Source organism: Juglans microcarpa x Juglans regia, chromosome 4S (assembly GCF_004785595.1).
Source record: "Juglans microcarpa x Juglans regia isolate MS1-56 chromosome 4S, Jm3101_v1.0, whole genome shotgun sequence".
Classification (NCBI taxonomy): Eukaryota; Viridiplantae; Streptophyta; class Magnoliopsida; order Fagales; family Juglandaceae; genus Juglans; species Juglans microcarpa x Juglans regia.
Genome location: NC_054601.1, coordinates 18,150,265 through 18,222,353, shown reverse-complemented (window position 1 = coordinate 18,222,353; position 72,089 = coordinate 18,150,265). Strand labels below are relative to the sequence as shown.

Below are 72,089 nucleotides of genomic sequence, written 5' to 3'. Positions count from 1 at the left end.
TGTTTCTTCTCATACCACTCCATATAAAATCTGCCCTTGCTCTATGCAGTGCTTTCTAATAACCAGAATGGCCCCCAAAGGCACTGCTGTGTATAAACTGCAGCACTTGCTCCTTCATAGGAGATGAAGACGATAGAAAGAGCCTACCTTTCTTGAATAACAGCCCATTTCTGACTTCAAACTTCTTATTAGAAAGCTTTCCTTCTTGTAGCTTTTTACAAATAGCTGAAAGTTCTTCATCATTCAAGTAGGATTGTCTCAACTGCTCTAACCATAGAGGATTAAGAACTGTGATAGCCTACATTTCAACAACAACTTCCTCCACTTCTTCTCTTCTTGAAAGGCTATCTGCTGCCACATTGTCCTTACCATGCTTATATTCAATTGTAAAATCATAACCAATTAACTTGGTAATCCATTTTTGCTGAGATGGAGTTCCTATCTTCTGTTTCAATAGAAACTTCAGACTTTGTTGATCTGTTTTTATTACAAACTCAGCTCCTAACAGGTATGGCCTCCATTTCTTCACAGCCAATACAATTGCAAGGAATTCTTTTTCATATGTAGAGAGGTCCAATGCTTTTCCCTTCAGAGCTTGAGTCAAGAATGCCAAGGGCCTCCCTTCCTGACATAAGACAACACCAATCCCTCTACCAAAAGCATCACATTCCAACAAGAATGGCTTTGAGAAATCTAGCAAAGCCAGACAGATGGGTTTGTCACAGCCTTCTTCAGGTCTTCAAAGGCTTTAGTAGCTTCATCCCTCCAAAGAAATACATCTTTCTTCAACAAATTAGTCAATGGGGCAGCAATGGAGCCATACCCTTTGACAAATTTTCTGTAGTAACCTGTTAGACCAAGAAATCCTCTTAATGACTTAAGGGATTTTGGTAAGGGCCACTCGAGCATTGCCTTGATCTTGGCTGGATCTACTTTGACACCCTTTGCAGAGACCAAATGCCCCAAATATTCAATCTCCCCACAAGCAAACCTGCACTTACTCTTTTTGGCAAAAAGAGTATTCTTTGCTAATGTATCCAATACCACAGAAAGATGTTCTATATGTTCTTCTTTAGATTTACTATATATCAAAATATCATAAAAAAAACAATAACAAACTTAAAAAGGGTTGGAAGACCTCATTCATCAAGGACTGGAAGGTGGCTGGGGCATTGGTTAAGCCAAATGGCATAACCAGAAATTCATATTGCCCTTGGTGTGTTCTAAATGCAATTTTTCCAATATCCTCCTCCTTCACACGAATCTGGTGGTACCCAGATCTAAAATCTAACTTGGAAAGAATCGATGCTCCATGTAATTCATCCAAGAGTTCATCAATGACAGGGATAGAGAATTTATGTTTAACGTTTCTCTATTTAATCCCCTATAATCTATACACATACGCCATGATCCATAAGATTTTCTCACCAAAAGGATAGGTGAAGAAAAGGGGGATTGGCTACTCCTTATTACTCCAGCACCCAATAATTCCTTAACTATTTTTTCTATTTCAGATTTTTGGAAAAGGGATACCTGTAAGGTCGAGCAGATACTGGCATGGTTCCCTCCTTGAGAGTAATCTGGTGATCTTTAGCTCTTCTTGGAGGCAAGCCTGTTGGCTCAACGAAGACACTGTCATATCTAGCCAACATTGCCTCAATATCAACAACATGTGTGCCCATCTCATGGTTTGTCTCCTTAGCAACAAGCTGAAGTAGCATGCCCTTCCTCTCCACAATAGTTAGCTGGCAAATCTGAACATCTTCAACAAACTTAGTCTTGCTAGAACTCAAGCCTCTAAGTGTGACAGAACTCTTGGCATCGGTAAATGTCATTGTAAGGTTAGTAAAATCCCAAAGACAGGACCTAAGGTTAGCAACCATTGCATACCAACCAGCACATCACAACCTCCCAATGGTAGCAAAAAAAAATTAGTGTTGAAATGGTGGCCTTGCATCTGAAACTGTAAATTCTAGACCAGACCTTCACCATTAATCCTTTCCCCATTAGCAACCCTCACTTCAATCTTTCCACTTTGCTTGACATCTAATCCCACTTTATTGCTATCATAGGGTCAAGGAAGTTATGTGTACTACCAGTATCAACAAGGACTATCACTGAGTAGTCCTTAACCTTGCCATTAACTCTCATAGTTCTCGGGCTTAAACAACCTGCAATTGCATGGAGTGAAATTTTAGGCACCTCAGTATCTCCCCCAATAGCTTCATTATTTCCCTGTGAGTCTTGCTGATCACCCTCTTCCCTGTCAACATCTTGTAACCATTCCAATCCTGCTATTTCAAATAGTTTGGCCTTAGTACACTTATGACCAGGCTACCATTTGTCCTCACAGAAGTAACAAACCCCTCTGTCTCTTCTTGCTTTCATCTCTGTTGGTGTCAATCTTTGAAATGGAGTTGAGGGTTTGGAACCATTATTCCTTGGTCCAGAAAACCCTTCTTTCCTCACAGAATTAGCAAGAATTGAATTGCTGCCCTCACCATGAATAGAAACAAAGGAAGACTGGAGTCTGTTGTTTCCCCGAGTGCTGGTGATATAATCCTCTTGGATCTTGGCTAATCCAAAAGTAGTATTCAAAGTCCGAGGGTGCAATATTCTCACAGGTAGTTGTATCTCATCCCTAAGGCCACTCAAGAAACAAGAGAGCTTATAGTTTTTAGACAACCCTTTCAATCTATTTGAAAGGACCTCAAACTGAGTCTTGTATGCACCAACTGTAGAAGTCTGCCTCAACCTTGTAATGGCATCCATAGGATCATCATAAGAAGAACTTCCAAACCTTAACTTAACTGCTTCAACAAAGGAATTCCAAGAAGTGAAAGAATTAGATTCCTCAGCATCTGGAACCAAACTAAGGCATTCCCATCCATATAGAATGAGGCCATCAATATCTTCTGTCCATCTGGCATGGGGTGTAAAGCAAAATAAGGATTTGCCTTATAGGTCCATCCAGTTGGGTTGTCGCCATCAAATCTTGGAAAATCCAACTTAATACTTTGAAACTGCATTCTAGAAGTCAAAGTTGAGTGTTCAGAGTGAACACCATCACCATTCTTGCCATTCCCATTTCGAACAGTTCTGCCTCCATTCATGGCTTCCAACAAAAGGTAAATCTTTGAACTCAGACCCTCCAGAGCACTCTGATGATCTGCAACTCTGTTCTCTTACAGTTCTTGGTTTTGCTTCAACCCAAGAACCAGCTTCTCCAGTTCTTTGAACCGTGTACCTTCTGCCATTGTAAAAGGAATATTTTTGCCCAAAATTACGAAGGGCTATGATGCCAATTGTAGCAACAGACTAGAAATAATAGGAAAAAATAGCTTGCTGATCTTCGAGGGATCAGGAACCTCCAAAACTCTTTTATTAACTTGTTCAATGCAATACAAAAGAAAGGCTTCAGTATTTAAAGAAAACTTATGACTATTAATGACTATTACAATAGGGGCATTATAGTAATCCTCAATAAGTAAGTGAGGATATAAAAGTATATTGAGCCCTTAACAACACGTGTGTAGCACATGACTAACTAACAATTAACTAACAAATGACTTCCTCATGTGTTCCTTTCCTCTATAACTCGAGCCACCCTTCCTGGTATGAACTGATCATAACAAACAGCAAATTTGCTTGCTGTTTATTGAATCGTACTCTGTCCATGAAGAATCGGTGGCTCTAGATACCAATTGTTATGGTCCTGGATTGCGATGTAAGAATGTAATGATTGAGTGGATGAGTTGTAAGGCTACTGGGTTGCCTGATGTAATGAATGAAGGTGAATGTAAGATATTTGAGAAAATACCTATGAGAATAGTCAAATTGTATTGGTATTTGGGTTCTTCGAGGGAATCCCTTAACCTCCAGAGTATTCCATCAATAAGCAAATATTCAGATAATTCCCCTCTTCCTCATGTTTCCCTCATATACATAAACAGACTCTGTAACTAACTTCCTGAATTGCTAGATTGACCTGTGATGGTCCTTAGACTTTACTAGAAGTGCATGGGTCGTGACAAATAGAACAGGGCAAAAAGAGTATTGTTTCCACAAGGATGAGATTCAAGTACCAATTTATAAAATTTCCTATATTGTTTAGACGATCCCAAATTGCTGTGACTGACTGCAAATTCTTAACCTGAAAAATCAAATATGAAATGTTCCTAGGGCTTGGATTTCATCAATTGAATTCATTCAAGGAGTTTAAACTTGGTTGCTTGCATTAATGTTTTGCTAATTACAATGACCGAATTTCCTTTTTTATGTGATATTCTATTTTAAGGTATAACACATATACCTATATTAATCCTATGTCTATTGTCGTGCTCACAGAAATTAATATAAATTCATTATGGTCTGTGGAATTCTTGAATGTAGGTCACAAATGTGTGTATTTATTTCTAAACTATACTGCCAAGGTTTGATAAATTTACGAACTAATATTGAACTTCAACTTTCGTTACTTCATTCAACATCTTAAGCATGCAATTCATGGCCAACAAATTGTAAGAATGAAAATCGAAATCATCCAATTGTAATTAACAAAGGGTATTCAATACAACCTTACTCAACTCATATCCAAAATTCAATGACTACATCTTAGTCCTAGAATAAGAAAATTAGCAAATCATAACTAATAAAATAATCCAATTATTTCTCAAACATAAGTTCGAATTCAACATCCTTAATAACAATTCAACAACTAAAAATTAGAGAAAGAAAAAAAAGAACTTTGTAGTTACAGAAATCTTGAGCTTCGTTCTTCCTTTCAAAATTACAGCTCCTCCTTCAATCCTCTTTTTGTTCTGTCCACTGGTCTTTTTTTTTTTAGACTTCTCTCAATACGTAGCTAGCTTGAAGTTCATCCCCCACTTGGTCTCCTCTATTTTTAGTTTTAAAATATTTTGTTATGTGCTAGCTAATTCAAAAAATTTCCGTCCATATTTGCAGCTGAAAATCCAATCAGTTCAAAACCAATTCTCCTTTCAATTTTTAAAACAGATTTCCCCCATATATGCCGCTGAAAATCTAGAATTCTTGGCTGACCGACTTCCAGCTGGATTTAGAGCATCAAAATAACACATTTTGGAGTTGAGTCCTTCATGAAAGTTTTAGATCTTGTTCTCAGATTTCCAACACACTTAGGCTTGCTTTATTTTGACTTCTAGAACTCCAGATACAGGCTGAAAACTGAAATAGGGTCTGGGCTGCAGTAAACTTCTGGACAGCTTCATACTTCTCCATTTCTATGAAGTTTTGAACTTCAAAAGGGCAGAAATGGATTTTGGACTCTTCATAAAAGTTTTAGGTCTATGTTTTAGCTTTCCAGAAAGTCAAATAACACCTGAAACTGAGGTCTATAGCTCCAGTTAGAACTCAAAAACCAAACAGTATTCTGGTTTGACTAGACCAAACCAGCTAGGATTTGCTCTCTAGGCCTAGCCCGATTTTTGCCTCTTCACATTATTCCAATTTCAACCTAATTCAGTAATTAAACACCTGCAAAATACCAAGAATTCTCAAGAATTAAATATGACAAAAATAGAAAAACAATTGTGGGAAAATCTTCTTTACACTGAAATTGATGATTACAGAACAAGCACTATGGGCCGTTATATACAACTTTGTGTCCTCTGCTTAACATTGATGCTAAGAATAAAAAGGGCAAATCCTAACAAACCTATTGACGTGTATATATGTCAGACTTACATGAAAAATAAATGAATCTTCTGAACAATTACTAGTAGTGCTTTTAACACTCCCCTCAAGATGGACTATATATGTTTAATAGTCTCATCTTGGAGATTAAGGCTTCAAATTGCTGCTGCCCTAAAGCTTTGGTGAAAACACTGCCAACTGCATATTACTTTTGACATGCCGTGTCTTGATTAGTCCTGCTTGTAGCTTTTCCCTCACTATATGACAATCGATGTCTATGTGTTTTGTCCTGTCCTCTCATGAAACACGGGGTTAGCAGCTATGTGTAATGCTTCTTGGTTATCACAAAACATCAATGCAGAATGTGGATGAGGAACATGCAAATCCTTAAGCAGTTGAACTAGCCACATCAATTCACAAACTGTTGATGCCATTGATCTATATTAAACCTTTGCAGAACTTCTAAAAACAGTGGATTGCTTTTTGGATCTCCATAAAATCAATGAATCTCCAAGAAATATGCAAAAGCCAATAACACTTCTTCTGGTTGTAACCCCCGCTCCTTTCTTCTTACGTTAGCTTCTCTCTTTCTTACGTAAGACTCCTCCTTTCTGACGTAAGCAAATTCCGATGACCGAATTATGCAACAGTCTGCCATTCTTTCTGGAGACTGCGAGCATCGTCATGTGTGCCGAATCATGACGACGTGCCTCTCGAGATATTAGGTGACTTCTAAAGTACGCCTAGTGTTTAAAATGTACTGAAAATATTTATATGAGGTATTTCCAGTATCGTTGAGTTAAATTTGTTTTTTAAATGAGACAATTATAATATTTTGAAGAGCTCCAAAATATTATAATTGTCGGAGATCATTTTAATATTAATTATTAAAATGATTCCAGTTACTTAAAATATTATGAGATTTAAATTATGTTGAAAGCTTTAATTAAATTAAATGGTTTCATTCTTTTAAATATATTAAATAAGACTTCATCATTTTATTAATGATGAAGAAATATTATTTTAAACTAAAGTTAGTTTAAAATAATATTTACCTTAATTCCTCTAAGTGCTTTTAATTAAGTTAACGTTTACGCATTTTCAAATCAGTATTTTAATATCTCAACGTTAGATCGTTTTGAGGACCCCCAAGACGAAGGGACTAAATTAAATACCCAGACCCCCTCTCTTTCCCTCACTTTTCCCCAGCCCTCTCTCTCTCCTCCCTCTCCCCAGCGTACGTGATATGCGGCCTCTCTCCCGCCCGAAGCTTCACCTTGCAGCCTGGCACCGCCGTGCGCTAGTGACCGTCACCTCCACCACCGTTCACCTCCTTCCACGTCGGCAACCCCTCACCGGCAAAGCCAGCTGCTGTTGCAGTGCCACCTTCCCTGTAGCATGCATGCACAAGAGACCCACGCACGGCTTCATCGTGCGCGACTCCCACGGCCACTAGGCACCATCATGAGCCACCATAGCTCATCCTCTTCCTCCTCCATGTGACCCACGACCCATTGCCTCTTCTCCACGCACGAGCTTCCCTCTCCCTCACATGCACGGGTTTCACACCATGCACCGTTGTGCACCGCCACCCATGGCGTGTAACCGCCACCTTCAGCCTCCTCAGGCCACCACCAAGCCAAGCCAACCACCCACGACCCCGATCTGTCACCCATGCACGCACACTCTCTCTCACTCTCCCACGGCTTCTCCTCCACTGTGCGGCCAGATCCTCCGTTGTAGCCACCGTGGCGCCACCTCGACGCCACCACGAGATCCACCGCACCTCTCTTAGCCGAATCCTAGGTTCGAACCACCACTTTATGTGGTGGGTAACCACTGCACGTGATGGATAGTCACTGCACGTGGCTGACCGCCACTGCACACGGCTAGAGCCGCCATGATATGCCCCTCACCACCATCACGAGACCTTCACGAGTCCTTCCAAGACCACACTTAGCTATCCAAACGCCCAAATAGTCAACGTACGTGGGTTAGCCGCCACGTACGACCTCTCCGACGTCATCGGCTGTGACGATCAGCAAGCAACGCACGGGTCATCACCGTCGATGGTATAACTCTCTATCCCTTTTAATTATGTTAGATGTTAATTAGTGGACTAGGTTGTGGACTGTGCTATTAGTATTAGGGGAATGACTGTGTAGTATGGAGATGTGTTGTGTAGCGAAGTGATGGGCGTTTTATGATGTGTTGTGTTGTGAAGTGTTGGGCATATATGTGTAGTGTGGTGATGTGATGTGCCGTGTATGTGAAGTGTTGGGCACATCTGTGTAGTGTGGTGATGTGATGTGCCGTGTATGTGAAGTGTGGGGCTTATTGTGTAGTGCGCTGTGATGTGTTGGGCGTAGTTGAGAATTGTGCTGTGCAGTGTTATGGACTATGCGGTGTAGTGCGGCTGCGGACTATGCGTTGTATTGGTGTCGTGGCATGTGGAGTGGGAATAGTACACGTTGAGTGTACTTTGTGTGTGGCGTAGTGTGACATAAAGAGAGTGTATGTAGAATATACTCTCCTGGCGTATTGTGGAATGGGAAGAGTACACGTAGAGTGTACTCTGTATGGCGTGGTGTGTGAATGGAGTACACGTGAAGTGTACTCCATGTGGTGGAGTGACGCACCATATGGCGGATATGCCATATTGATGAAAGGTTGTAACGTGTGGAAATGGAGTATACATGGAGTGTACTCTATGTAGTGATGCACCGTATGGCGGGTACGCCATAATGGTGATGTGGCGTGTATGAAGAGAGTACATGAGAAGTGTACTCCATGTGGTGGAGTGATGCATTGTATGGCAGGTATGCCATATTGATGATAGGTTGTAGCGGGTATGAAGGAAGTACATGTGGAATGTACTCCAGGTAATGGAGTGACGCACTATACGGGGGGTATGCCGTAGTGGTGATGTAGTGTAACGTGTGTGAAGAGAGTATACGTGGAGTGTACTCTATATAGTAGAGTGATGCATCGTATGGCGGGTATGCCATATTGATGATAGGTTGTAGCGTGTGGAAATGGAGTATACGTAGAGTGTACTCGACGAGGCAGTGACACTCTGTGTGACGTGTCACAGAGATAAGGATGGTTGTACAGTTGATGGGCATAGAACGTGGTGAATAGTGTCGAGAATTGTGGAACAATGTCCCGAAATAGTTATGGTGCAGCCTGTAGTCTGAGGTGACAAGTGTCACCGTGATGGAGTTATGGCTAGGAGTATGCGTGAAGTAGCAGAACAAGTATAAGAGTACGTAGCGGAAGTATGACTGGGCAACGTCACAAAGTGACGTGGTTCCTGACAGTCAGGCTTATGATGGGTGAAGAGTTATTATAGAAATGATGTAACAGGAACGTGACGAGATGTCACGATGTGACATGAGTGTGTGAGGAACCGTACTCGTGATGAGTTAAGGAGTTGATGTAAGAAATAACATAGCGGGATGTCAGGTGACGTGACAAGGTTATGGTGTAGCTTGGATATAGTCTCGAGCTATATGACGTGACATAAGGCATAATGGTGAATAGAGCCTTGTCATGTTAAGTGTTGGGATGAACTGTCAAAAGGGTCAGATAGCATAAAGAGTCATGCTAGCCGGGTCCACAGAAGGTTGGTATTGGAGTGACCCTTGTCCCTCCGGGCAGGTGATCAACATGTCATATGTTGATCTTAGGTGATAAATGGTGTAAGGTATATGTGTAATCTGGTTAGACACATGTGCCGGACGGATTCACCATATGTAATGGGTAATCTGTCATGAGCAAAGTTACACAGTGCTTAAGCCTCAGAGTTGGCTTAGAGCCGTATGGCATGTATGGATGAGAATGAGGATTTAGTATGGGCTATGGTGCATGAAGATAGTGACGGGTGTCTTGTCTAGGAATTGGGATGCATGATTCCGACTGACGGAATCATGCGTCGGAATGTGGTTAACGAGAAGAGTAAGACGAAGGTCTTACTGTCTTAATCCTAAGGTGAATTATGGGTTCTCCTTAGTGAATGAACACTCGATGTGGAACGTCGAGTTTGGAAGAGATAGTGACCGTAAGTGGTCTCCGAAGGTTTTAGCATAGTAAAGGGCACGTAAGTGCACGAGATAGAAGGAGAGTGTTCCAAGTATAGTGTAGTCCTATTTATAGTTAAGTTGCTTATGCACTAGATAGAGAATGACGTTAAAGTTATGTATGCATGTAGGTTACCAGCTGACACACGCATGAATGGACTGCATGGTATGAAAGTAGCATGGAGTCCAGGTAAGTATTACGTTCATGCCTTTCTAGAGTTTTCTCGAAATTATACGAAAGGAAAACAAAACGCTTTTATCCTTAAGAAAATGCTTACGAAAGAAGATGCCAAGCTTTGAAATGTATATGTACGTACGGCCCTTCCATGAAAGCCCTTTTTTACGCACCCAAAGTTATTAATTGTACGCATGCGAATGGATGACTATAAGATGTATCTATTGTACGTATTTTCTAAGAAAATGAACGAACCGATGTAAATGCACGAAAGACGAGCTTGAGTCGACGCCTTCGTGGATCCTACGGATTGACGCTGTCGCGAGCGCCACGAGGTGATACTTGTGGACGCTGCGAAGGCCGACGTTCAAGGTGATGCTTATGGATGCCGTGAAAGGCGAAGTTTGAGCCCGTGCTTTATGTTTTATGGACGGTACGAACTGACACTTTTATGAATGCCACGAGGTGATGCTCGTGGACGTCATGAAAGAGGACATTCAAACCCATGCTCAAGAAATGATGATTTCTCATGAAAAGAAATGTTTTCTCATGAAAGGACTGTTAAAGGAAAGAAAGAACTAAATGAAAGCTCCAGCTCTTTAGAGCTGACATGAATGAATGAAAGAATGAAAGGAAAGCATGAAATGTATGAAGATACGTAACGGCCACATGAATGAATGAAAAGAGGTACCCAATGAATGAATGGGCAGATTGCAATGCCGGGCAGTAGTACTGGTAGTGCACCTAGTGCTGCACCCTAACGGAATGGGATTTCAACCCGTGACCATGGGCGAATCCATTGGCTATAGGGCTGCTAACCCTAACACACGAGGCGTAACAGTGTGTACTGGCCTATGAAAGTGAAAGAAATAATGTATGAATGTATGTATATACGCATGCACGAATGCACTTTAAGAAATGAAGGCACTGCACTCTTGAAGAAGTGAAGGCACTGACGGGGGACACGTTTCACGAAAAGAAAGTCCCTTTTAAAAAATGAAAACTCCGTCTAGTGACGTTTTCAAATAAACGCACGTATGCACGCATGCATGTAAGTATAGTATGTACGAATGATGAATGCATGAATGAAAACCTACGTTATTATATTTTAACTACATGAAGTAATGCTTACGAGTCTTCGACTCATTTTAATTTTTATGTATGTCCCTCCCCCCACAGGGAAGGAAATGAAGTACGCGTCGGGACAGACACGGCCCATGGGGAAGAGTACGGAAGTCTAGGCACGAGGTTTAAATGTAAGAGAGGCATTTTTATTATTAAAATTGATGTTTTCCGCTGTAAATCTCTTTTATTGTAAAAGCACATTTTTATTTTATAAACGTAGAGTCTTGCACCCTTGGAAGAAGCAGAAAGTGTTAAATCGGACAGTAATTCCCGTCGTCCTTTATCAAAATATTTATAAAAAGTCCCACCACAAGGACGGGCGTTACACTGGTATCTACACACCCAGCCCAATTCGCATCTACAAAGCCTTTTAGATGCAGTTTTGATTTAGAAGATAGAAAGAGACCTTGCCCTGGAGTTCCCTTAATGTATTGCAACACTGTATTTGCTACTGCAAGGTGTGTATGTCTAGGCTTATCCATAAATTGAGAAAGCATTTGAACCACATATGAGATATTTGGCCTTGTAATAGTAAGGTATATCAGTCTGCCTATCAATCTTCTATATGTTGTAGGATCATCTAGCAAGTTGCCTTCTGTTCTGCTCAATTTTAAATTTTGCTCCATAGAGAATTTCTAAACTTTACTCCCTAACATCCCACTATCTTCAAGGATTTCTAAAGCATATTTCCACTGACTAAGGGTAATGCCATTTGTTGTTCTAGCTATCTCAATACCCAAGAAATATTTTAGAGGGCCTAAATCTTTCAACTTGAACTTGCTATCTAAAAACAGTTTGAGTTCCTCAACTGCACTCATGTCATTAGAGGCTATTAATATATCATCTACATACACAAGCAAAGCTATAAAAGATGATCCAGTAACTTTTGTGAAGAGAGAGTAATATGCAGTGGACTGAGTGAAGCCCTGAGTGATGAGAATCCTTGAGAATTTGCTAAACTATTGTCTCGAGGCTTGCTTTAAGCCATAGAGAGATTTGAGTAGCTTACACAATTGCTGAGGCTCCCCCTGTTTAGCAAAAACTGGTGGCAAGCTCATATACACTTCCTCATGAAGCTCACTATGCAAAAATGCATTGTTGACATCTAATTAGATGAGATGCCAATTATAAATTGAAGCAAGAGCCAAAACTCTCCTAACAATTATCATTTTGGTAACAGGTGAAAAAGTCTCATAATAATCGAAGCCCTCTTGTTGGGTATAACCCTTGGCCACTAATCTAACCTTGTACCTTTCAATGGACCCATCAGACCTAAGTTTAATCTTAGAAACCCATAGGCAGCCAATAGGAATTTTACCAGCAGGTAGTGAGTGAGTTCCCATGTCTAATTGGCTTCTAGGGCTGTTATCTCATTTGCCATAGCCCTTCTCCAGTGAGGGTGACATACAACCTCATGAAAGAATTTGGGTTAAGAAATGCTTGATAATTTTAAAGTGAAGGTTCTATGAGAAGTTGAAAGATTATCATAAGAAAGAGTAGAAGTTAAAGGGTGAGGATTACCTACTTGCAGAGAACCATTGGCAGAAGGGGAAGGTTGGAGTGAGGTCTGAGAGGGAAGTAGCCTGTGATGAAAGTCAGACAAGTAGTCTAGAACTTTTCTGATTCAAGTGGATGTACGAGTAGGCAAGACAGGTGGTATAAAGGGGGAAGATGAGGATGCATCAGTATAATCAATAGGGGAATCAACATGAGATGAAGATGTAGTGTTAGTTAGAGATGCATCAGTAGGAATATCAGGAAGATCAGGTATGGATAAAGGGAGAACAAGTGAGGAATTTTTAGTTGATGGAGGAGGTGGTAAAATAGAAGTTAGAAAAAGAAATATAGACTCATGAAAGACCACATCTCGAGACACAAAAACAGTTTTAGTAATGAGGTCAAATAGTTTGTAACCTTTTGTGGCATAGGGATAACCAATGAAAATGCATTGTCTAGCACGATGAGAAAATTTATGTCTATGACTAAAGGAAGTGGCAGCATAGTGAAGACATCCAAACACCCTTAAGTGACTAAGAATGGGGCTGTGTTTATAGAGGGCAGCATAGGGTGAGATATCACCTATAATAGGAAAGGGTATCCTATTAATAATGTATGTTGCTGTCATAATGCAATCACCCCAAAAGGAAAGTGGAACACCAGATTGAAACCTAAGGGATCTAGCAATGGTTAAAAGATGCTGATGCTTTCTTTCTACACTAACATTTTGTTGTGGTGTTACAACACGTGATTTTTTATGAACACAACCTTTAGAATTGTAAAATTCAGGCATGAGGAACTCAAGTCCATTGTCAGTGCGAATATTTTTAATGACAAGTCCAAACTAAGTAGAAACAAGAGCAAAAAAAGAATGCAAAATGGATCTAGTGTCTGATTTGTGTTTCAATTTGATTTTAAATTTAGGTTCATGAATTATGTCTAAATTGAGAACTATCGACTCATTCTTCAAAAGAAAAGAAGTTGATACTCCAGAAAATTCTTCTAAAATTCCAAGGATTGAACCTGAGGAAAGTCCTGATCTTAACTATCTAATTGTGTAGTTTGAAGAGATTCATTTTACATCGTCAACTCTTGATTCCAAAGAGATTGATATATTTTCTCTACAACGAGATCCAGGATTACGTCCTCCTATGTGGGACTATCCAGTTAATTAACTTGATAAAATAAGAAGAGCTTACTTGAAAATGGGTCCACATCAGATACGTTTATCAAAATATCCATTTTCTGGTTTTGAAAAGCATCCTCACCGCTTTCAACCTTCTTGGTTTGTACAATTCGCATCTTGGCTAGAGTATTCTCCATCAAAAGATGCTGCATATTGTTTACATTGTTATCTTTTTACAATGAAAGCATCTTAACGTTCTAGATGATATGTATTTACTGTCATAGGATTTAGAAATTGGAAGAATATTAATGATGGAAAACATCGTGCCTTTTTGAATCATATTGAGGAGGATCCTTGCTCTTGTCATAATAATGCTGTGAAAGCTTGTGAGGATTTATTAAAACAATCACAGCATATTGATAAAGTAATGAATGCTCAAAGCTCCGAGCAAATTCTCAACAATCGACTCCGAGTAAAAACATCTATTGATGTTGTTCGATGGCTTGCATTTCAAGGATGTGCATTTAAAGGTCATGATGAGACTCCTGATTAAAAAAATCGAGGTATTTTCCTTGAGATGCTTAAACTTTTGGCTTCGTATAATGACAAGGTTGGAAAACTTGTTTTGGAAAATGCTCCTAAACCTTCAAAGTATATTTCGCCCAAAATTCAAAAAGAGATTTTAGAAGTTTTTGCAAAGAAAGTAAGAAATAAAATTCGTGAAGATGTTGGAAATTCTAAATTTTGCATTATTATTGATGAGGTACGAGATGAGTCTAAGATGGAGCAAATGGCTACAATCTTGAGATTTGTTGATGATGATGGTTATATACAAGAACGATTTTTTGATCTTATACATGTTAAAGATACATCGGCATTGACTCTAAAGAATGAAATATCTGTTGTTCTTTCTCATCATTGTCTTGATATTCAAAATATTCGTGGGCAAGGATATGATGGTGCTAGTAATATGTGTGGTGAATGCAAATGATTGCAAGCATTATTTCTTAAAGATTGCCCATATGCATATTATGTTCATTGTTTTGCTCACTGATTACAGTTAGCATTAGTTGCTGCATCTAGAGAGGTAGTTTCTGTTCATGAGTTTTTCTCAAATTTGAATTTCATTGTCAATGTGGTGGACGCTTCATGTAAACGTCATGATGAACTGCAAGCTACTTAGGCAACACACAAATTGCACATATGATAGCTATTGATGAACTTGAAAGTGTAAAAGGAGCTAACCAAATTGGAACTGTCAAACGAGCTGGTGATTGTCGTTGGGTTCTCATTTTTATTCTATTTGCAGTCTACTAAAAATGTTTGGAGCCACTTGCTCGGTGCTTGAAAACATAATAAAAGAATGATCAACTTACTCTCAATGCCGGGATGCGAATGCTGCTTATAAAATGATTACATCATTCCAATTTATATTTATTTTACATTTAATGAAGGAATAATGGGTATTTCTGATGTTCTTAGTCAAGTTTTGTAGCAAAAATCTCAAGACATCTTGAATGCCATGAATATGGTTTCTACTACAAAAAGGCTCATTCAAAAGTTGAGAAATGAAGGTTGGAAAAATCCACTTGAGAATGTTGTCTCTTTCTCCAAGAAATTTGATATTGAAATTCTAAAATTGAGCTCTCGTTATGTACAAAGTCATGGTTGTCATCAACGAGATCACATTACGATAGAGCATCATTATCATTTTGAAATATTTAATGCTACAATAGATTTTCAAATGCAAGAGTTTGACAGTAGGCTTGGTGAAGGAGCAACAAAGCATTTAACCCTTAGCTCAGCTTTGGATCCAGATGCTTATAAATCCTTTAATATTGATGATATATGTTGTCTTGCAAAAAAATATTATCCTCTTGATTTTTCTGAGAACAAGAAAATTAATTTAAGGTTTCAATTGAAACATTTTGAAGTTGATGTGCTTACTAATTTGAAATTTTAGACATTGGCAGGCCTATGAAGGGGCAGGGGGCCACAACCTCCCCCCCCCCCCCCCCCCCCCCCAAATTGAAAAAAAAATAATATATGTTAATTTTTTATAATTTAATAGGATTATATTAATCTTATTTTGTGTTGGCCCCCGCTAAAAAATTATCTCGACTACCCTCTACAAAATTATTTTGATTTTATAGATTAATTACTTATAAGTCTAATTTTAAAAAAATTAATCCAATTTAAAAATAAAATAATAAAATACAACTCACATAAAATAAAATGATCTAATAACCTAATCACACGCTTTTACTCTCAATAAAAACCAAAAAGAATTCAGATGGTCTCCTTCACTGCCGCCTCTACACTGCAGTTCTCTTTTTTTATTCTAAAAGTTTAAACTTTAAAATTGTCTTGTCTAGATAATCTGCCAAATAGCCAAAAGGCTAGCTTTTGAGGCTTACGGACCTACAGTTACCGATTACGTGTTCATACCTTGAAGCAATTTAAAATTTTTCACCAGTACGTCGTCTGATACACGGTTTGATTTTTCTCTATTGTTTTTTTTCTCTTTTTTTGATTTTAATGTTCATTCATATATATAATTGTATTGAATCTATTAAATTTGATGCAGTGTTATTAAATTTTTTTTTTTCACTTTTCCCCTTCTTTCATGTATTGATGCATCATGCAGTTGTATTTTTGTTTATTTTTTTTTTCTTTTTGAAATAGATTGATTACTACTTGGTTTGGCTTATATATAATTATGTCTATTGAATTATTATTTATTTTGTGCTTAAAGATTAACTTTAAATTCATGTTTCATTAGTAATTGAATTCATATATATCTAACTTTATTTTATATGTTTCAATTTGATTTTAAATTTAGGTTCATGAATTATGTTTAAATTGAGAACTATCGACTCATTCTTCAAAAGAAAAGAAGTTGATATTCCAGAAAATTCTTCTAAAATTTCAAAGATTGAATCTGAGGAAAATCCTGATCTTAACTCTTCAATTGTGGAGTCTGAAGAGATTCATTTTATATCGTCAACTCTTGATTCTAAAGCGATTGATATATTTTCTCTACAACGAGATCCAGGATTACGTCCTCCTATGTGGGACTATCCAGTCAATCAACGTGATGAAATGAGAAGAGCTTACTTGAAAATGGGTCCATATCAGATACGTCTCTCAAAATATCCATTTTCTGGTTCTGAAAAGCATCATTGCCGCTTTCAAAGCTTCTAGCTCTTAGCTCAGCTTTGGATCCAAAGGATGCTTATAAATCGTTTAATATTGATGATATCTGTTGTCTTGCATAAAAGTATTATCCTCTTGATTTTTCTGAGAACGAGAAAATTAATTTAAGGTTTCAATTGAAGTATTTTGAAGTTGATGTGCTTACTAATCCGAAGTTTCAGAGTTTGTCATCCATTGCAGATTTATGTAGAAAATTGGTAGAGATAGAGAAATAAAAAACATACTATCTTATTGATAAATTGATTCGTCTAGTTTTGACTCTTCTAGTATCTATAGCCACCATTGAACAAGCATTTTCAACTATGAAGATTGTTAAAACAAAATTTCGCAACAAATTGAAGATGAGTTTCTAGCAAATAATTTAGTTGTCTATATTGAAAGAGAAATAGCTAAGAATTTTGATTTAGATTTAATACTTGATGATTTTGTTTCTTTAAAAGAATGCAAGTTACAATTTAAGACATTCTGTGTTTCTTTTGTTTGATATATTTGTATGAGTGTCATTATGTTATTTCAATGATTTATTGTTCTTGACATATTATATACTTTTTTAAGACATAGGTTCTATTAAACGTATTTTATTTTTATTTTAGATCTTACTATTAGATTGTTCTATACCACAGAAAAAACTGTATAGAAATAGAACAAAAAATATTTTATTATAGTTTTAGCTTTGCTTGGCACCCCTTAAAACAAATTCCTGGTTCTGCCACTACTATAAGATAAGATCAAAACTTGTCAAACGCAAACACAACAACAAGTAATTCTTTCTTAGTAGTTGTATAATTCAACTGTGCATTATTTAAAACTCTACTATCGTAATATATAACATGCAACTTCCTATCTTTTCTCTGGCTGAGAACAACACCCAAATCGAAATCACTAGCATCACACATTAGCTCAAAAGGCAAACTCCAATATGAGGTTGCCATAATTGGTGCTGACACCAACTCTTGCTTCAACCTGTTAAAAGCATTCAAATAGTCATTATCAAAATCAAACACAACGTTCTTATTCAACAGATTATAAAGAGGTTTAGAAATTTTAAAAAAGTCCTTAATAAAAAGCCAGTAAAATCTTGCGTGATCAAGAAAACTTCTAACTCCCTTAACATTAGTAGGTGATGGCAATTTTTCAATAATTCCTATTTTTGCTTGGTCCACCTCAATACCTCTTACTGAAATTTTGTGGAATAAAACAATACCTTCCTACACCATAAAATGACATATCACCCAATTCAAGACTAAATTGGTTTCCTCACAATGCTGCAAAACTCGAGACAAGTTATCTAAACAACTATCAAAAGAAGATCCAATAACAGAAAAATCATCCATGAAAACCTCCATGATCTTTTCAACAAAATTAGGGAAAATAGGCATCATGCAGCGTTGGAATGTAGCAAGTGCATTACACAAACCAAAAGGCATCATACGGAATGCAAAAGTATCATAAGAATAAGTGAAGGTAGTCTTTTCTTGATCTTCGGGGGATATAGGAATTGGGTTACACCCTGAATAATCATCTAGAAAACAGTAATACACATATCCAACAAGTCTCTCAAGCACCTGATCAAGAAAATATAAAGGAAAATGATCCTTACGGGTAACACTATTAAGTTTCCTATAATCTATGCAAACTCTCCACCCAGTTACTGTCCTAGTGGGAATTAATTCATTATTTTCATTAGGCACCACAGTCATCCCACCCTTTTTAGGTACTACCTGCACTGGACTAATCCATAAACTATAAGATATAGGATAAAGAATCCCTGCATTTAACCATTTAAGAACTTCAGCCCTAACTACTTCTTTCATGTTAGGATTTAACTGTCTCTGATTTTCAACAACAGGTTTATGGTTATCTTCCATTAAAATTCAATGCATACACAATGAAGGGCTAATTCCTCTAAGGTCTGATTTAGTCTATCCTATGGTTTTTTTTTCTCAATCTCAAAATACGCATCAATTTGTTAAGTTGATCATCAGACAAAGAAGCACTCACAATCACAAGCAAAATATTATTTTCACCTAAAAAGACATATCCGAGATGTGAGGGTAATGGCTTCAACTTCAGAATTAGTGCTTGCACATTAGAAAGGGGAGGGAATGGCTTACCTTTGCCTAGATCCTCAAAATGAATACATCTCTGCTTCAGTTTTGGACATGTAGCCTCTAATGCACACACCACTTCTGTAACCTCCAAATTATCATCCTTACTTGTCCATGCACTCACTAAACAAGTCTCAAGTGGTTCTTTAGTATTTTCAGTCCTAAAAACCTCTCTGGTTGACTCATCTACAACATCAACTCAAAAAACATGATCAATAAAAGAATGATATTTAGCAATTTCAAATAAATTAAACTCTATCTTTTCTCCACTAACCTTCAAAGTCAACCTACCATTCTTAACATATATGATAGCTCCAGCTGTGGCTAGAAAAGGCTGGCCTAAAATGATAGGGATCTCATTGTCTTCTTCTATCTCCAACACAATAAAATCAACTAGAATGATAAACTTCTTTACCTTGATCAGCACATTCTCAAGAACACCCAAAAGATATTTCACCGATCGGTCAGCTAGCTGCAAAGAGATGGTAGTAGGCTTCAACTCCTTTAATCCAAGCTTCCTAGACTTAGATAAAGACATTAGTGAAACACTAGCACCTAAATCACACAAATTTTTAGAAAAATTAACATCACCTATAGTACAAGGGATAGAAAAACTCACTGGATCTCTTAACTTTGGTGGAAGCTTATTCTAGATAATGACACTGCATTCTTTCGTCAAAGCAATGGTCTCGAAATCCTCGAATCTTCTCTTCTTGGACATGATCTCCTTTAGGAACTTTATATAGGTAGGAATCTGTGCTAAGACATCTGCAAAAGGAATATTAATGTGAGGTTGTCTAAACACTTTCAAAAATTTCTCAAACTGTTAATCAATTTTATTTTGCTAAGATTTTGAGGAAAAGGAATGGGAGGGACATAAGGTTTGACTGGTGATAGTGGGGATGGTGTCTTGGCTAGGTCCTCAACTTCTTCACCGACGTTCTTGCTCACCTTTTCATGGTCTACTTCATCACTAACTACAGTCTCTCCACTTACTTGACCAAGTTGTTTACCACTTCTCAAGGTGACTACCTTGCAATGCTCCTTCAGAATGACCTCTGTCTTACTAGGCAAATTGTCTTGTCCATGAGAATTGACGGAATTGGCTAACTACCTTAATTGCATCTCCACATTTCTATTGGAACTCGCCAACTGGTCAACCTTTGCTTCCAGTCTCTCAAATCTCTCTGAACTAGCATTGGCTAACTTCTCAATAGCTATCTCCCAAGGCTGCTTACTTTTTGGTTGGGATGGTCTTGGTGGGAAACTAGGAGGATGGAAATGTCTACAATTGCTACCTTGGTTACCTTGATCTTTCCATGAAAAGTTGGGATGATTCTTTTAGGTTGGGTTGTATGTGTTGGAATAAGGTTTGTTCTGCTATTGCTGCTTGTTAAAATTAGACACAAATTGGGCTTGTTCTTCCAACATACAATCAGTACTCATGTGAGCTCCTCCACGACAATCACAACTCAATACAAGACTAGAAATAGAACTCACGTTACCCAGCTTACCGAACATTTTTACTAGAGAATCTACATTGGCATTCAACATGTTTATGCCATCTACATCATACATACCTGGAACCTTCTTAGGCATACCTCTTTCATTAGAACACTGATAATTGTTAGAGGTCATTTCTTCTAACAACTCATGTGCTTCTTCTGTTGACTTACTTATTAAATTACCTCCTGCAACTGCGTCTATGGTAATCCTGACTGAATGTGTTAATCCATTATACAAAGTTTATACAATTAGCCAATCAGGAAGACCATGATGTGGACACTTCCTCTGCAATTCTTTAAACCTCTCCCAGGCTTCAAAAAAGATTCACCATCAAAGTCAACAAAAGTGGTAATATCATTTCTAAGTTTGGCAGTCTTACTTGGGGGAAAATACTTACTCAAAAAAGCTTGTGACAAGGCATTCCAGGTGGTGAAAAAGTTAGGCGCTTTGGAATTCAACCAGGCCTTGGCTTTATCCTTTATAAAAAATGGAAAAATCGGAGCCGAATAGCATCTTCATTAACTCCATTCATCTTAATTGTATCACAAATCTCTAAGAAATTGGCAAGGTGTGCATGTGGATCCTCAGCAGGTCCTCCACCAAACTACTCTTGCTGCATCATCTGGATGAGACCAGGTTTAATCTCAAAGTTATTAGCATTGACTGTAGGTCTCGCAATGCTTGGTTGAGCACCATTGACATTTGGCACAGCATAGTCACGCAACACCCTCTGATTCTGGTTATCTGCCATGGTTACTGTTTGTTCTTGCTCTAGCTCCAATCTTAGTTTTCTCCTTAGTGCACGTAGGGTTCTCTCAATTTTTGGATCAAAAAACCCAATTAGCTCACAGTTACGTGGCATACAGTAAATATAGAAAATGTAGATTGACAAACATAAACACAAAATAGCTTAAAAACCCTAGAAAACAATGGAATTTGGCCTCGAGAGGGTGGACCAATCTAAATGAATAAATGAATAACAAAACAGAGTAATACAGCCTAAATTAATACAAGAAATTATTTGTATTAATATTGAAAACAATCTTCCCCGACAACGGCGCCAAAAACTTGATAGTCCCTAAACTTTACCACAAGTGCATGGGTCGTGACAGATAGAACAGGGCAAAAAGAGTATCGTTTTCACAATGAGGAGATTCAAGTACCAATTTATAAAATTTCCTATATTATTTAGAAGATCCCAAATTTTTGTGACTGACTGCAAATACTTAACCTAAAAAATCAAATATAAAATGTTCCTAGGGCTTGGATTTCATCAATTGAATTCCTTTATTGAATTTAAACTTGGTTGCTTGCATTAATATTTTGCTAATTACAATGACAGAATTTCATTTTTTATGTAATATCCTCTTTCAAGGTATAACATCTATACCTATATTAATTTTATGTCTATTGTCGTGATCACAAAAACTAATATAAATTCATTATACTCTGTGGAATTCTTGAATGTAGGTCACAAATGTGTGTATTTATTTCTAAAATACACTGCCAAGGTTTGATGAATTCACGAACTAATATTGAATTTCAACTTTTGTTACTTCATTCAACATCTTAAGCATGCAATTCATGGCCAATAAATTGCAACAATGAAAACCGAAATCATCCAATTGCAATTAATAAAGGGTATTCAATACAACCATACTCAACTCATATCCAAAATTCAATGACTACATCCTAGCCCTAGAATAAGAAAACTAGCAAATCATAACTAATAAATAATCCAATTATTTCTCAAACATAAATTCGAATTCAACATCCTTAATAACAATTCAACAACTAGAAATTAGAGAAAGAAAAAAAAGAACTCTATAATTGCAGAAATCTTGAGTTTCGTTCTTCCTTTCGGAATTACAGCTCCTCCAATCCTTCTCTCTCTCTCTCTCTCTCTCTCTCTCTCTCTGCCGGTCTTTTTTTTTTTGTTTTTTTGTTTTTTTTTACTTCTTTCAATACGTAGCTAGCTCGAAGTTCATCCCCCAATTGGTCTCCTCTATTTTTAATTTTAAAATGTTTTTGTTATGTACCAGTTAATTCAAAAACTTGCTATCCATATCTGTAGCTAAAAATTCAATCAATTCAAAACCAATTATCCTTTCAAATTTTAAAACAGATTTTCCCCATATCTGCTGTTGAAAATTTGGAATTCTTGGCTAACCAAATTCCAACTGGATTTAGAGCATCAAAAAGATACATTTTGGAGTTGGGTCCTTCACAAAAGTTTTAGATCTCATTCTCATCTTTCCAATGCATCTAGGCTTGCTTTATTTTGACTTGTAGAACTCCAGATACAGGCTGGAAACCTAAACAAGATCAGGGCTGCAGTAAACTTCTGGACAGATTCATACTTCTCCGTTTATGCGAATGTTTGAACTTCAAAATGGTAGAACTGAATTTCGGACTCTTCATAAAAGTTTTAGGCCTATGTCTTAGCTTTCCAGAAAGCCAAATAACACTTGAAACTGATATCTGTAGCTCTAGTTAGAACTCAAAAACCAAACAATATTGTGGTTTGACTAGACCAGACCAACTAGGATTTGCTCTCTAGGCCTAGCTCGATTTCTGCATCTTCACATCATTCCAATTTTAGTCTAATTCAATAATTAAACACCTGCAAAATATCGAGAATTATCAAGAATTAAATAAATGTAAAAGACCCCTAAAATTCTAGACAAACGAGCTAAGAAACATTCGACACACACTGAATCAAAACAATTAGGGCTAAGAAAATGTGTGAAATAAATTCCACATCAACCTGACAGACTGGAATGAAAATGACAGTGACCTAAATGCCTCGTTTTGGTGTTTTTAGTCTCAAATGGTGCATGTTACAATTAAGACTACAGACCCAACTAATAATTGAAAACGTTGTGTATCACTACCTATAAGCAGCAACCCAACCTTCAACTAAAAAACGGTCCATTTTATTTCTTCAAAACGTTGTGCTTTATGCAATCCAACACAATGCTGTTCCCAGTTCACTACTTCCTTCTTCACTTCGATTTGTAGAAACCCATCTCCAGAACTCATTTTCCTCTTCTCAACTTCATCTTCACTTCTAAGGTTCACTGTTGCAATTGAATCCCTAACGGTGTGAAAACAAAGTTCTTTTTCAAGATTTAAAATTTAAAAAATGACATTCGATATGAGTTTTCTACACACATTTTTTAGTGGGTGAAATAGCAACATTTTTTTAAATAATTTTATAAAATGTGAGAATTTTCAAAATCACAGTGAATGCATACGTGGCTCCACCAAGGTGGTTCCACTTAGTAGAGATGGGTGGGACCCAATCATGTTCCATGGATCTTGTTTTTATTTGTACAATGCTAGGGTGTGCATCAAATGTGCACTCCAAATATACATAATATACATACTAGTGTAAATAATTTTTTCTTTTATTTTTCTTTGAAGTATTTTTTAAACATCCTTAATCGTTAAAAAAAATAAAAAAAAAATGCAAACTCACTAATTGTAATTTCCTTAACCATTAACAAAAAATAAAAAAAAATTAAAATATATGAGTGAGCACATTTGATGGATACATTTGAGAATCATACTAGCATTTTTCTTTTTACTTTTCTTTTTATGTTTTGTTAGCTATAGTTAGTTGTTTGTTTGGAGTCCCCCAATTCTCTTAAATCACATGACTTTTTATAAATAAATAAATAATAAAGAATAATGCTGTTTATACGTATAATTTTAGTACAAGTAATGTTATTTATCTTTTTTTATCATCTTCTCATTATCCTATGATGTGATATTAGATAATTGAAGATTATTTATTATATTTTATTTATAAATCTATCATTAATGCCACATCATGAGATGATGAGAAAATGATTGAAAAAAAGAATGATTAATAGATTTATTCTTTTGAATAACAAAAGAAGACCAATTATAAATATATTTGAGATCATATAATTAGATTGGATCGGACGGCCAGGCGGAGGAGTTCTAAAAGAAAACAATAGAACCACTTACACTGCGCTGAGATGTTCAACAGAAGCACTTCCACGTTCTGTTGGGGAATACGCATATAGGAAGAGAGAGTGAGAGAGAGAGAGAGAGATAGATGACTGGGTTAGCAGCCACCCATTGGCGCGAAACACAAGGGAATCACACCGAACTTAGAGGTCCTCTTGAAGAATGTCACTCCACACAACCCATTTCGGATCCCACCATTCCCTTCTCAATACACAAACCCACATCTTTCGTTGTTTTACTTTTGTTCTCTTTCCTTCTTCTTCTTCCCTCATCCCATATCCAAATTTTCTCAGGAAATGGAATTTTCCGGCATTTTTTTCGACCGTACTTGACTCCATATTGGTTTATCTTGACTTTCGACAGAAGGGTCGTTGTCTTTTGTATTGTTTGCGACGTATAAGGTGCAATTTTGAGCGAGAAGTTCACTTCCTCTCCAGAATCTTGCTGAAAAAGGCATTTCCCGGTGTTATGTTCGACCATACTTGACTCCATTCCTGTTTCCAGCTCATGGGTGGGCTTTTTTTATGGTTCTTATGATTAGAAAAATTTTTAGCTCGGGGAGTTCAAGGGTTCCGTCAGGTGAAGTTTATGAAGAAAGAGCTTATGTGTAGCTGAACTCTGATCGCATCTTGAAAATGGTATGCGTTTTGTTTGAGTTAATTTCGTGTAGCTTACACTGTTGAACTGTTTTTGATTTCAACAAGAGTGAAGCCATCGTTAATTGTAAACTATTGGTATAGGTTTCTTCCTAGTTTTTTGAATGATTAGTTGTTTTCACTATTTCAGTGTATGTTGATGCTCAATCTTTTCTCTGTTTTGAAGAAGTTATGGGGACATTTTAATTTAGGACTCCACTGTTTGTGAAAATTTAAAATTTAACATAATGAGAAATACACATGATTACGTTGATGACCGATTCTTTAATTTGGGTGTCTTTTATAAAGTCCTAGTACGTGTGATTAAGAACGAATCTAATTCTTTACCAGTTCCACAAACCAGCTTAGCCATGAAGAGGGTCAGATTTAAGTAACATACCGGCTACTAAATCTTAAGGGGGTTCATTCTTCTGCCACATATAAAGATAACGATAAAGAATTTAAAATCAGGGAGAGCACCAAATATGCGAACCTTTTGGGAAAAGGTTATGAAAAATTGTGGTGTATTCTTAGACTCATAATATACATGGTTTCTTGACAGACTGGATTCGGCACAAAAGCCTGCTTAACCTTTCAACGTTTAGAGCCAAGTATTGACAAATTCTAAGATTGAGAGGTGTAACCGTCGGGGCCATGTGATTATTAGATTGACCAAAGAATTAAGATGTGGTCACGAATGATTTCTCCATGAAATATGTTTTGGGACTCTGATAATCAGAATATATATGATAAGATGAGGAAAGTAGTTTTAGAAAAAGAGAGAGGTGTGAGAAGTTAGGATGTCATTGCAATGCATCACTGGATCTGTAATGAATGATGGATTTGGTTGTTTAATGAACAAGCAAGTTAGCAACTATCCAACCATTTTGCCATCTGGTATAGTACTAGACAAGGAGGAAAAGTTCTAAGTAGAAATCTTATAACGAACCAGCAAGTTAGTAACTATCCAGCCATTATGCTATCTGTTTAGTTGCTATCTGGTTAGTACTACACAAGGAAGAAAAGTTCCAATTAGAAATTTTATAAGAAATTACACCATAGATTGATATGATATGCTATATTTGTCAACATATTAAACATGAAGCAATAAGTGAAAAGGGGTACATGAGATCAGCTGTTAAGTTTTGAAGAAATATTGTATTCGGAATACTTTTAAACTTTATTCAAATGTTAAAGTTTCTATTAGCTTAGAATCAGAATTCTTGTAACTAAATTCAAAGCTGGGACTGAAACCAATACATCTTTTAAATTTATGATAAGATTTCCCATGCAATAGTTCACACTCTGATATCTGCATCTGTAGGGAACTTCGGTGAATATCATTGTAGGTTCTCATGTCTGGGTTGAAGACCCAGAATTATCTTGGGTTGATGGACAGGTTTCAAAGATTAATGGACAGGAAGCTGAGATCCAGACGACTAATGGGAAGAAGGTATGCATTGCTCATAGTTGACATTTAAATTTTCTTTTGGATTTAAAATCGTTTTGCATTCTTTCAATAAACACTCAAAATAGAAATAAATTGTTACTGGTGCTCCAGTTGAACATTATATTTGCGTCTCTGATATTGTTACCATTTTGTACATCAATTAAATTTAATATACAAAAAACTATCTTCTAGTAATTTGTTCTGTCATATTTGGTGACTGCAATGGATGCTCTGTTAATCGTGTTCATTTTTCCTATCAATGGTTTTGAGTGGATTATGAGCCCACACCCAAGTACTTATATTCATGTAATTCAGCTAGCTCGTGTTTTTAAATTCACGTTCTTCTGAAAGTACATGTTGTAGTAAATATTTCTGAGCTTTTACAGATAAGATTGAGAAAACCTTGCAGGTCATAGTTATTCTCTAGTGTTTATTTTTATTGGTTGCATTTGTAACCAGAAAACACAGTGCAACTTCACTTTTATCTTTTTAAAAAAAATTCTAATAACTTTTTTGTTTTTATTTAGATTATCTTAGATACTGAAATTCATATTTCACTTTCTTGTGATTCTAAGGTCGTTACAAACCTATCAAAGATCCATCCCAAGGATATGGAGGCTCCTGCTGGTGGAGTTGATGACATGACAAAGCTATCTTATCTACATGAGCCTGGAGTTCTGCAGAACTTAAAAGCTAGATATGAACTGAATGAAATCTATGTAAGCTTTCCTTTCCTTCATTTTTTGAGAAATAAAATAAAAACTCATCGTTCTAAGTTGTTAATATTCTTTCTGAAACAATGTTTTCCTTTCCTTAATTGTGGCAGACTTATACAGGCGGAATTTTAATTGCCATAAATCCATTCCAAAGACTTCCTCATATTTACGATGCTCACATGATGCAACAATACAAAGGGGCTCCATTCGGAGAACTAAGCCCTCATGTTTTTGCAGTTGCTGATGTTGCATACAGGTTGTCCTTATTCTCCAGTTTGCTTGCTTTAAAATGTTTGGTCAGTGAACCAACTGTTAATTGTCGTTCCTACATTACTAAAATCAGGGCAATGATCAATGAGGGGAAAAGCAATTCAATTCTGGTCAGTGGTGAAAGTGGAGCTGGTAAAACTGAGACCACAAAAATGCTTATGCGATATCTCGCCTTTTTAGGAGGTCGGGTAGCTACTGAAGGAAGGACAGTGGAGCAACAAGTTCTTGAAGTATGTTCCATAACTTTCATTTCATATTACAATGAAATTTCCACTACCTCATAATATATTCTATGTTCACATTTGTTTCATTTTTCATCAATTGATCTGATCGCAGTCAAATCCAGTCCTTGAAGCATTTGGCAATGCTAAAACTGTGAGAAATAACAATTCCAGGTGAGACACTCTTCCACTTAGGGAATAAAGTAAGACGATGAATTTATTCCCTTCTGCATCTGATTAATCAATTAACTTTAACTTCTAACGTTCAGATATGTTTCAATGGTTAATAGAATGTATACTAAATAGTTGTTTACTTGGTGCCATATTTATCACTGATGATGGAACTATTAAGCATACACGAGCTACCCCTTTTATTTCATTTGTAAAAAACCAACAAATAGTTAAATTCCTTGAAGTTATGGAGATTTGACACTGATGTCTATAAATGAATACTGTTGCAGCCGTTTTGGAAAATTTGTAGAGATCCAGTTTGATAAGCAAGGAAGAATCTCAGGAGCAGCCATCAGAACTTACCTTTTAGAGAGGTCTCGTGTTTGCCAAATTTCTGATCCTGAACGCAACTACCACTGCTTCTACCTTCTTTGTGCTGCACCACAGGAGGTATCTTCTGGCTAGAATGACAGATTTTATGTGTCGTTTTCTAACTAGTTATTGCATATTTCAATTATCTCTCTTTGTTTGAACTCTAAAGTTGTTAATGTTGACAGGAAATTGAAAAGTACAAGTTGGGAAACCCTAAATCATTTCATTATCTTAACCAGTCTAATTGTTATGAGCTGGTTGGTGTAAGTGATGCACATGATTATCTTGCCACAAGGAGAGCGATGGACATTGTTGGGATTAGCGAGAAGGAACAGGTTCAGCCTTTTCCAAGGAGCATTTAACTGCTTATTACATAGACGTGAGCAAGACTATCTTCTGACCTCTCTCTCTCTCTCTCTCTCTCTCAGGAAGCAATTTTTAGAGTTATTGCTGCGATACTTCATCTCGGCAATATCCTTTTTGCCAAGGGGAAGGAAGTTGATTCGTCGGTTCCAAAAGATGACCAAGCCAAATTCCATCTTAAAATGACTGCAGGGCTTCTTATGTATCCCTTCTGTCCTGATAACACAATCTTGGTTCATATTCTGATATGTTCCCTCTCATTTGTTTGAAATGATTGATATTTCAGGTGTGATGCTGTGGCCTTGGAAGATGCATTATGTAAGCGTGTTATGATCACCCCAGAAGAAGTGATAAAGCGGAGTCTTGATCCTCAAAGTGCAACAGTTAGCCGAGATGGTTTAGCCAAGACGATATATTCTCGATTGTTTGACTGGTAAGATTGTATCTACTATAGTAATTTAGGTCTCGTTTGTTTTCGCAGATGAGATGAGATGAGTTGAGATAAAAGTTGAAAGTTGAATAAAATAGTTAGAATATATTTTTTTAATATTATTTTTGTTTTGGGATTTGAAAAAGTTGAATTGTTTATTTTATTTGGTGTGGAAATTTGAGAAAGTTGTAATGATTAGATGAGATGAGATGAGTTGAGAAGTTTTGTGAAAGTGAATGAGGCCTTAATCTCAGAATTATAACCTGGTTTTCAAAATTTTTTCCCATCACTATGTGAACTATTAGGGAGACTGGGAACTTGGATATTCATCTAGTGCTAATTGTGTATGATTATATGCAGGTTGGTGGATAAAATTAATGTCTCAATTGGACAGGATCCTAATTCAAAATCTTTGATTGGGGTTCTTGATATCTATGGTTTTGAAAGCTTTAAGACTAACAGGTAAGAACTAATAAATATGATACATAAAGACATACGGATACATTACATACATACACATATGTACATAGATGCACGAACATGTATTATAATTTGTTATTGTGGATATTCCTGCAACAACTTTCCATGAGTTAGGCACTTCATTCTTATATGATTTAGCATAATGTGATTTGCAGTTTTGAGCAGTTCTGCATTAATTTCACAAATGAGAAATTACAGCAACATTTCAACCAGGTAATGTCTCTGGAACATATGTATACTGGATAGCTTAGCAATTTTTAACTTAAGACTCTCTCTTGGCGACTTTCAGCATGTTTTCAAGATGGAACAAGAAGAATACACGAAAGAGGAGATTGATTGGAGCTATATTGAATTTGTGGATAATCAAGATGTCTTGGATCTTATTGAAAAGGTTATTATCCCTTCCTTCACATGAACCTCCACTGTTTGGTTTGTTATCAGATTCAAAGTGGACATGAATCACATGATATATATATAGAAAGCTCTGGAAACCTTGTACAGACTTGTTCAACTTTATTCGCTTTATCATTTCTCAAGGATCAAAAGGCTGTATCATAGCTTTTGATTTTAGAACAGTAATTTAGGTCTCATGATTTCAGTGGTAAGCATTTATCAGGTACCTCTGCCCCATCAAAACCAAAAAAAAAAAAACAAAGAGAACACCCGGATCAAGTGGCTACTTGCAGGGTTGAAAAAAGATCTATTCTGTATTTAAACCAATCCACTTTTGATATGGGTGCCTGCATTTAAACATAAGGCAATGTTGCAATAGTGCCTCCAAACTCATACAGTTTAATTTTTTGTAGAAATTATTTTTTGTTCACATTTGTTATTATCAGGCAGGCACATGACATGTCAGTTTGTGGTGCTCTTCCGCTAGTTTTGAATAGCTTGTTGGGTCAATTTCGTAGTTTTGAAATTGAAGACCTCTTTAGGGCCTAGTATTTCATATACGATTTACTTATCATGCTTATCTCGTAGTTTTAAATTTGGAGATCTCTTCAGGGCGAGTATTTCATATAAGATTTACTTATAATCCTTATCTTTTGCAGAAACCTGGCGGAATCGTTGCTCTCCTTGATGAAGCTTGGTAAAATATTGTTCTTTCACTTATGCTATGAATGTTTGGTTTTTATTCTGAATGGAACTCAATCATAGTTCACTTGAACTTTCTCTCTCTTTTTTTTTGGCTGAAACTGAGAAATGATAAAGTTCTGTTGGCTTACATTGATCTTCCATTTGAACTCATAGTTGAACACCAGATTGGTCTTTCTTGTCATTCTTTCTAACTTGTCCCTTTTCATTTTCAGCATGTTTCCAAAGTCAACGCATGAAACATTTGCGAACAAATTGTATCAGACATTTAAAAATCACAAGCGTTTTATAAAACCAAAACTGTCCCGCACAGATTTCACCATTGGTCATTATGCTGGAGAGGTATGATTGATTATCAAAGCGTCAGTTGTGGCAAGCATGGGCTGCTAATATGTCTTGAATTTCTGCTTTGTTACACATTTTTTTTTTTCTTTTTTTTTCTAATTTTTTCCAGGTGCTATATCAATCTGACCAATTTTTGGACAAGAACAAGGACTATGTGGTTCCTGAACATCAAGACTTATTGGGCGCTTCCAAATGTCCTTTTGTAGCAGGCCTTTTCCCTCCACTTCCAGAAGAGATGACTAAATCTTCCAAGTTTTCTTCAATCGGTTCTCGTTTTAAGGTACTTTGGTTCTGTGATCTCAGTGGCTATTGTGGTTGATTTTACCTGAAAACCAAACAACACTTAATCTAATGCATTTACATGAACCAACTGATCTCACATCCCTTAACGCTTAAAAACCTTCTTATGCTGCAAGTACTTGACAACTAAGGTTTTTATGACTGTTACAGTTTCAACTACAGCAGTTGATGGAAACATTGAATTCTACAGAACCTCACTACATTAGATGTGTGAAGCCAAATAACCTTCTAAAACCTGCCATATTTGAGAATGTCAACATCATGCAACAACTGCGATGTGGTGTGAGTAAAATTTGATCTCTCTCTCTCTCTCTTTCTCTTTCTCTCTGTGTGTGTGAGAATTATCCATCTCTTTTATTTTGTATCTTTACATGTTTTTCTTTTCCCTTTATGTATTTTGCTATTTTGATGTTTGTTCTTGTAGGGTGTTCTAGAGGCAATCAGAATCAGTTGTGCTGGATACCCAACTCGGCGTCCTTTCTTTGAATTCATTAATCGATTTGGTCTTCTTGCCCCCGAGGCCTTGGAAGGAAAGTAAGTACACCCTTCTAGAATACTTTAAAAGAAGTGTAACTGTTGAAATTTATTACATATACTTTTCATTTGGATAATTTACTTTATTTATGCACGTGATTATGGGCAGCAATGATGAAAAGGTTGCCTGCAAAAAGATTTTGGAAAAGAAGGGGCTTAAAGGGTTTCAGGTAATAAATGGAGTTATTTTGCTTTTAGAAGCATCTGATAAATGTATTTCTACTCTTTTGTCCAATCTCTCACAAGCTTCTATTATGGTATTGTTGCCTAGACCCATGCACATTCCAGCATGGAGTAAGCCATGCATGCATGGATATTATATCTCTTTATGCATAAGGAATGCCCATGATCCAATCCCATGTTGTGGCTAAAAGAATTTGTTTGTATGGTGCAAAATGGTTTTGCAGATAGGCAAAACAAAAGTCTTCCTAAGAGCTGGTCAGATGGCTGAATTAGATGCACGTAGAGCTGAGATATTAAGTAATGCAGCAAAAACAATTCAGCGCCGCATACGAACCCACATTGCTCGTAAGCGGTTTGTTGCACTTCGGAAGGCTACCATAGTTTTGCAATCAATTTGCAGAGGTGAGCCATCTGAGAAGCTTTTATGGTATAAATTAGTTCTACAGCAACATGCAATGTTGTTTCTTGGAGACTTTGTAGTCCCCATAATGGAAAAATATTCTTATGCTTTGGTTATTTACTTGTAGGAAGACTGGCTTCCAGACTTTTTGATTACATGAGAAGGGAGGCAGCTGCTGTGAAAATTCAGAAGCATATGCGCAAACACCAAGCCAGGAAAACCTATTGCAACCTCCATCTCTCTATGCTTGTCTTGCAGGCAGGTTTAAGGGCAATGGCTGCTCGTAAAGAATTCAGATTTAGGAAACTGACTAAAGCTGCTATCTTTGTTCAGGTCATACACTTCAAACTTGCTTCACCTAGAAATCTACTCTTATACTGTTGTCATTTTTCAACAATATAAACTCACTCAAAAAATGCAGGCAAGATGGCGGTGCCATAAAGCTGGCGTATACTATAAGAAGCTTAAGAGAGGCACAATAATGACACAATGCAGATGGAGAGGAAGAATTGCAAGGAGAGAACTAAGGAAGCTCAAAATGGTTAGTATTAAGCAATTTCCCCCCTAAAATACCTTATATTAATCTATATTGTGGAAAAGGTTATGCATAGTGTACACATGGTACTATCCATGCAAAAACCTAGAAACAAAAAGTTAAACAATAATACATGTCAATTCATAGATTTGATATCAATTACTAAAGGTAATAGTTCCTTTTGTATGTCTGGGTTGTTGGATTGAGGGGATGAGAACCATTTTGATAATGACATTTAATGCATCCTTTGCTGATGGGGAATCAACACTGATACAATGAAGATTGTTTTTGGCTATAACTCTCTCTCTCTCTCTCTCTCTCTCTCTCTCTCTCTTTGGGTCTAAGAAAAAACCCTGTACAATCAATCAATCTATTAAGTGTTGCACCATATAATTCTCATGGTATGGTTTAAGAATCAGGAATATCATTGGAAAAATCATTACATTTCACCATCCAGAAAAGAAATAAAAAAAAAAAGTGGGCACATTTTGAAGTAGATTGTTTAGTTACCAAAGTTTGCTACAAATATTTGGGAAATGCATACGGTTCTACAATGAACAGATTACAGTCAGCATAGAAGACCTTGAAAAATAATGTCTGTAATCTATTACAGCTGTGTTGTGTGTAAGTGTGAGACATGTATGCAGAACTCCTAGATAATCGATATTCTGAGGGGGATCACAGTATTTTAACCAAAGCTTAAACTCTGGACTATTGTTTCTATCGACCCCCATTAGAATCTGTCCTGTCTGGTGCAAAAGTCACAAGTGTCTTCATGAAAAGAGAATAACAAAAAAGAATTTGAGCGTTCTAGAGACCTACATATCCACTCATAAAACAAGTACCAATGTGGATTCAGAGAGAAGATGGTATACAGCACCAAGGCTCTTTTCCAAAATTGAAAGACTGTGTAAGCGGTAAATGGACGATCACAGGTACTACAGAAATATAATGATATTAGTGACTCTTTATACCAGCCTTGCATATGTTGTGTGTCATATGCAACGACAAGAAATCATGGCATTAGTTGGGAGCCATGGATTTTTATGCAACACAGTCATCATCATTTCATCTCCTATGTTCCCAACTATAAGAAATATGTAATACAATATAGATAATTGTTCTCTTTAATCATTCATTGAAACAAGTTGAAGTGTAATTTCAAAATTTTAAAGCACATGGTGAAGCTGCTTATCATATGTGATGTAGTAGGGACTGGAGAATCACGTTTAAATCTTCATTGGAACTATTTAAGTTGTATGATCAAATCTTTAGAGGATGTTTGAGCTATTATCATGTGTGGTGGAGTGGAGAAACAAGAGTCACATAGTGTTCCTGCCTAAATCATTGTATTTGATTAATTCAATAGTTGATATAAAAGAATATTGAGTCCACTATTGGCATTTAAGACATGAAATTTTATCTATCAATGATATATTTTTAAATCATGTTTAGTAACTATTTCAAATATGACATCCATATACATCTTTTCCAGGCTGCAAGGGAAACAGGTGCACTTCAGGAAGCAAAGGATAAGCTTGAAAAACGAGTGGAAGAGCTTACTTGGCGTTTACAATTGGAAAAACGTTTAAGGGTAATACTGAAGTTCTGCACATTGGTAGTTTTAGGTATACAGGATATTGCTAAAAATGATGTATGCTTCTTTGATCAGAAGTATAACCTGTGACACATTGCAAAGAATCACCATGCTAAATTGCCAGTGTACCATTTACTTTACTATCTATTAAATATATATGAGGTTTCAAGATCATTCACTCAAATTTGACTGATGTTTCACCATTTGAAGAAGCTAGAACTCAGACTCTCATTTCTGTCTTTTTATGTATATTTTCTCATGCCTTAAGGTCACGTGTGCAGACTGACCTAGAGGAAGCAAAAGCACAGGAGATTGCAAAATTGCAGAATTCATTGCAAGAACTGCAAAACAAAGTTGATGAAACAAAAGCATTACTTGTCAAGGAACGAGAATCTGCAAAGAAGGCTATTGAAGAAGCACCTCCTGTTGTCAAAGAAACCCAAGTTCTTGTGCAAGATACCCAAAAAATAGATTCTCTAACAGCAGAAGTGCAGAGCCTTGAGGTTAGAAACTTCAACTAATAAACCCTTAGCTAGTGTCTTCTGTTGAACCAGTTATATGATCTGTATTATTCCTTTAGCTACCAAAGATACTAGTATTTTTGGTTATAAAACAAAATAGAATATTAAACTTTCTATTGGTGGTGACTTTCTCAAAGACAATCTGCATCTCACGCAATTTATTTTTTTAACTTGTAACCTACCAAACAGTATGCTGACCTGTTGGTGTCTGTTCATGACTTGTGGGTGCTTCATGAAGTTGTAAGTTTGATCAAATTGGTCTCTCCGTCAGTATTTAGTTAGTGAACTGTTGGAGATCCCACATCAGCACCAATGAGTAATTGATATGTGCTACTTGACAAATATTATCTATAAAAAATAAAAAAAAATGAAAAAAATCATCAAAGACTCCAGAAAATTGTAAAAACAGAAAAACAAAAATAAAAATTAAAAAATTAAATTTTTTCAAAAATAGTAGAAATCTAAAAACTCTTTAACTAAGAAGAAACCTAAACCAGATAATACTAATAAAAAAATTATTTTAAAAGAAAAAGCATGTTCCATGTGAGTCATTGACTTCTATTGTGTCTATAAAATATATATGTGTGTGTGTGTGTGTGTGTGTGTGTGTGTGTGTGTGTGTGTGTGTGTGTGTATTAGATATAGGTGGCACACGGCCACCCTTGGTCATCCAACCACCATCCGGCCACATCGTGGTGACCCAGATTGGGTCACTGAGAGATGGCCCTGCAAGGACCTCTGAGGGGGGGCACAAGTCAGGCCGCCCCTAAGGGTGCCCAAGGAGGGAGGGTGTAATGGACCCTTCTGCGGATGACTGGCTCGAGGGAGTCACCCTCCAAGAAAATCAAGAACTAGAGAGAGAAGGAAAAAGATTTAGCCCTGGTTTGGATTGGAAACTCACCTCAACTCATCTCATCTCATCATTACAACTTTTCCAAATTCCCACACAAAATATAATAAACAATTCAACTTTTTCAAATTCCAAAACAATAATAATATTAAAAAATAATATTCAAACAATATTTTATTCTATCATTCACAAACCATCTCAACGCATCTCTGAATCCAAACGGGGCCTAGAGAAAGAAATAAGAGGGAATGAGTATCTGAATTCCAGAGTTGGCCTCTTTTTCCAGCTCGTGGAGTATTTATGTGTATTAAAACGACAGCGTTCTGTATATAATCAGAAGAATTCAACTCATCCTATCAAAAACGCCCTCACTTGCTACTTACAACACAGTATTTACTTCCTATCAAATGGTGCCGTTCCACTTATCACTTCTGATTTACATACAAAAAGACACAAAATCACAACACTCTGCTTAATGAAAACGGCAACATATCATTAAATCCCTAACTAACTAGTCATCCTCCCTCTTTGATTCCCTCGTAATCAGCTTCCCATTTCCCAGCTACACTCCTCCACTGCACATCCACTCCAGCTCCCATCTCAACCCGTAACAGAGGACCATGACTTGTGGGTGGCATTTTTTTTAATGATTATTTTTATTTTTTAAATTTTAATAAATTCATATTTTTAATAAAAATTATCATTTCCTTAAATTAGAATATTATATTTATTTATTTTTAAATTTTTTCCTCATGGCATGCCGGGTCTTATGCCCTATCAAGATTTTTAACATTTTACTTGCAGGATTTTAAATGAATAACTAACTTGATCAATCTTAAAAGCACAATATGTAAAAAAACTCAATTTAAAAGCACAAGGAATAATGTGATTTCAAGGAAAAGTACAGGGACCAATTTAGTATTTAATCCTACAATTATTACACATTTTCCTTGAAAATGGATAGGGCAACCTAAGTGACAAGGTGTGGTACATAGGTTCCTAGATAGAAACAAATCATTGCAGACAATAAGTGGTGTCCTTTTGTCAAACTTGCGATCCATCCTCCATTAGAACCATTTGAGCTTGGAAAAGTTCAGCATGTTTTGCAGCTTACTCTGCTTTGTCAATGAAACAGCTGAGCTGAGCTAAGGGACAAGACATGGAATAGTCAGCATTACAATTTAATTTATCACACTCATATTTGGCATCACCATGTCAGGTTTCTAATTCATTAATGATTGGATAAAGCAAACTTTTTTAACAGTTCAACGAGTTCTTCAGCTTCATATATTCATGTTTGGAAATAGTTAATAATATTTTCATATTTTTAAGAGTAGATCGTAGCCATCTCAATTACTGGGTCATGCCAATGCAGGTATCATTGGAGTCAGAGAGACAACGAGCCAATGACATTGAAAGAAAATACAGTGAAGCACAAGAGTCTAGCGAAGAGCAACGCAAAAAGTCAGATGAAACAGAGAAGAAAGCTCATCAGCTCCAGGAATCTTTGACCAAGTAATGTGATCTTTCGAGAATGGCTAACCTTCATATTGCCAGTTTATATGTTGAGCAAATTTCACACGGCAGTATATTTTACATAATGGTTTCCCTGGCTTATCATGACTCATATGGGTTAGATAAGATGTTGTGTGATCCTTTTTTTTTTATGTTGCATGATCCTGATATATAATTTGAAACTGGTGGTTCAGCATCTTCATGCATAGTAATCGTAACAATTGACACTAGAAACACACCCAAATGGAAAAGTAGATATATTGACATTGATAAAGGTATTTTTAACTGTGTTCTTATAATTTAGTCTTAAATCGAAGTACATCTAAATAGTGATTGGTGAGAAAAATTATTTCTAGAGGTAAGGAAAAAAATCTATTTTTCTTTCCTTAGAGCAATTCAAACAAAATTTCCAGAAAGAAGCCTTATGGACTCTCATCTTTTCAATTTTTCAATAACAATAAACTTTGTCATGATCTCCTTGCAAATACTTTCATGAATTAAATCTACCAGCCATGGAAAGACGAGTAAGATTCAAAGAATTTAGTATATAATACAATGGTAGATTTAAGTAATATGGATATCAGACATCTCATGCTAGAATGCTTACTTTATGGTGACTTAATTTGTTGGAAAGAATTAAATCTGCATGAGCATCTGAGTGACACCCTTTACATCTCCATTTGATTTAAGTAGCTATCACGAAGTCAATATGGGTCCTTCAGATTATTATTTCTTTAATCTAATAGGTTATGGAAACAATAACTCAATCACCTTTCCAAAACTTTTATTTTTAGTTCTAGTTTTTCCGAATTTAGTATATTATCACTTATACATCATACGAATGGATTCCGATATGAATTTGAGGGCCATTGAAACTGATATGGCACTCGATGAAATCTTCCTATCATGATAGTTTTGTGTACTTCAAAGCCCACGGTATGGAAAAATTGGATTGTGATTATCTTAGGTATATTACTTCAAGGACAGGGCGGCATATTTTAGGTTCTTACCGATTTACTTTCTTAAAGGAAAAATTGAAAAACTATGTATAATTTGTCTTAAAAACTTTTTTTAAGTGGGGACGAAAGTGAGTCATATTTGGCTATCATCTCTGATCATATATCTGTGAATGTTACAGACTATGAACTAAATCCTTGCATGTATGAAAGAACTGGAGTATATTGATGCATATATCTATTTCTAGCACCAATTCACGTCATTATATATTTGATATTCTTTTTCGCTTTCATATAGGAGTTCAACTCACAATTTATTTTGAGAAAGTTACTGCTAGTTTAAATTTTTCGTACTTAACTGGACATTTAGATATCTTGGATTAGGCTAGAAGAGAAGCTCACCAACTTAGAATCAGAGAATAAAGTCTTGCGTCAACAAGCAGTGTCCATGGCGCCTAATAAGTTCCTTTCAGGACGCTCCAGATCAATTATTCAGGTAACTTCAGTAATCATCAATGTGTGTAATTGATTAATGTTTAATGTCCTGAATAGTTTAGAGATTTTCTGGTTCTTTGATGTATGACAGAGAGGTCCTGAAGGCAGTCATGTTGGATTTGACGGAAAGGCAGCTTCGGTAAGCAAAGCTCTCCAAAACTTGTTCTACACACACGCTTATGAAACGAGCAATACATAAGCGTAAACTCATAGTATGAGCTACATGAATGTTCCTTCTTGATTTTCTCCATTGTTGATCACCTTTTAATAAATCAGGACCCGCATAGCCCTTCAATAAATCAAAGGGATCTTTCTGAAGTAGAGGAGAAACCCCAAAAATCCCTAAATGAGAAGCAGCAGGAGAACCAAGAGTTACTCATACGATGTATTGCACAGCATCTAGGCTTTGCAGCGAATAGGCCTATTGCTGCCTGCATCATATATAAATGTCTTTTACACTGGAGATCATTTGAAGTTGAGAGAACTAGTGTTTTTGATCGAATCATTCAGACAATTGGCAATGCTATCGAGGTTTTACCCAACTTTATATGCTGACTACTGTGGTTTTTCAATTTTTTCAGAAACCTGATTTCACTTTAAATTTTCATTGGATTTCAGACACAGGATAACAATGATATCTTGGCTTATTGGTTATCCAATGCTTCAACACTTCTCTTGCTACTACAGCGCACATTGAAAGCAAGTGGTGCAGCTGGAATGACTCCACAACGCCGTCGGTCCTCATCAGCTACTTTATTTGGGAGGATGACACAAGTAAGTACAAGTTGTTTTTGTTCTTCTTGGGCAAGAAACTATAATTTTCTTGCTATATCAACTTCTATCCAGAAAAAACTTCATTTTTCAGTTAATTCGTTTCTCAATTATTTTCATTTAGAGCTTCCGTGGTGCTCCACAAGGAGTCAATCTTTCTTTAATCAATGGAAACATAAATGGTGGAGTGGATACATTACGGCAAGTTGAAGCCAAGTACCCGGCCTTGCTTTTTAAACAACAGCTTACTGCATATGTAGAAAAGATCTATGGAATGATTCGAGATAATCTGAAGAAAGAAATTTCTCCCTTGCTGGGATTGTGCATCCAGGTTTATCAATTTGGCTTTTTAGTAAATTTGTTGGCGATCCCAGTTCATGTTTTTCACTAAAGTTATCAACCTTTTATTCCTTACAGCTAACTTAAACTGAGACTTTGCTATATAATTATGATGAAACAGGCACCAAGAACATCCAGAGCAAGCTTGGTTAAGGGGTCATCACGTTCGGTTGCAAACAGTGATGCACAGCGAGCTTTGATTGCTCACTGGCAAGGGATAGTAAAAAGCCTTGGAAGCTTCTTAAACACTTTGAAAGCAAATCACGTGAGTGGAATTTCTTTTAGCTCTGTTCCTCTTTTTTTTTTTTCTACTCTATACGATAGAAACATTTTGTTTATCAATGATACTACTTGCATTGACATGAAGTCTCAGATCCAAGCCTACTTTGACATTCCTGACCATGATTGTTATCAACTAAACCATGCTGAGTTTTTTGGTAGATCATGGATGTCATCCTTCTGATTTTTCGGAATTTCATTCTGGGTGTTCTTTCGGTGAGATAGCTTTTGCTTATGTTTATTATCTTCTGTCTCCTAGGTACCCCCATTTTTAGTTCGTAAAGTGTTCACACAAATATTTTCTTTTATCAATGTTCAGCTATTCAACAGGTATATATTCTCTGCTACAATTCCTTTTTTTAAGAGTAGAAACTTTTCTTTATCACTAGCATAGACCATTTTTTGTTGCAGTCTTCTGTTAAGGCGAGAGTGCTGCTCCTTCAGTAATGGTGAATATGTGAAAGCTGGACTGGCTGAATTGGAACATTGGTGTTATAAGGCAACAGATGAGGTACCTTGAATTCACAGGCATGTACCCTGATTTTGAGATATATCATTGTTAAATAACCACAAAAAATTATGCAGTATGCAGGTTCATCTTGGGATGAGCTCAAGCATATTAGACAGGCTATTGGGTTTCTGGTATTTTTCCCATCTCTGTTATTTTCTATATCTACTGTGATTACTTTTTAAAATGGTGAAGCAACCAAAATAGTTTTGTACTGAAATAATCTATTTTCTCATTCAGGTCATACATCAAAAACCAAAGAAAACACTGGATGAAATAAGTCATGATCTTTGTCCGGTGAGTGAAGAATTAGAAGCAAGAGATATACTTCTTTCTACTTTGATTTTACTAGCAAGAAATAAAAATTTGATGGTTATGTCTTCCCAGGAACTCATGCAACTTTTCTCAATTTACAGGTTCTGAGTATACAGCAACTATATCGGATCAGTACAATGTACTGGGATGACAAGTATGGCACACATAGTGTCTCCACGGATGTAAGTTTTGTGGATGCCATTACTCATACTAGGTTCGAGTCGTCTTTGTTACATGACAGTATTATAGATGTCCATTTCTCATAAGATCACAAACATTTATCAGAAAAGTGACAGACTGAGCTTTGCCATCTTAATGTATCTGTCTAGGTTATTTCCAATATGAGGGTGCTGATGACCGAAGATTCTAACAATGCAGTTAGTAATTCATTCCTGCTCGATGACGATTCAAGGTTAGTAACCACATTCAATTACGTGATGATCTCTTCATTTTGGGACTGTTTTAATTCTATTCTTTCTTATAATATCACTGACCGGTCTCTAATTCTATTCTTTCTTATAATATCACTGACCGGTCTCTACCATCTCCGGTGCAGTATTCCATTTTCAGTTGACGACTTATCAAAGTCTATGGAACAAATAGACATCTCTGATGTTGAACCACCACCACTTATTCGTGAGAACACAGGCTTTACTTTCTTGTTGCCACGTTCAGACTAATCACTTTCAATGCAAAGATGGATTGGTTTTCTCTTTATCAATCTCCAATTTTGAGATGATGTTGATTTACAAGGCAACCTCGGTGGAGGCAATCATGGGGTTGTAAATTGTTTATTATCCTTTTCTTTACGCTAGAAACATTTTTTTTTTTTTTTTCAATAATCTGTCTATATGATAGTTCAATGTTTTAAGCAGGGGTGCCTTTGCTCCCACATCTAATGTAATATCCAATTTTTCCCTCAATTCCTTCTCTGTAAACAAGTTTTTGGTGGAAGGAATAAAATCAACAGCGTATAGCATAATATAAAAAGATGTACGCCATCTTCTATTTAAACAGGTTCTTAGCTTCTACTTGTATTTATTTCTTCTTGTATCCATAAATTTTTTTTTTTAATTTATTTATTATCAATACTAGATTTCCTATTTGTATTTCTTGCCTAGGTGGTGGTGGTTAGTTATATAGAAAAAAATAAAACGGAAATGATTAATACAGTTTTACAGTATAAAAGTCTCAGACACTTCCTATTAAAAAAAGTGAACAAATTTGAGAATAACGTTATTTTTTGTTTCTTGGCTAAACCTTGTCGGGTTGTCCTCTTAATGTTTATTAACAAAACTTTCTTTGTAAAATGATATTAAAAAAAAAAAACAACTAGTCTTTTTGGTGTACATAAACAACTAGTGTTTTCTTGGATATTACAATCTCATAATTATCTTTGAACAATACTAGTCTTCCCGCTGTGGCTCCTGCTGGAATTTTTTTCTTTTTTTTTTCTCTTTTTTTTTTTTTTTTTTTTTAATTTCGTGATTAAGGAAGTGTTTTTTAATGATGTTGTAAATTTTTATTTATTTTTTAAAAATATTTAAAAATGTTAAAAAAATATATGTAAAAAAAGAATAAAAAAAAAACACATAAAATACACTAGCGGGAGCTCCTAGCGATGGCTCTAATGTTATCCATTATCTTTTGATGATATATAAAGTTACTTTGAAATTGGAAATGATAGATAATGTATACTTGGTCCCCTCTTCTCAATCCATTCTATTAATTGCAAATGTCATAAACTTATCAATCTATTCTAGATAATGTATTGTTGATCCCCTTTGAAATTATTATTTTTATTTTTATTTTTATTATTTTTTATTTTTTTTATTTTTTTATTTTTTATATCAGCCCTTTGAAAATAGTTAATTGCAACTATACTTGTGGAATTATTCCAATATCATATAAACTTCAAATTTTTTTTTATGAACATCTTAATTTGATATTAATTTATGACTGCTCATCTCACATTCTAAATCGGTTGAAAATAAAAAATTAAATTATAGTATCGGCCGAGTAATTAAATTAAACTAGTCATATACCAATGCGATACGTGGGTATGGTTATAATATGTCCTATTTTCTTAATCTTAAAGACAAAAATATCTTCTTGCAAGACATGCAAGGCTAGTGGAAGACACAGTTCAGTAGTGACATCAATTCTTAGACGTGATTCTTTCTAGTTTACTGGAAAGACAAAAATATACTATAATTAGGGCTGTAAATTGGTCAATCCGGACTGAAAAAATTGATCGGACCAAACAGTTTGGTCCCATAAATTATGGACTGAGAAAATTCGGTCCAGTCTCAGGGTCTATAAACCACAGGGTCTGGTCTATAAACCAGACCAGACCGAACTCCTATATATATTTTTAATAATTTAATATATTATTTTATATAATAATTATACAAGCTAATGATGTAATTTTTATCTAATTTATTATCATTGACCGTATAAAATATTTTTTTTTAATGAGTTGGTTATATAATACATATTAGTAATTCACTTAATTTTAATTTAGTAATTTAAATAAATTTTATTTATTAATTCATTTGAAAAAAATTAATTAGGTCAGACCGACAGGACCGGACCAGATCGATAGCTACCGGTCCGGTCCCGTTCAGTCTGGAGAAAATGATGGGTCCATCACTCCTAGACTGGACCGGACTGGACCGGACCGGACCGATTTACACTACTAACTATAGCATGTCCTATATACTTAATCTTAAAGACAAAAATATTTTCTTTTACTCGCAAGACATGCAAGGCTAGTGGAAGACAGTCCAGTGGTGGCATCAATGCTTAGATGTAATTCTTTCTAGAGTTATGCTAGATGTTGCTATGTAATTGTATTTCTATGTAGGTGATTAATTCATTTTGAAAGGAATATTTTATTTTATATATAAAAGAAGAAAAAATTAAAACAATTAATTAAATCTTCGTACTATTTTACCAGAAAATGCCTAACATTATACCTAATATAGTATTTAAAATCTCAATTGACATCACAAAACATGTAAAAGCTTTTCTTATCAAGTAAAGTGTTATTTAAAATGCAGAATATTACTTATAGTATGAATGTCTCTGCATGACACGGTTGCACAAACGTAATCATTTCACTTTATTTCATATTTCCATCCCATCTCCTAATTTTAAGCGATGTTCAAGTTCTACACTTTGTAATCCACAACAAAGAATTGAAATCCACCAAAAGCCTACTAATAATCAAGAGGTGCAGTTGTGCAAAACCCAACTTCATTACAATACCAAAACTTTAACTTGTTTGGGTAATGATATATTCTCAATATTTTCAAAATTTCTTATAATTTCCTTTTCAAACAATTTCACTGTTATTCATAAAATTTGAGATATTATAAGTGTCCAAACAAGCCTTAAATCAATTGCATGGTAACACTATAAAACATTCCTGGGATAAAGTTGATTAGGTCTAGTCCATTGGAAACTTATAGCTAATAATGAGGAAGAATACAAAGTCAAGAATCTAACCCAGAGATAAAGCCAATAAGGATAAAGCAAGTTAACTCAGACTCTTAAAAAGAAAGGGTTTCATAAGGCAAGTAGGACTCAATCACTCTAAGGAAGGAAATAGATCTCTACAAATCAAGGAGCTCTCTACAACTTCCCTACACACAAGCTCCACCACACACAATGACTCCAAGTGATCTTCTTTCAAGAGAGACATCATCTTCAACCTTCCGAAATGTGATGCCCCCAAACCTCCGGAATGGAACAAAGAGTTAGAGCATCGAGACATGTAACACAAGGTTACATACCCTCGTTCATGATAGTTAATATGCAATGTATCTTAGAATGCAACTAGCAGCATGCAATAATCGCCATGAAATAAGGGTGACTAAACATAACTCATGCCAAAATGAACTAAAACATCCAAATAGCGTAAATAACCATCATAAGTTCAAACTTAAATGTAGTATATCCTCAATAAAAAACTCTTAAAGCCAAGTCTCAACAATTAAATCAACTCTCTCATATGCTCTATCATATGCATCTTTAGTGCTATGAACATCAAAATCAGATCTAATCTCTTCTCCAGGTTTGGCTCTTCCTCAACCAATTGTATCCATTGGTCCATCTTGGTTGATCTACTCTAGTCCTGATATAACTTCTACCATTCTGGGAGGAATGGTAGTGGGACAACTATAGTGAGATTCCTTAAAATCTCAGTAAGTTAACAATCAACATGTATAAAGATAAATTATGCATGAAAAATAATAAATATGGAATGTATGCTATGTAGAAAATTCGTATTTGTCTCCCATTCAGATTCTTCAATATTTTCAGAAAAAAATTTTGATGCACATTTTCTCACAGAGAACATTTTTCAATTCAACTTTAAAAAATATAACATTTCATCATCATTAAGACATTATTAACATTAAGATTAACATTAACATCATAATGCATGGTAGGGTTGTACAAGAAACCAGAGAACTGACCAGAATCGATCCAGACCTGCTGCCGGAGCTCTAAACTGGCCGAAACCGGCATAGAACTGGTCAGTGAGCGGTTGGATTTGCCAAAAACCAATGTCTAGCAGTTCAGTCCCAGTCTAATCCTAAGCCGGATCGCTGAACCAACCAAACTGATAAAATGTTTTTTTTTAATTATACATATATGAAACGACGCCGTTTCACTTAAGTAAATGAAACGATGTCATTTTAGGACTTAGTGTTTTAAAAAAATTATAAAGCAAACAGTGTCGTTTGGCTTAAACGGCGCCGTTTCCCTCTAGGATTTTAAATCCCACAACCTTTCTTTCTTCTTCCCTATTTCTCCTTCTTCTTCATTTCTCACACCGCCCCCTCCTTTTTCTCTCTCTCTCTCTCTCACTTCACGCACCTCCCGGCATCTTCCCTCTTTCTCTCTCTCTCTCTCTCACTGAGGCTTGGTAGTTCGCATGCAGCGGCAAGGTCACCTCCGTCACAACCGAAGATGCCGACGAACCGACTATAGTTACGCCGAGACCGATATTGACCGTTTTCTCCCCCTTCACCGGCCGGTTTCAGTCGAGATTTTCTTTATTTTAAGAGATTGGTGCAGTTTCGGTTTTGGATCAAAACCGCACCGATACCTTCGGTTTTCACCCCTAATGCATGGTATCATCATAGTTCCCTATATGCACTATGAGTATTGCTGGTGACCGTAGTACAACTCATGTTGAAACTACGTTGTCCGCAGACTCGTTCTCAATGCATTGGTAATATAACATTTTATCATAACATCATAACATTCATTATAATGTATGTACCCACTAGCATTAAGTGCTATAAAATTTGACTTCACTCCGGTATCCTTCGAAAAGAATCCATTTGAAACCCATTGACTGTTATTCGTCAATCCAAAGGTTACCACTCCATTTTTACTCACTCCAGAGTGGACATAGGAGTTTTACTAGGATAATTCCACATCCTAACTTTTGGGATTGTGACAAAATTTCTTTTTATGCAATATTTAAAAAATATTTTTCATGACATGCTTTTATAAATATGCTTCATGTGAAAATGATACTTTTGTATAATATGCTCAAATAATGAAAATTGCACGTCATATAAGCAAGTAGTCATGTACTCAATGTATCATATAACATGATGTTTCATGCTCAAATGACATTTATATCATAAATGTGACATTTATCAATAAATCATAAATAAATTATCAAAGTGTAAGTTAGAGGTTAACTTACAAACTTTCCAAGTTTAGAGAATCAAAGCAGTTGTAATCAAAGTTATACTAAGTTAGGCTTTGAAATACTAAGGAAGATATTCATAATCAAAAAGGTTCAAGAACTAGTATTTTCAAAACTGCCCTTAAACTTTTCAAAATTGCTACTAAAGTCCTAAATTTTTACTATTTACATTTTGGCCCCAAAATTTACCAAACTTTCTAAATTCATATTTTATATGTTATAAAATCATCTATGCCTTTAGAATTTCAAGAATCAAAATGCAACTATGCTAATTATACTCAACCCATGGCATGCATCACTTTATGGCCTATGTGTGATTTCATTCTATTTACTCTCTATGGATGCATGTGTACTAAAATTCATCAAGTGCCAACTATAATTATAACCTTAGGGAAAATTTAAAAACTTAGGCTCAAATCATACAAGTTCATCCCAACAATTAAGCATGGCTTAAGACCTAATTATCATTAAACCATCCATTAAGCAAGCATGATGTCTCTAGCTTTCTTTACCAAGAGATGTTTTAAAACTTAATCAAATGAAGCATTTTCATTATTATCTCAATCACAAGACTTTTCTAAATGCAAATTATTCAAGCCTAGGTAAAATTAATCAAAACTCAATAAGTTAAACATAAACTAAGTAAAATCGATACATGCTAGATGATCAACACAAGATATGAATTTAAAATCTGTCATGGCATGCTTTAAACCTCAAATTTAAACCTTCAAAATTCATTCTAAGACATTAGTGAATCATATAAAATTATTTTAAGACATGTCATAGCTAAAAATTGAACCCAAAACAATTTATGCATTCAATACTTCCCATTTAACCCAGTTTTGAACTTAGCATGGTAAACCTCAACTAACTCAATTAAAATTCATTCTCATGGCATAAACTAAAGCCTAAAATGCTATGCTAATACTAAACAAAGATTAGGCCAACGTTAATTACAAAATTCATGGCCCTTAGAACTTCCAACACAACCTATCTACAAGAACTCTCACAACTCACTCAGTCTCATGCTTTTTGCACACTAAGGAGAGAAATACTCTCAAGACTCAAGAGAAAGCTTGGAGGAGTGGTGTGGGGAGATGAGGGAGGTATTTATAGGCTTCAATGAGGGTGAGGGACGTTGGCTTTGGATGAAGAAGGGGTTTGAGATTGATTGAAGTGGGCAGTGGAGTGTGGCCATGCAAGTTCCAACTTGTGTAGGTGAATATTGTTCAAACACTTCATCATTTTTGTATTCCAGGTGCTGCCTTATGTTATGTGGGTGCAGGTGTTGACATGGTGCAGAAATTTAAAAACAAAAATGCAAAAATCCAAGTGAGGTCATGCTACATTATCGTCTGGTAGGGTCTTCAAAAACTGTCCAGCTTTCATCACTTACTTGCCTCATCCTCTTGTCTTTTCTCCATGGCTGTGTTGTGCAGGTATGATGACACTTCTTGTTGGCCTTTTCAGGTGGGGGAAGTTGGAGGGATTGGCTGCCAAGTGATGATGTGTGTGCAGTCATGGAAGGGAATGAAGTGAGGTGGTTGCCGAGTGGTTCTATGTGTCATTGCCAATCAGTTTTGACAATTGTTTATGGGAAAGCTTGGTTTCTTGATTCCATTTCATCCATTGGTAAAACTGAATCTTAAAGGATGAGATGATGTGTGAATAGTAAAATTTGCCTCGAGAAAATGGTGGATAAGGTTTTGGGTTAAGGGTTGATTTAGTGTAGTGCACATGAAGGTGCACCTAGGTGCCAATTGGTGGTGATTTGGGCATTGACATGGCTTTGTTTCCATTGACATGTGTTGGGTCAAGCTTAAACTTCCAAACTAGTCTAAGGAAAATGCAAATCATCAATAAAAATCAAAAGTTTCAGGTTAAAAAAAATGTGGGAAACAAATTAAAGAAAAAATTAAGCTAAAAATATGGCGTAGAGGTTACTAATCATATGTAAGATGATTAACGCTTCTTAGCATATCTTGAGCTTGAGAAAAACCGATGGTATGGTGTATGTGGGCTTCAATTTGAAGGATAAAAATAAAAGACAAGGCTTTTAGGCCTTGTGGGTTGGGCTTGTTAGACCATTTGTGTGAGCCTTGGATGTGGGCTTTGGTGTGGGTTATTGAATGGACCTTATGTCTAGATTTGAGGGCTCATCTAAGGTCTCAAAGGCCTACTAAGTTTGGGTCCAAATGATAAGTTTTTCTAAGGTTGGGTCAAAGGCGTTCACTCTCACCAATTTAGGCCCAAAGGCTTCATGCCCACTACATATTTGTGTATAATTTCTAAGGTTCTTCAAGAAGAGCCTAAAACCTTATAAATCCAAATGGGTCTAGGCTTATGGCACCTATTTCTAGCCCATCACATCCTTAGTGATTGAGGGCCCTTAATTAAATACTCTTGGGCTCACACCTCAATCCATCCATACTTAGCCATTTTTGCTTAGCCTAATAATAATGCCAAGTGTCATTCCACTCGGACAATCATAGTGATTGCGTCACTAGTATCTCAGGCATGACTGATTAAGAAAATACTATTTTAGATACACGCTCTATACTTCAAACATGACGTGACGTGAAACGAAATGATAGATAATATTACATACGTAACGTGACATATACGTGAGATGAATGACATGTCATAACATGAAATAGATAACATTACGTGAAATGACATAGCATATTGTGTAATAGATGAACATTTTGTGACATAGCATATTATGTAACAGATAAATATTTTGTGACATGATATAACATGTAACAGATAAATATTTGCATGATAGAATATAATGTGTAACAGATAAATATTGCAAGACAGAATATAATGTCTAATAGACATACATGTAATGGCATGTCATAGCGTAGCATATATGATGACATAAGAACATAACCAACTGTCCCCTTACCAACACACATACAGAGTAATCTGACAGTAAGTTAGAAGCTAACTTACAGTGACTATCGCGTTACGGAGAAAATTCGCAAAACACAAGGAACTGTAAGTGGAGATTTCTAAATGTTAGAAACTCATTACTAACAATTTAGAAACACAAAAACACAACCTTAGATTAAATGACCATTTTACCCTCTACATGTAGGAAAATGACAATTTTACTCCCAACTTAAAGATTTTACATCATAACTCTAAAACTCACCAAAATTTACATTCTTTATGTAAATTTTTTCATAAATCAAAATATCTAATTAGAAAAATTTAAAACACATCACAACTATCCCGAACATGCTTAGGCCGAAACCTTCAAAGGCAAAAACACTTTGATTTTTGTTGCAATTCTATCAACCCTATTCTTCATGCTTAAAACTGAAATATTGCAACATAGATTAGCACATACCATGTTTAAAAAACATACAAGAATAACCAACAAAACTCATTTTATAAAAATCACAAGTCTTTTTAAAACAAAGCTCCAAGCTTTAACTAAAAATATAACCTTTGATTCTCAAGGTTTTGTCTCTTTTTAAAACATCTTCAAGAACTCCAAAAGTTTAAAAATACACTTTCAATATATTCATAACACACTTCTAAAAATTATCATGCTTTTAATCATCAAGCAAACATCACAAAATCACAAGATCTAACACCAAACTTTCGGCATTAACATTCAAACTCAAAATTGATTTCCTTAACTTTAGGTTTTGATCAAATCCTTTATTCCGAAACATACAATGATAAAAATACAAACCAACAACATCACATGGTTAAAAATCATGTCCTAGAGTATATCCAAGCATTAAACTCAAGATCACATGGCCATATTAGCATCAAAACATCCATATACCCGAAAACCTTAAATTTGTGACCTGACCAAGTCTCTTCATGCATAAAACTCATATCTTTAAAACCAACACAAAAAATCTTCAAACTAATATCCTAACATGTATATCAAAGACTTGGGATCATCATAAATATCAAGGCCATTGGAGCATGATTTTACCAAAAATAGATCCAAACTATCACAAAACAGAAACTATTTTACTCCGTCTAGTTTCCAACTTTTTAGATCTAAGAAAAACTTTCATCAAAAGCTTATAACATGAAACTAATCCTCATAAAAATTTCATATAAGTATGTTAACTATTTTCCATAAAAAATAGACTAAGAGCTTGCCAATAACTTGGTCAAAATCATCAAAATATCATACATTGTCTAGTTTATTGCCCAGACTGACCTTTTAATGATTAAACAAACTTTTGACTGAAAATGACCACTAAAATCAACATAAAATATATCCACAGAAACTAAAATCAAAGGAGATCAACTTTTGTGAAGGAGACTCAGTGAGAAAATACCTAAAAATGCTTTAAAAGGGTCGAGCAATGTGAGCTAGAAAATCAGCTTGGGAGTCTCTCTGGTTTTCTCTCCAAGAAAAGAGTTGGAAAGTGATGAAATGAAGGGGGAAGGGATTTGGAAGCCTCTTACACATTTGAAGGGTGATATGAGAGGGGTGAGTGACACCTAGAATGATGGGTGTGTCAGCTAAAACAAGGGGCAAAATCATGGGCAATAGTGAATGGTTTTTAACTAAGGAAGCTTCCTTGTGAAGGGTGATGGTGAGGTGGTTTTTGGCCTTCCCATTATGCACTTTTGTGGCTTCTTTGGGCAGTGTTTGGACTGCCATGATAGGGGGGAACCTTCCTCCACAAGCCTTGCTTTGGTGGCTTAATTTAGTGGGTCTTAATCGAATGAGCTTCCATTTAGGGTCTCAATAGCTTGGAGTTTGGGTTGCTATCAAACCCAAATCTAATTTTTCTTGGCCCAATAAATTTTCAAAGTTTAAAGGAATAAATAACGATATCATACATAAATTGGAGTAGTTAATAGGATATAGAAGTGATTTAATCAAGTGATTAAACACTAAACTAAAACGAGTCCATTTAGGGTTTGGAAACAAACTTTGGGGTTTGGGGAAACCATTTAGGGTTTCAGTTTCAACCATGTTTTTGGAGTTTCAATTGGATTCCAAGTGTTTATGGTTTCTCTAGGGTTAAAACCCTCTTTGCTTTGGCACAAATTGGATGGTTGAATGGAATAAGGTTTTGCTTAGATGGCATGATCACAAAACTTGATTTCCTTCACTTTTTTCCATCTCATGGTTCCTCTTGGTGCGACGTGTCCAATACTATTCACCAAGTGTGGCTAAGATCTTGTTAAGTGTCCAAATAAAACTTCTCTAACCTAATTTGGACATTTCATACTGTGATTTTGAAATCACTGCTCTAAGTTCTACTATTGAGGCTACTATTCACTATAAAAAAGTAAAAAATAAATTTTACACTGTAAAATAAATAATCATACTAACCTTAGAGTGCAAAAATTTTATTAAAATTCGACTCCGAATGGCCTTGAAATAATCAAACACTTTTTTAAACAAGCTTTTTATCCATAAATCGAAAATTATTTTATTGCATCATAAAATCTTAAATATTCATCTGAGTCTAATGGTGAAAACTGCATCTCATTTTGACATCTCTAGATACCTCAAATAAATAAAATGCACTTCTGGCACCATAGTGAGTGGCAACATTGACTATGTTGACAGACTAAAACCTATGTGATTGATAGATTAGTGGAAACTTTTGATGTTTTCATGAGTTTTCTAAAACCTAAAGAAAATCATCCTTGAATTTCTGGCAGGCTGTTACATCCTCCCTTTAAAAAAAAAAGATTTCATCCTCAAAATCGATACATTTACTAAAACAACTATACCAAACAAATGAGAAGATGTTGCTCACCAAGCTTATTGTCCATCACTAGTTGTATCGTTGTTGGTAGGTGATGGTGGGCGTGAGTCGATGTCCATTGGCATAGTATGTTGCGGCAAGTAGTAGAATGCATCATCATCAAAATCATACACCACGTTACCAAAATCTTTGGGGCCAAAGTGTTGCTCGACCACCTCGGCATCTGTCACAACCCCGCCCCAGAAAAGGGCAAGATCGCAACGTACATGCTTGTTCTTTTCTTTCTTTCTTTTTCATCATTTTTCCTTTTTCAAATAACATGCGATCATGCGATCGGCATGGATATGACACACGTGCACTCTAAATTTTTCATTTAATAAAGGGAACACCTGATGAACATTCTATTCGAACATTCATCCATAAGAGACTCTCAGAGTCCATCTCAACATAAAACGTCTATACATAATCATAACCCATCATTCGTAACATAATTGTCCTCGTTAGAGAAGGTCCTAAGCGTCTACCTCTCCCTCTGCAGTAATGCCTTGCTCCCCAGCCTTTTCGTCATTACCTGGACGTTTAAAACATTTATAACAAAATGAGTCGAATACTCAGTAAGTAGTACACCATGCAGTGAACATACTAGGCATCTATTCTTTTTGAAACATGCATATATAAACATTTTTGCTAATTCTTGACAATGCTTTCATGCATAACAGTTTAAGGAATAAGTCATACTTTCATGCATAAACATTTCTTTGCTTTCATGCATAAACATTTCTTAACTTTCATGCATAAACATTTCTTAGAAATAACTTTACTTTACGTTTCACTTTCTTTGGCCAGTATACACTATTACGCCCCATGTGTTGGGGTTAGCGGTCTTCCTTTGGACCTGAATTCCGCCCGTGGCCACAGGTTGGGAATCCTTTTTCAGTCAGGGGGCAGCACTAGGTGCACTACCAGTACTACTTACCCGGCATTGCAATCTGCCCATTCCTTTGGTACCCTTTTCATTCATATGGCCGTTACATAGTTTCATACATTAAAGCATTCATTCATTCAGTCATTTCTTTCATTCATTCATGATAGTCCTTTCAGTCCAATTCATTTAACAGTTCATTCATGGAAAACGTCATTTAAAAGCATGAACTTAACATCATATTTTCATTTAACAGTGCATTCATGAAGAAACATCATTTTTTAAAGCATAAGCTTAAACATCATTTTTCATGGCATCCATAAAGCGGCAGTTTATAGGAAAAATTTAACATCAATTTATAGGGACATCTTAAAACGTTTTCCTCGCATCATTTAAAGCATCAGTTTATAGGGACATTTTAAAACACTTTCTTCGCGTCATTTAAAAGCATCAGTTCATAAGGATATTTTAAAACTCGTTTAAAGTATCACTGGAAGCATAAGGCATGAGACATTCATTACCTTTCATTTGCAATTAAAACATTTTCATCATATTTCTTACTTCGATGCACATATATTTTTATGAAAAAGATACATTTTCATGCTATATTACATATAGGAATAATCAATAAATTTATTGAGAGAGCATATATGGAAACCTCATGACTTAGAACCTATGTGCATGCATTACCTTATACACATACACGCAATTATAATCGATAAGATGCTTAACATGGGCTATCAAGAAAGGGTTTGTACATACTATATTTATTTACTCTTTTCTTTAAAAGAATATTTACAATAAGAGGGAGAGACATTCTTTCATAAAGAGAACTTGGTGTAAGATGTCTGGTCATAGCTACTTACCTCTATGCTCCTCGTTACTTCCATCATCAATATATGTCTTATTCCAATAAATACCATAAGTATGTTAATACTCATACAATATTTTTCAGCCCTCCCTTTAAAAAGAGAAAGCCACGATATTACAATCTAACGTCCATCCTATGTTTAGCATTAACCCCAATGACTACTCTTCATCTCGACTGACAAGAGAATAATTTAGATATTAAGACATGCTAGCTGTCCATGGAAATGTTATTTTAAAGGCTTACATGAAAAGTAGTTAAGAATTCATAGGCTTCAAACAATGTTTCTTTGGTTCAATCTCACTTTGGGTTATGAACATTTGGAGATAAAATTTGAAATTCTCGACAATGGCCTTTTAAAATAGATTTAGGCATCTCAAGTAGGCTAAACAAGCTTATGGAACATGACCTTTAATCAACTTGTAGTCCCTCAATATAAGAAGATTAGCTTAATAATATTTTTGACTCTTGAGTTAGGTAGAATTTAACCAAACGAGGGACAATATAAATGGGCTATTTTTACATCAAGACATGGCGTGACATGGGCTTAGGTGTACTTGGACAGCTTTGCATATCATAATATATCATACACAAATAATCTCTTATATCTAAACTAACTAGGCTATAACTTATTCACATAAACAATATATTAATTAGTTTAGATAAAATCTCCCATTAAAATTAAAGTAACATAAAGTATGGCAAAGTTACCCATTAAGAAACTTTAAAACCTTTAAATACTTAAACTTATGATTTACTCACTTAATACCTTTTAAAAGCAATATATAAAATTATAGAACCAAGTAAAACCTTTAAACCAAACCTCTAGCATGCTAAAAATAAATTACCAATCAAACCTCAACATAAGGTACATGATACCAATATATGTAATTTAAAATCACTTTAATCATCACCTATGATTAAATCAAGTTTAATAACAACATAGTATTTTCAAATATAGGAAAATACATAACAAAACAACTATAATACCATTCGGTTTGGGCCAAAACCAGGACATACATATTTATTTGCAATATAGAAAATTAACTACATGAAAACACAAGCTAAAACAACATAGTAAGCTTCTAAAATCACACTAAAATCAAATGAGTCAAATTAGGATTTTACCTTAAACTCTTAGCCTCTTTCAAGAGGCAAGATAGAGGACCAAATAGTGGTAAACCCGTGTGGATGAAGAGTAACACAATATCACTATTTTAAACCCCAAAACCGAAACATCATGGGTAAGAAAATGGTGAAATTCGAAACCCACAAGTAAATCATACTAGGGAATAATTTAAAAGTCTATTACCTTCAAGATTTCACCCTTTGAAAGGTGAAATCAAGCTTGAGTTGTAATACTCCATATTTTAGTATATTTTCACTGAAGAATTATTTTTAATAATTCAAAAATTTATTCTCTTATTTTATAATTATCGGATATTTTAAATGGGTTATTTTGTGATCTTTAAATTGTGAAAATTAAATTATTATGTTTTCTTAATATTTATTTATTGTTGTACATTTAAATTGTTCTTCTTTTAAATTAATTGATTGTGGGATTTAATTATTTTATTTTCATTGTATCATTACGTTTAATTTATTTTAATTGATTTGCTGTTTTAAAATCATCTTCATTGGATCATTTTTGTGACCCAAGAGGTGAGGATTGGACCTCATTTCTTTTCCCCACTTTTCTTTCTCTTTTTCTTTCCTTTTTTCTTTCCTTTTCCACTGCATTTCCCCTCTGCGCGACAGCCCTTCTCTCCCTCTCTCCCGTGCGCTTCTCTCCTTCCACCCAACCCACCGCCGTCGCACCGTCGTGCGCAACACCGCCGCCGTCCCGTTCACTCCCCCACCGGCCGGCGACCCTTCTCCGTAAATCTCAGCCTCTATCTCGCCGCCGATAGCCCTCACACCCAACTCTAACCCGCGGCGCATCTTGAGCTCCAGCGCCGCCGTCGTGCCACCTCCGGCCACCATTTCTTCATCACTTCATCCTCGACCTCCTAGCAACCTAATGGACCCAACCCCAGCTCCGATCCATCACCGGTAAAGCACATCCAACCCCATTTTCGATTTGGGTATTTTTAGCCTAAAACCACCATTTGCGCCGCCACCCACAGCAAACCACCACCACCACCATTGGCTTCATCGACCTCTCTAGGCCTTACCCTATCAATTTCGGGTCTTAGTTTGTCTTCGTTGAAAAGTGGGTTTTTGAGACCCACGACCACAGTGTATTTTACACTGTTACGTTGCTGAGTCACCACTTCTTGCATCTCCGGGATCCTTCGAAAATCATATTATAGCGCTGTAAGTATTTTTCCAAAGAACTATCATGATTTAAATATATTTTTGCACTAACTCATATCATTGTGATCTGGGTGGACATGCCGGACTGAGTCCGAGGAGTTCGGGGGTCGGATGGATTGTGGACGGAGTTATGTGTTTGGTTGGTATTGTGAATTGTTGGTTGTTGGTTTTGGTGTTGTTCATGTACATTGCATATTGCACGCATGATCATGTTTGTAAAGGAAACTGGGTTTTCGTGTACATGCATTCATGTTCATGTGTTTCATGAAAACTGGGTTTTCATGTGTTAAAGGATTTTGGGTGCATGTGTATCACGACCCCAAGCCGAGATGGGGTATTATCTCGGTGGAGCTCCTCTGGTCACTCGGGAGCGGAATATACTAAGTGACATCCCCTGGATTGTCGCTGGGCGATGATGGGATCGGACGAGATGGTCTCGTGCTGACTCCATGACCCTTCTGCTGGTGGGGGCTAGAGGATGCTTGGCTACGAATGCGCTGGGCGCGGAACTGGGCATCGCTCGTTGCGTAGTGGGTGCTTGGCCACGAACGCGCTGGGCACGGAACTGAGCATCACTACGAAGCCAGGACGTGCGGATGATCCCTAGGGGAGATCATGGTGCATTAGTTAATGGAATAATGGGCTGTTTTCTGGGAAAATAGCATGTGTTGATTAAAATGATTTTATGTGATTCATTTTCTAGGAAAATGAGGTTTTATTGATTTGGGTCATTTTCTAGGAAAATGACGGAGTATTCTTTTTGGGCCAAAATGGGATTTTGGCGTGTGTTGAAAATATCTATTTTCGAGAAAAATAGTATTTTTGGATCTAATGCATATTTCATCATATGCATGCATGTTGGTCGCATTAATGTATTTTTATCTCATAGTTGTTTGGTTTATACTTATCTGCGGTATCATCTTATGGTAACACAGATTTTGATGCAGAGGAGGATGAGGGTGAGCCTGAGGAGTCGACTCCGCCCGAGGAGTGATTGGATCACTCGTATTCTAGTTTGGGACTTGTAAAATATTTATTTCGGATGACTGTATAATATTTAAACCTTTTTACTGATTATCTAAATTGTATTAACAATTCTGGTACTTAGTTGTATTAATTATCCGCTGTGTTGTTTTTGTACATTGTTGTATGTACACACACTTGGCACTAACGTTGGGATGTGTGACCCTGTTGTTATCATCCCGGCATCTCGATTCCCGTGTCTCCTTACATGGGGGTCGTGGGCGCCACATGAGTTCCAAGCTTTGAGGCAACAACCGAAAATGGTAGAAATGAGGCACACATGGCTTGGAGATGGAGGAAAATGTTTCCTTCCCTTGCTATGGAGTCACAAGCTTGAGGGAGATAAAGGAGCTTATTTTCTTAAAAATGAAAAGAAAAGAGAAGAAGAAAAGAGGAAGGTGTGCATCGGTTAGCTCTTGGAAAGGAAGATGAAATTTTATTTCTTTTTCTTGGGTGAGGGTCGACGGTTTAAGGGAACTATGGAAAAATTGGTTTTAATTCTTACCTTTTGTGTTGCTTTGGATGATGGGTGGAAGGAAGTAAAGTCAATGGCTTCCCTAGGAAACTCATGGGTCAAAGGGCTTGATGGCTTGCTTTAGAAGCCGATGGGTGCTAAAGAAAGAAAAAGAATTTGTTCTTCTCTTGGAAGCCAACGTGTAAGGGAAGGAAAAAGGGGATTTCACTAGCTTGTTTGGGGAGTTACGGGTTCAAGGGAGAAGAAAAGTCAAAGGGATTTAATCAAACTTGTCCAAAAAGGTTGAGAATGAATGGTGGAAATCAAATGTGGGGAGATATTTCTTTTACCCACCAATCCAATGGTAAAAAGAGTTTGGGTTATTTCTTAAATAAATAAAATTAAAGGGTTTAAGAGAAAATATTTCAAAGTCTTTAAAAATAATACCCTTGATTTATTTTAATAAACCATACTCATCCTAAAATAAAATATACTTAACTAAAAATAAAATAATTAGAAGTAATAAAAATATTTTTATCTCAAAGTATTTAATTTAAAGAATTAATAAAAATGACGTAAGGACCTACATAGTAGGATTCAGGTATTACATCATTGCTATCAAGTACGTGGCCCTATATGAGCAGTCGTCCTCGATGAGTAGATGACATCGATGACCCTGACGTCACGGGTTCAAGTTCGCTGGTTGTGGCGTGTTCCTCTACTGCTCGGCAGGACTCAACTCCATCCTGTGCCATCCTTGCTTTGAAGCTATCCCATCCATCCATGTGGTTAGGTGAAGAGGTGGGTAACGTTTTTCATGAGGTTAAGCCTTCCTGTCATAACCTGCCCAATATCTATCTATAACCATCACATGGGTTCATAAAATAACTACCACCATACAAAAGGAGAATATAACACTCACAAAGGCTACTGCCTAAATTGGACAAATTCTAGGCTAACAGTCTAGGACACTGAATCATTGCTTAAGCCAAGTTACTACTTTCCTTGCTGCTAAAAGAGCTATTCACCACAAATATTTCCACCACTAAGATTCTGCAATTCCTAAACTCTCTCTCTTTTTAATCAACAATTTGTACTGGAATCCTTCCGCGAATGTAAATTGGGTCATACTGATATACTCTCTAAATCTAAAACTTCAGTGGCTAATCTCCTAAAACTCTTCCTTAGAAAAATATATGCAGTATACTTCAGATGTCCTTGTGATTAAGTTGGGATTTTTTATTAATCCATACACAACTGAATTCACTTTCTCTATTTTCTCAAAGAATTCTATCTGTCTTGGACTAGTTTACTCCGTCATAACCAAAAGGAATCGTTCCTCCTCTTAGACGGTACCTTGATAATCGATCAGGCCTTAATCTAAACTCAAGGCTTTCCCTCTTATGGTTGGCATAGCTCTTTTATCCATAATGAGTTGCCTCTTATTCTAACTCTAATCAAAAGGATATGTTCCAATTGTTCTCGTAAATCCTCAAGACCAAGATTTTACTCCCCACATATTTATCTCTGATGTAAGGGCAATCTATATATCCAAAACGCAGTGCTTTGCCAAAAACCATTTACTAGTGGCTGGGTAAAACAACTATCATAAGTGAATCTTACTAAGGCCAAAGCTTCTCCCAATCACTTTACTCTTTCGAATACAAACTCCATTGCATCCTCAAAATAAAAATAACTTCCAATACGCTGAATACTAATTCATCAACCTTCAATATCTTTCCTCGTACTACTAAAGGATATTCTATGTTTATACTGGTATGAAAAATAATACGCCTAATGAGAATTGCTACTCTTACCGCCTGGTAACAATCCGATTTTCGAACTTTACTCTTGTGCGATGCTGTAGTCACTAAAACAGTGAAGCGCTCGAAACAAATTGCGTACAAGCTACAACCTTCAATGGCTTGACATTATCCCATAATAACAATAATGCAATAATACCATCAACTGCAATCCAATCAACCTTTACTAGACTTAACAATACATAGGTCTTAGAAAAATACCAGAAATGGCATTTGCTCCATATGTTCTGGGGGTGTTAGCAGCTGCGTCTCTAGGAGTGACAGCGTACAATTGAGCTAGTACTAGAGGTCGTGGCTTTGGTTTGGAATCTCCACTGGAAACAGTCTCATTTCTTTGAGCTCTCTTGGAACAATTTCTTATCAGGTGGTCAAGTTGGCCACATCCAAAACAAAGTCCTAAGGTAAGTTTGCACTTGCCTCCATGGTTCTTTCCACACATCCCACATATTCGGTATGTGGTCGGCAATGAGCTCCCAGCCTCGATGGCTTTTCCCTTATCTAGTCTAGTAAATATTTGCTTCCTTTTCGAACTCTCTTCAGTAGCATACAGTGAAGTCCTTTTTCTTGTCGAAATGATCTGGGTGGTCAAACCCTTTTGCTTTACCTCTTCTATGGCATCAACGTTTACCAACTCCTGGTAATTCTCTATTCTGTGACAAGCCACTTGGCTATGAATTCTAGACTGAAGTCCTCTTTGAAATTTCTACGCCTGCATTCTTTCTGTAGAGATCAAAGTGCAACCCCCCCCCCCAAGGACATAAACTTGGCAGCATATTGCTCCACAGTCAAACAAATGGAGACGACAATGTCCCGACATCCCACAACATGGAAGCAACTTGGCATAAAAAATTTGTTTGGCCAATGTAAATTTCTCGCAGCCATCACCTTTGCTAGCCCACAAGATGGACAATCTTCATCACTACAAAAATGCGTAAGGCCGGTCATAGTCCCTGTGCTAAAATCATTTAGTTGCGAACAGTCTCAATCGAGGGAGAATTGAAAGCATCTCTTGTTTGTCTCTCTCAAATTTGCTATTTGAATTTCATTTTTACTAACAAATTTGATTTTTAGAGGATCTTCACTAAACTTCTCAAGGTCACACAATAATCACAGTGGCTACACGCCCTGGGAATAAACTTCACTGGAAATCACCCGCGTGACTCAGAACACCAGCTACAACGCCCCCCTTGGGCACTGCTCATGCATCTTAATCCATCTTCATCAGAGTAGACCGCTCAGTATTTCGGGCACCTCGAATTCATCGTCGCCAAAGCATGGCTGCCCGATGACATTGCATGTGCCCCTTAGGCCTTCACCACACCCAAGCAAAATGGCTCAGGTTTGCAGATCTCAAAATTATAATTTGAATTATTTACACTGATCTATTTGGCTTTTTGTGGACTCCCTTACGCAGTTAAGCTCCACCTCCCGTCATAGCAATGCGATTAGCTTTGTTTCTCGCTCCACCAGATCGGTCAAGTTACATGTCCCATTGTAGCCAACGGTCACGCTCTGTCTCCTGTCTTAGTAGCACAGTTCAGCTTCGTCTCCTGACCCACCAGAACGGTTGAGCCCACCTCCCCGCCAAAGTTAATGCTCCCTGCTCGCACCTATAAGCCAATGCTTCATGCTCGCACCCTCGACGATCATAAGAGGGAACACCTCTCCCAAGTGTCCCAGTCTCTACTCGCCACCCATCTTGATTTAGTCATCTTCCACCTGGTTCAAAGTCGAGTTCCGCAATTGCACCTAGACAGCAACATCTTTCTAGCAAACACTGAGTGTTGACACTTGTGCTACAACAAGCATCTTTTCCACAACCGCTTTGTGCAGGTTTCCTTCAAGAACAAGTCGACGGGCTATGCAATTGCCTAAGATGGACCTAGGCAGTCAATGGACTTCCTAACAACTTAAACATAGGTTGTTACAAACAAGTCCTAACATCAACACCAAAACGGAAACATCAAACAACAACTCACATCAAGGGGAAAAAGTTCAATGAACACCCACAAGAATACACACTCTTTGCTATCAGGCAAACGTTCGCACCTAAGCCGAGCTCTACACTCACCACCTAGCATGGTTGAGTCATCTCTTGCCTAGCTCTACAAGCTAAGCTCTGCGCTCGCCACCTGGCGTGGTCGAACACATCTCCTACCTATCTTTTCAAGTTGAGCTCTGCACTCGCATCTAGTGCAGTTGAGCACATCTCCCGCCTATCTCTCCAAGTCGAGCTCCGCGCTCAGAGTTCTTCATTGCTTAGCACAAACAAATAGAAAACTAGGGACCAATTCTCATAATTTATTTTTTTACAATGTTTCACAGGCTATCTTTATTGCGGCTTAACTTGAAGATTCTCAAGGCTTTTTTGTTGAGCAAATCGACCTTCTTGTTGTGCACTTGTTAGGGATAAAGTTGACCGGATCCAGCCCATTGAAAATTACCTATCGCTAATAATAAGGGAGGAGATAAAGCCAAGAATTTAGCCTATAGATAAAGCCAATAAGGGATAAGGTAAGTTGACTCAAACTCCTAAAAGAAAATTGTTTCATAAGGCAAGTAGGACTCAATCACTCCAATAAAGGAAATAGATCTCTATACAAGGAGATCTCTACGAATCAAGGGGCTCTCTAGGACTTCTCTACGTACAGACTCCACCATGCACAATGACTCCAAAGAATCTTCTCTCAAGGGAGGCATCATCTTTAACCTCCTGAAATCCTAAATTTATCTACTGTATTGAGAGATATACAGGGTCATATGAGATATATAAAATCACCTATCATAGTGGATTTCACCCCCAAACAACCCGTGGACATAGACATTACGCCGAACTATGTAAATTTCTATGTTTCTCTTTATTTATTTTCATTCACTTATTTATTATTTGCTACTATGGATGAAATGGATGGAATAACATAACGACACTCGAATCATCATCGTGGGCCAGAATGACTCTTCCTTTGTTCCAACCTGTTATGCAATTTTTGGTATTAACAATTCCCTTGAGTTGTATAAACTTTTGCAAAATCATTCCACATATGAATAATCTGAGGATTAGAACCCCTACCAAAAACGGTGACATAGAGTACTAAACTTTTTTAATCAATTTAGAAGTTCTATAAAATTTGTCTCGTCTCTTGAAAAGCGAAATTACACTCTCTCAATTAAAAGTTCAGTACAGAGATCAAAACATAATCAACACACAACAACATCCAAGATTTCATTTCAATTTCCTCACTTGAGGAGCGGAACCCCGAATTTTTTAAGGGGGCAAACCGACTTAAATACAAGAGCATATAGATTCATGTGGTCTTCTTTTATATGAGTATATGAGCATTATGAAAGATTTATTCAAAAGCCTTCAGCAAAAGATCATTATTGAACTCATTCGAAGTTGATCAAATTAATAAAAAAAACCCGACAATGTTCCACAAATCCATCACAATTCACAAGTGAATTAAAAATTAAGGGAACAAAAAATAAATTTCTTTATTGAATGTTGAGATTGAATGTTATAAAGTCCATATAATATAGATAGGGAATAGTTATATTAGCCACTAGAGATTTGTTACCTTCACTCTAATTATTAACTTAATTGTGGCCTAGATATAACTAACAAAACCATCTAAAATTATAAGCTAGTGGAAGACTTGAAAGGAAAAACGTAAAATAAATTGGGGAAATTACATTTTAAATTTACCAGATGATTTTTTTTCCTTTAAAATATATCTACTTGCCATGGGTATTGCATGGTTTTTTAGGAGTGACAACATGCGTGTCATTGCGCTTACTCAAATAAGAATTTTATCTGTCTTGTTAAATCCTTTATATAGGTTTGTTTAAATTGTTTTGTTCAGTTATAGGCCTGGTTATAATTTTTGAATTATTTGTTTCGGTGTTCTGGTGCTTGGGGCTTATTAGTCTTTCTATTATTGTAAAGCCCGAGTACCTTGAGTGTTACCACGGTATTCTTCCGTCATAAGTGAAGGCTTATTAATAAATTTGGGTGGAGTTACTATTAGACAGGTGACTACTCACTCTTTAATAAAAAAATAAAAAATAAAAATAAAAATAAAATAGGCTTAAAAAGAGACCAAAAAATCTTCTGGGCTATTGAGATGTGAAAAAAAAAATTATCAAGAGAATTAGAAATTTTATTAATGACAAAAAATAGGTACTAGTATGGAAAAATTGTTGAGAAAATAAAAGAAACCTTAAATTTTTAAAAAAGTAAATGATACTTAAAAAATGAACGGATGAAAAACTTGTTAACAAATAAAAATATTTCAAAATGAAATTAATGTGCTAAATGCTATGTTTAGGGGAACAAATAAAATTTTGTGTTTAAATTTTTTATGTATTAATATTGTTTGGTTTTATCTATTTATGTTTGGGCTCTTAGTTCTGAGTGACAAGTAACATCTTATTAAACCCTAAGAAATTCAATCAAATTTTTCTGTTTCTAACTAACTAACTTGTGCACAAAATTCACCATTCCATCAAACTATTTATTCATCAAATATATAAAGTAATTTACACAATCATTTTTTTAGTTATGAGCTAAGCGCACTTTTTTTTTAAAAAAACAAATTGAGTTTATTATTGAAAAATTATTTTTTTCCTTGTGTATTCTATATTTATTCATTTTTTTGAAAGAATTATGCAACGCTTCCGCACTCTAATATTGTAAATATCATTTCTTTATTGTAAAATTATTTTTATTATAAAATAGTTCTAATAGATCATATCAAATCACATCAGTCTTTAAATTTATTTTTATATAATCATTTTATATCTATTAGCACTTCTCTCTTTCTAATATAAAACATAAAATACTATCTTTTTGGACTTCTTATTAAATTATAATAAAATATTTTTTTATAAAAGTAATATCGTGCTCATGTGGGTTAATAAGAAATAAAAGAACTTGCTTCCACATACTTGACAGACTAGTGTACTTCACCATCCCACCTACAGAACTCATGCTCAACATTTGAGTTGAACAAATAAGGAATATAGGAAAGATTTTCTTGAATTATTGTTTAAGTATGAGAGTTGAAATAAAATGAGATGAAATAATTTATACAGCCAAACGAGTCCTAAATATATGTAGAGGAAAGGGAAGAGGAAGGAATGTGATCTTTCTAAAAGTTCAAGGATCAGGGCATGATATCTAGCAAAGAAAAGACAAAGCAACTTGACTTCAACTTGACATACAGGACTTCACCATTTCATTCTTGCTCACCTCCACCGGATGAATATTATAAGAATAACTATATTTCAAGATATTTACACTAATTTAATTTGGAATATAAATTTTAAAATTTATATATTATAATTGAGATCTTGAGAGAGCACAAGAGTTTATACAAATTACTATAAATTGTAAATTCTCCCTTCCTGACCTCCTGGGCAAAAGTTTTATTGTTGAATTGCGCTAGTCCTTGTAGGCTATATCCTATTCAAACCATAGTTTTAAATTCCGTTCTGTTTCGGCACGGTCGGAATTTTCTATCTTTTTAGTGTAGTATCCGGTACAGTATACCTCATCATTCCATTCCACTCCAAATTCCAACCTGTTCCGATTTGTTTCGATCATTCCGGTCAAATTTCGACCATTCTGGCCAGAATTTGCAATCCAGGTTCTATTCTGTTTCGGACTATTTTTATAATTTTCTTGTGCTTGGATGACATTGTTGTAAATTTTAAATCTATATGTTATTTAATTAATTCTTGAATATAAAATGTATTTATATAATTTTAATTTTTTTCTAACTTTAAATATGTCCCCTTGTTATCTCTCTTTTTTTAAATATAATTATTTTTTTTATAATTTCTCTATTCTTTTATTTTTTTTTCTTTGTTTTTTGTGTCTTGACTCAAGTGTGTATTTTTTCAACATATATTCATTTTATAAATCATCAATTCTTCCATATATATACACAAATACATGATACACACTTATATATACATGTATTTATTCTATTAGTTATTAGTTTATATATACATATAAATATTTGTCTATAATATATAGTTCATCCCGAAATAGTATACCGGAATGCATCGGTATCGAAATATTCTATTCCACTACTTAAACAGGAATGATCACTTAAACCGAATTTAAAACATTGATTCAAACCCCTTTTCATTTTCTGCTATTTCCTATAATTTTTAAATTGTCATTTAAATACGAGAGCTTCGAGTAGAAATGAAATAGACATATAAATTGGGCTTTTTAAAATAGTTTTTTTTTTTTTTTTAGTTATGGGAAATAATTGTAAATGGGTTTTTCCCTATCAATCCACAAGGCAAGCCCATGATGGGCTACTAGGAAGTAAGTCAAAGACTCCAACCGGTGCCAAGGACCATTCTCTAAAATGAGTCAGTGGGCTTCTGCAGAGTACTTGGCCCATGAGCGAAATCCATTCACGAAGCAACTCACATGTGATAAAAGCAAACGGTAGGGGCAGATGAGCCTCACCGTCCTGACACTTCCATGATGATAAGCTACCCTCGTGAACCTGCACAGGTAGGTGGGAGGAAAATATGAAGAACTGTTGATCTCCTAATAGTAGGCATGGATGAGTTTAATAGGGAATGTCCGCAGAGTAAAGTGAGTCAGGGAGTCATGCCGCATTAATGGCACCACTCTCCAGACTCTACGCCTCATTAATGACGCCACCCCAGAAGCCACGCCACATTAAATGATTATGACAAAGCAAATAGTTGAAGTGACATGGACTCCTCAAAACTAGGTATAAGCTGTCCCCACCCGAAAATTTAGTATAAAAGCCGATCCCTAGGTACAAAGAACGCTTTTTGATTTCTCTAAGCTTACACAAAAACTACTAAAGAGATATATTGACTTTAATATCAGAGACTCCTCGGCCAACACCAAGGCCCTCATTCTATGTATTTGCTTAAAGTGTGCAGGTGACAACCCGAATACCCGAGTTTCTGGAATCCGGTCCAAAGGCACATGAAACATGATGTTAACATAATTATAATTTTAAAATTATTTGGTTACACAGATGAGATGATATGAGATGAAATAAAAATTGAATAAAATATTGTTAGAAAATAATCTTTTAATATTATTTTTATTTTGAGATTTGAAAAAGTTGAATTGTTTATTGTATTTTATGTGAAAGTTTAAGAAAGTTATAATGATGAGATGAAATGTGATGAAATGATTTGTTAAAACAAACCAGGCTAAGACGTCTAACGAAATTTGTTTTTCAGTTATTTGTTCTAATTATATAGTTAAATTCTAAATCAGAAAAGAAAAACATTATAAAATAATTCTAATAGTGTTTAATATTATTCATATAAAGAAAAACTGTATCTAGTATTATTCATATAAGATCATAAAACTAATATTTTAAATTGAAGATATTTGTGCAAAACGATATTATATTTATAAGATATTTTATAAAAATGTCTTTCATTTAAAATATAATTGTATAAAAGGTTGTATGCGTATCATTTTCTTTCTTTATAATATGAGTAATGCTAGATACAGTTTTATGAGATACAAGTTTCGCACACTTCCTTTAAAAAATAGCAAAATTTACTATTAAAAAGTGAATTTTTTTTCATGCAGTATTAAATTAATTAATTATTTTTTTAAATAGAGTACGCGAGACACGACTAAAACCATATTTCTTATAGTATATTTACAGCATTCAATCTCATCAACAAACTACGAAGGATCTCAATTTTGAAATAAAAGTCATGTATCCCTCATCTTATAGATACTATAATCTCTATCTCAAAAAAGAAAAATACTATAATCTCCGATTAGACTAAAAAAAAAAATACAATATTTAAAAGAAAAAGTCTTACAAAAATGGTCCAAATTAAAGCGGACATGCAATAGGGCTATGGAGAGTGTCAGTGGGCAGACCTGTACTTTGAGAAGAAAACGTGTCATGTTAAGACAATATTCAGGTACATTATTCACGTGAGTGTATTGTATTGTCGACATCTCATCGAAATCATGATCTATAGCTCTACTATTGGTCCACATGCACATGGAAATGCATGCATGGTGGAGTCACGGATTGCGCAGCTATTGATACCAGAGCTCGTCGTGTAGTGTGGGTAGTCAGGGTGGTGGGCCCAAACTTCTTAATGCCTTTTTAAAGCACTCAGGAGAGTGAGAGAGTTTTGTGAGTGAACAGTGAACTCGTGATCGATCAGAAATTGGGAATAATTGCTTTGCTTTAATTTAATTCATTTGTCTTCTCAACGCCCAACTCATCCTCCCATTCGAATCATTTCCCTTTTTTATATTTTCTATTTGTTATCCTTCCCCATCCATGTTATACCTCAATAAGATACAAGAGGCATGGTCCTTCACATGATTCTCACTTCTCCAATTTGAGATTTCAATTTTTTTTTCATAAAATTAATTGGAAATTTGTAATTAGTTGGTTTCATACAAAGAAATTTATGGGTTTAACTCATCTCATAAAATCGGTTTAATAAAAAAGAATTGATTATTCTTTATAAATATGTTCAAAACCTTGTCAACAGATAATATGAGATTATTCCTCAATACTCTCCCTCATGTACAAGTCAATATTTTTCATGATCTTTATCACGAGATAAGTAGTGCGGGTCCTCCTCATTCTTCATGTAGCAGGCTTTGATACCATAAATAAATTCAAGATCCTAATTCATATCATAAAACCGGTTCAACAAGAGAAAATTATTCATTCTTTATAAATATATCAAAGACATTATCCATAAACAATGTAAAATTATACATCAACCAACACCATCAATCTCTAATTAGAAAATTAATAGGAAGATTGCCATGTTTCATTCTTGATTCACTTGGCTTGAATATTGATACCACATGTTCACCAATAAAGATTGGCATGTGGCCCCCCGTTAATTTTCTAACGAAAGACTGATCAATGTACTTAATTGTGAATTTTTTAAAAAAAATTTAAGTATTAATTTTACAAAATTAAAAAATTTAGCCATCAAATTACAAAAAACGTAAAAATATAAATACTAATTTTTATAATTAACACAATACAAAATGACAGCTCTAAAGTTTATCTCTACCATCAGTTCCTTTCGTGTCCTTTACCTGGCCGATTACATAAAAGTCCTGTGCCTTGAAAAAGATAGAAAAAGTTAACTGTAAAAGGAAACAAAACTAAATTCAGTATTTAATTATCAGAGTAAAATATGTTTATAATAGATTAGTTAAATTGGAATTTAGCTACGGTAAGTTTTAAAAATATTTTTAAATTTAAAAGTTACTGTACATACATCAAATTTATATTTTATTAATTATTTCTCTCACCCTTTTTTTCTATCTCATATTTTATCACAATTGATATATTAATTTGAATTAGTGATATATTAATTTAATAAGAATATAATTATTCATTAATATATAATAGGTAGAACAGTAAAATATGATAAAATTAATTAAATTAATAATTAAAAAAATTAAATATTTTTGAAATTATTAGTTATTCATTACTATATAATGAATAAATGTATAATCTAATGCAGAGATTTGATGTGAATAACCAAAATCAAATTTATCTTATATTATTTTATTGTTATATAATGAAAAAATAACTATTTCAATGTGGAGATTTATTTGAATAAAATAGCTAAAAATTAAATTTCTCTTATATTTATAAAAAAATATTCTTTAATTTTGACTAATCCAATAAGAATGCTCTTAGTACCGCGTACTCTCAACTCAACTGCATTATTATGTTTACGTGTAACAGTCATAACTAGTTTAGATAAGATCATTCAAGCTGCATGCATATGATCATATGCATTTTATTTGGCTCATAGCGTAAGCTATTCTTCTTATTTTAATTGTATTATATTCTAATATTATTGCTTAAGACGATTGAAAATTTATTTATTATATTTTTATTTATTTATCAATTATTTTATGTTACATCAAAAAATGATAAACTAATGATGATTAAGTTTTACAGAAATCATCTCACTTCATCTCATCTCATTTCATCATTATAACTTTTTTAAGTTCTTATATAAAATATAATAAACAATTCAACTTTTTTAAATCTCAAAATAATAATAATATTAAAAAATAATATTTTAACAATATTTTATTCAATTTATTTAAAATTATTTCATCTCATCTTATTATCCAAACGAATCTTAAAAAGCACAGATGACATTCTTCATCGTCATCGATTGAGTAGTCATCGTCAAATTGATGACTACTGTCTGCTTATACAGGCCGGACTCATTGAAGAGAATATGTATTTTCCATATGGTTAAATGTGTAAGAATGTTGTACACCAAGTAGTCTTCGAAAGGGAAGTTTCATATACGGATAGCAATCCTAATTTGTATTTGAGAAGTTACAAATAATGAGAGTAGTAGACGTCAAAATCAAAGTGTTGTTATATGTATATATACTTTGATATTGACGCACATATATACGCCAATTACGATTAATACACATGCATTTGATTTTACAAAGAGCTAGAGATCATGTACGCATTATCAATTAATAATTAAATTATGTTTGACTTTTTTAAATTTTCAAATGATGTCATAATAAGCCTGTATTTACTGATCAAGATTTTCTACAATTTTTTAACTCATATACTTTTTACAATTCGGAAAGAGATAGATATAACATCTGATCATTTGATATACCCAATGACAATGTAGACCCCACCATTAAATACATGTTGTGTTTATCTATCTCTTAATTGTAGATGGTGTTTGGATCAAAATATTCTATAAGGAAAAATCTAATTGTAAACGATTCTGCGTATTAATACGTGCACTCATTCAATATGATTGGTCAGAAAGTATATTTTATTAAAAATAGTGCTAATTTAAATTTAGAATATGAAAGCAACAACATTAATACGCAGATTGATACACAAACAGTTTATTTGTACATAACAAAACTCATTCTATAAATATATACCCATTTGTAAATAACAAAACTAAAATTAAAAATTAAAAATAAGAACTTAATAGTATGATCTCCTCTTGTTCGCATTTTCCCGTACGTGAATCAACTCATGAATTATGATCATTGTGTACATTATTACTCCAATTCTATTGTCTCCAATTTCATAATTAAACTACAGCGTCGGGACAGCCCACCAAAAACTTTTTAATTCTTTCTTTCTTTTCTTATCTTAATTCCAACAACATTATACTCCAAACTCATGGAAACTATAATCTCCATTAACACATCTCCCCACATCTCCCTCTCCTTTCCCTTACTCTCCCAAGCTTCAATATCCCGATTCCCATCACCATTTCAATGGAAGACCAATCTACAGACACGCCGCCACCGCCACCGCCGGCGCCGGCGCCGGCGCTAAAGAGCTACAAACTAACAGCCTCTTCAATCTCCTACACAAAATCAAGCACCATTAATATTTCCAGTACTACTAGAGCCATTGCACCCCTGATCTTCTTCTTCTTCAAACCTTGCTCCATACTCCCTCCCACTAATTACATCCTCCGTGATGTCTCCCTCACTGCATATCCCTCTCAAATCTTGGCCATTGTTGGCCCCAGCGGAGCTGGAAAATCCACCCTCTTAGACATTTTGGCTTCCCGAGTTTCACCCACAAATGGCTCTCTTTTTCTCAACTCTTCTCCCGTCAACCCTTCCTCATTCCGCAAACTCTCCGCCTATGTCCCTCAGCACGATGCATGCCTTCCCTTACTCACTGTTTCCGAGACTTTCGCCTTTGCTGCTCGCCTAGTGCATGTCCCAAAAACATCTGATATTTCCGCCATTGTTTCCTCTCTTCTGACCGAGCTCAGGCTCACGCATTTAGCAAACACCAGGCTTGCTCATGGCCTCTCGGGTGGGGAACGTAGACGCGTTTCCATAGGCCTAAGCCTTCTCCATGACCCTGCAGTATTGCTTCTTGACGAGCCAACTTCAGGCCTCGATAGCTCTTCTGCTTTCAACGTAATGCAAACACTTAAATCCATTGCCACTTCCCGTCACCGCACTGTGGTTTTGTCTATACACCAACCAAGCTTCAAAATCCTCTCCACCATTGACAGAATCCTTTTGCTTTCAAAAGGGACTGTGGTG

The 72,089-nt window shown here is 35.6% G+C and overlaps 2 protein-coding genes and 1 non-coding gene across 3 annotated transcripts in view; all 3 read left to right on the top strand.

Moving 5' to 3' along the window:
• Positions 1–20,767: 20,767 nt before the first annotated feature.
• On the top strand, positions 20,768–20,873 carry LOC121263913. The gene has a single exon (XR_005940395.1). It is a non-coding gene; the product is annotated as a small nucleolar RNA R71 (small nucleolar RNA).
• A 3,665-nt stretch (positions 20,874–24,538) lies between these two features.
• Positions 24,539–42,157, top strand: LOC121263861 (myosin-11). The gene is made up of 38 exons (XM_041166942.1): positions 24,539–25,142; positions 26,464–26,592; positions 27,165–27,308; positions 27,416–27,561; positions 27,649–27,805; positions 27,912–27,970; positions 28,258–28,417; positions 28,525–28,674; positions 28,768–28,904; positions 28,989–29,135; positions 29,493–29,594; positions 29,768–29,825; positions 29,902–30,003; positions 30,665–30,702; positions 30,923–31,049; positions 31,162–31,332; positions 31,503–31,634; positions 31,777–31,886; positions 31,996–32,056; positions 32,294–32,471; positions 32,597–32,802; positions 32,891–33,010; positions 34,500–34,598; positions 34,883–35,104; positions 37,348–37,487; positions 38,828–38,939; positions 39,030–39,077; positions 39,215–39,469; positions 39,557–39,712; positions 39,834–40,040; positions 40,170–40,313; positions 40,587–40,657; positions 40,739–40,838; positions 40,913–40,969; positions 41,076–41,132; positions 41,252–41,332; positions 41,480–41,562; positions 41,707–42,157. The coding sequence occupies exons 1-38, from the start codon at positions 25,140–25,142 to the stop codon at positions 41,828–41,830; spliced, it is 4,593 nt and encodes a 1,530-aa protein (XP_041022876.1). The 5' UTR covers positions 24,539–25,139; the 3' UTR covers positions 41,831–42,157.
• A 28,958-nt stretch (positions 42,158–71,115) lies between these two features.
• Positions 71,116–72,089, top strand: part of LOC121262787 (ABC transporter G family member 4-like) — a 2,149-nt gene continuing 1,175 nt past the window's right edge. Inside the window, exon 1 of the mRNA XM_041165388.1 lies at positions 71,116–72,089. This exon is cut by the window's right edge and continues 1,175 nt beyond it. Coding sequence (XP_041021322.1) covers positions 71,298–72,089 — 792 coding nt within the window. The 5' untranslated portion in view covers positions 71,116–71,297.

What these genes read in the sequence shown, in the direction of transcription:
- LOC121263861 (XM_041166942.1), top strand. An exon ending in TAAGTCATGATCTTTGTCCG is followed by an intron (nt 41,133 to 41,251) that starts GTGAGTGAAGAA and finishes CTCAATTTACAG; the next exon opens with GTTCTGAGTATACAGCAACT. An exon ending in CACATAGTGTCTCCACGGAT is followed by an intron (nt 41,333 to 41,479) that starts GTAAGTTTTGTG and finishes GTATCTGTCTAG; the next exon opens with GTTATTTCCAATATGAGGGT.